This window comes from Bos grunniens, chromosome 5 (assembly GCF_055505025.1).
Source record: "Bos grunniens cultivar Pamir isolate PY7600 chromosome 5, Bosgru_T2T1.0, whole genome shotgun sequence".
In the NCBI taxonomy this organism is placed as follows: Eukaryota; Metazoa; Chordata; class Mammalia; order Artiodactyla; family Bovidae; genus Bos; species Bos grunniens.
Genome location: NC_141169.1, coordinates 68014909 through 68086997, shown reverse-complemented (window position 1 = coordinate 68086997; position 72089 = coordinate 68014909). Strand labels below are relative to the sequence as shown.

General features: G+C 40.9%; 1 protein-coding gene across 1 annotated transcript; it reads left to right on the top strand.

The window, feature by feature from the left end:
• Positions 1-41826: 41826 nt before the first annotated feature.
• C5H12orf42 (chromosome 5 C12orf42 homolog) lies at positions 41827-64442 on the top strand. The gene is given in 5 exon segments (XM_086404334.1): positions 41827-42094; positions 63990-64135; positions 64137-64236; positions 64239-64363; positions 64365-64442. Coding segments are annotated over 5 exon segments (717 nt in total).
• Positions 64443-72089: the final 7647 nt, after the last annotated feature.

Genomic DNA, 72089 nt, shown 5'->3' with positions numbered 1-72089 from the left:
GTTTTCAAGGCAGGGGAAAATATGATTGGAGAATCATAGAGTGATAACTGGTCCTATAACTAGGATCCAGAAAGAAATATTTGGCACATTTAAAAGAGTCTCACAGGGACTTCCCTTGTGGTCCAGTGGTTGAGACTCTGACCTCCCAATGCAGGAGGCTTGGGTTCAGTCTCTGGTTGGGGAACTAGGATCTCTCAGTCAATACATGAACAAATAAAACATCAGGATATTTTAAGAAGTGGGCATCTCACAGAAAAGAATTTAGTAAAGGGGCAATATGCTGAGAAGTGGGGAGGATTTAGGCTCTATAACTTGAGGCATGAGGGAGTTAAGATAAGGAGGCTGGAAGGCAGTGACTATTTCTAGGTGTTGTTACCAGTGCCTGGTGGAAGTTGGAGCTGTCTGCTGATAGAAATTATAACGTAGAAGGATGTGCTGGAACTGTGGTACAACAATTGCACTCATCTAACACGCTAGTAAAGTAACGCTCAAAATTCTCCAAGCCAGGCTTCAGCAATACGTGAATTGTGAACTTCCAGATGTTCAAGCTGGTTTTAGAAAAGGCAGAGGAGCCAGAGATCAAATTGCCAACATCTGCTGGATCATCGAAAAAGCAAGAGAGTTCCAGAAAAACATCTATTTCTGCTTTATTGACTATGCCAAAGCCTTTGACTGTGTGGATCACAAGAAACTGTGGAAAATTCTGAAAGAGATGGGAATACTAAACCACCTGGTCTACCTCTTGAGAAACACGTATGCAGGTCAGGAAGCAACAGTCAGAACTGGACATGGAACAACAGACTGGTTCCAAATAGGCAAAGAAGTACATCAAGGCTGTATATTGTCACCCTGCTTATTTAACTTATATGCAGAGTACATCATGAGAAACGCTGGGCTGGATGAAGCACAAGCTGGAATCAAGATTGCTGGGAGAAATATCAATAACCTCAGATATGCAGATGATACCACCCTTCTGGCAGAAAGTGAAAAAGAACTAAAGAGCCTCTTGATGACAGTGAAAAAGAAGAGTGAAAAAGTTGGCTGAAAGCTCAACATTCAGAAAACTAAGATCATGGCATCCAGTCCCATCACTTCATGGGAAATAGATGGGGAAACAGTGGAAACAGTGGCAGACTTTATTTTTTGGGGCTCCAATATCAGTGCAGATGGTGATTGCTGTCATGAAATTAAAAGACGCTTACTCCTTGGAAGGAAAGTTATGACCAACCTAGACAGCATATTCAAAAGCAGAGACATTACTTTGTCAACAAAGGTCCATCTAGTCAAGGCTATGGTTTTTCCAGTGGTCATGTATGAATGTGAGAGTTGGACTATGGGGAAAGCTGAGTGCCAAAGAATTGATGCTTTTGAACTGTGGTGTTGGAGAAGACTCTTGAGAGTCCCTTGGACTGCAAGGAGATCCAACCTGTCCATCCTAAAGGAGATCAGTCCTGGGTGTTCACTGGGAGGACTGATGTTGAAGCTGAAACTCCAATACTCTGGCCACCTGATGCGAATAGCTGACTCATTTGAAAAGACCTTGATGCTGGGAAAGGTTGAGGGCAGGAGGAGAAGGGGATGACAGAGGATGAGATGGTTGGATGGCATCACTGACTTGATGGACTTGAGTTTGGGTGAACTCCAGGAGTTGGTGATGGACAGGGAGGCCTGGCCTGCTGTGGTTCATGGGGTCGCAAAGAGTCAGACACGACTGAGCAACTATGTTGACTCAGGAGTGAGGACTTCTGTTTTCACTATTAATCAACTGAGTCAATTTGGAAAAGTCACCTGTACTCTTTGAGCTAAAATGTATTTCTCTGTTACATAAAGGCTTGAGATTAGAAAAGCTTGAATATTATCTTTCAACTCTATGTTTTCTGTAAAAGTTCCATGTCACTGCTGCTGGCGCATGCCATCTGGGTTTCAGTTATTCCAAAACTGAAGTATTTAAAGATTAAATACTCCCAGATGACAGTAAATATTCTCTTACAACCCCCAACTTAATTGACTTTCTACTTCCTCCAGATTCACCAAATTCCCCCATCTCCTTAGCAGAACATTATGATACCCACAGGATATTGCTATATGCTGGGTGTCTATTTTATCTATCTAGTTCTCTCACCAGTGAGTATTATGTTTGCCAAAAATCCGTTGTCTTTTCTCTGTGTCTTCCAGTTGTATATGTATTGTGATCATGTAACAGTTAAATATTACATGAGGGCAAAAGAGTTGTTTCTTTGCAAGTACTAAGTTGAATGGTTCAGAAACAGTTTTAAATTAGGCTTACAATTATTGATATTAGTAAAAATCTAAGAGGAAATTACTAAATCTAGAATGAATTTGCATTTAGCTCATTCTGGAAGCATCCCACTCTACTTTAGGAAATGGAAACCAGAAACTGCAGGTAGGTAATTGTAGATGTGTATTATGAATGCAGCCTATGCAAGAAAGGAAACTTGAAACTCCATCAGCCCTTAGACCCATTCTCAAAAAAAAAAAAAAGCCTTGGCCCTACATCAAAAGTTTGGCTAACAGTATGCAGACATATTCAGATGTATGTTTTAAAAAAAAAAAAAACAATATATAGGAAGAATATTTGGATTTCTTGCTTTTATTTGATTAACTGATCATTTATTAGATATAATCAAATTGGGTTAGAAGGCTTATACTATCCTTGATGTTTAGCATGTTTTTATTCTGTAAGAAGTAACTGTCACTAAACTAATATCATAAGCTATTAAAAACAGCAGCCTGTGGATTAAGACTTCGTAGACTGTTAGGTAGTTAATACTTCTGAGTCTAGGCTAGTACCTTGTGAAAGTAAACCATTTTCTTTGAAACTAATGCATTGTGTAAGATTGTGAAACTGTGTTTATCCAAGAAATGCTGGGTGGCCTGGGGGTATGAGCTATGAAATGGAAAGATATTTGCTATTGAATGACTTGCTGTTATCACTTGAGTGTTGAAATTCTATGTTTTCCTCTACAGACATATGCTTTTAAAAGGAACTCTTTTTTTTTTTTTTTTTTTGAGAAATGGTGTGTGTACTCAGTTGTGTCTGAGTCTTCGTGATACCACGGACAGCGCAGGATTTTCCTCGCAAGAATACTGGAGTGAGTCGCTGTTTCCTCCTCCAGGGGATCTTCCCAACCCAGGGATCAAGCTGACATCTCTGGTGTCTCCTGCATTGGCAGGTGGATTCTTTACCTCTGAGCACCTGTAAAGCCTTTTTGAGAAGAAATAGTCCTTAATTTATTTTCACTGTGTATGAGAACTAAAGACCTTTGCTTGGTATCTGGCTGCTCCTTTGGAGACATAGCGTTGCTTTGTCATGACAGTCACTTCAAATGTCAAATACACTCCGCTGTCTCTCCTGGAAGTAACAGATGTTAGAAGATCTCTAAGACCTGTCTCTCTACATGGTAGACAGTATGAGATGATTGATGTAAGACTGAATTTGATAGGAGACTGGAAGGAGAAGGGGATCATGGGAGACGGAAAGAGCTATGGCTAGTTGACAGTTATTACGATTTATGGTTTTTTGAAAAAACCCATGTTCTGCAAAATCATATACGAAAATGGAAAAAATAAAGTTGGACTGATCACTCATAGCATACAGTTTTGGAAAGTTACAGAAATAGTAACAAGACAAAAATACTGATGCTGTTAAAAAGATATGTTGAGTTTCTGCTAAAGAACCAGAGCAGTAAATACAACATTTTAAAAACCTTTTAATTTTTGTTTATTGCATCCCCAAAGTATGGGAAATTCTGTAAATGGCCGAAGAGTACAAAGAACCATATGTACTCTTTTCTTTACATCTCATGAACCATGTGTACTCTTTTCTCTACATCTCAGGGTATATGCCAGTACTGAGATTGATCTGGCATATACCCTGAGAAAACCATAATTCAAACGGACACATGTACCTCAGTGTTCATCGCAGCACTATTTACAATAGCCAGGACATGGAAACAACCTAGATGTCCATCAACAGATGAATGGATAAAGACGTGGTCTATATATACAAAGGAATGGTACTCAGCTATAAAAAATGAATGAAATTGGGTCATTTGTAGCGATATGGATGAACCTAGAGTCAGTTATTGGAGAAGGCAATGGCAACCCACTCCAGTACTCTTGCCTGGAAAATCCCACGGACGGAGGAGCCTGGTAGGCTGCAGTCCATGGGGTCGCTAAGAGTAGGAAACAACTGAGCGACTTCACTTTCAGTTTTCACTTTCATGCATTGGAGAAGGAAATGGCAGCCCACTCCAGTGTTCTTGCCTGGAGAATCCCAGGGATGGGGGAGCCTAGTGGGCTGCTGTCTACGGGGTCGCACAGAGTTGGACATGACTGAAGCGATTTAGCAGCAGCAGCAGCAGCAGCAGCAGGGTCAGTTATACAGCATGAAGTAAGTCAGAAAGAGAAAAACAAATACTGTATATTAACACATACATATGTATTTATCTATATCAATATCTATATCATATGGAATCTAGAAAAATGATACAGATGAACCTATTTTCAGGGAAGGAATAAAGATGCAGATGTAGAGAATGAACTTGTGGACACAGTGGGGGAAGGGAGAGGGGGGACAAACTGAGAGAGTAGCTCTGAAATATATATACTACAGTGTGTAAATAACTAGCCAGTGAGAAGCTGCTATATAGCACAGACTGCTCAGCTCAACTGGGAGGGGATATATGTGTACTTATAGTGGATTTATGTTGTTGTACAGCAGAAACTAATACAACATTGTAAAGTAATTATACTCCAATTAAAAAAAAGAGCAAGTTTCCAGACCCAGCAAGGTAGCCCCTTTTTCTGTGTTGTTTACAGCTTTTTTAAAAATGTAAAAGCAGGGCATAATTTTTAACTTTTTTCTCCTTTTCAGATGCAAAAGAGAGCACATTGTGCAAGGTGTCTGCATCTTTCATTTTTCAGTTAATAATCTATCTTGAAGTTCCTTCCACATCAGTACATTTCCTTTTTATTGCTAAATATGACTTTTAAAGAATCTTAAGGTAGTTTAATATTAGAAATTACAAAGAAGTGTTAAGGTTGCTAAATTTTGTAGGCAACGGCAAATGTATAATGATTTGGGAGATTTGCATGATTAACTTTGCAGGACTGAGCTGCTGGTCAGACAGAGTAAGAAGGGTGTGATGGTGGATCCTCCGTAACTTGCTGTGTTCAGCTATATTGCTGTGCTGTGCTTAATTGCTCAGTCATGTCTGACTCTGCGGCCCAGCAGGTTTCTCTGTTCATGGGGATTCTCCAGGCAAGAATACTGGAGTGGGTTGCCATGCCCTTCTCCAGGGGATATTCTCAGCCCAGGGATTGAACCCAGGTCTCCTTCATTGCAGGTGGATTCTTTACCATCTACTGCTGCTGCTGCTAAGTCGCTTCAGTCGTGTCCAACTCTGTGTGACCCCTTAGATGGCAGCTCACCAGCCTCCTCTGTCCCTGGGGTTCTCCAGGCAAGAATACTGGAGTGGGTTGCCATTTCCTTCTCCAATGCATGCAGGCATACTAAGTTGCTTCAGTCGTGTCCGACTCTGTGTGACCCTATGGTCAGCAGCTCACCAGGCTCCTCTGTCCACAGGATTCTCTAGGAAGAATACTGGAGTGGGTTGCCATTTCCTTCTCCACTTTACTGTCTGAGCCACCAGGAAGCTATATTAGGGCAAGTTAAATTCAGCTGCTTTTACTAGTGGTTCAAACATTAACACATTGGCAAAGCTAGATATGAAAAAAAAATGTGATTTTCAAATGACTGCATTATACCTCATCCCTTATTTACCAATGACAAATGAGCTAATTTTCTTTATAGAAATGCACATTGTAACAGGCCATATATGAAGAATTTGAGTAATATTTAATTGTTTACCATGATCCATCTGCTTCACAGATTATGTTTTTTTGGGGAGAAATTAACTTCTTATTCTATAAGGTATTAATAGCAAAATAACAGAATAGTGTTATTACATTTTTTGGCCAACATATTTGAGAATTCTTCATATAAAAGCAGGGACTATAAGCTACATCTGGTGGGTAGCAATTTAATCCAATATTGGAAAGATTATATAGAAGCAATAATAATTGTAGGTAACATTTATCGACCATTTAGTGGTGTCATTAACTCTGCTTAGCAATTTGATATGTTATTTTATTTTAAGAACACACAGCTTGTCCACTGCAAAGCTAAATTTTCAAACCAGAGTTTGATTTCAGAACCTCCTCTCACCCGAACACTACCTACTGCCTTCTGTAATTGTTGCATATGATGTGTGAGACCATTTTGTGCAGTCCCCAAAGAGACTGGGCTTTTCACAGGGACATGATGAAGAAGACTTTATTCAAAAACCACAATTTTCATGCCAAGAAAATCTTGCCCATCTTGAGATAAATGATACATTTATCTGTCTTTTCTCTAAGGGTAGATACTAACTCTCTAAATTTTCCTTCCACTGAAACATGTAGATAATAATACTGTCATTTCTTAGGGGTTACCTTTAATAGTTTCAAGTAAATTCTTCAATATGTATTTGTAGTTGAGAAAATTTATGAAAAAATGTATTTGAAACAAGGAATTTAGCAAGCTATGCCTACACCCAGTACCTCTTAACTTTTCAGTCTTTGTTTATATAATTTAGAATTTGGGATATTCAGTTCAGTTCAGTTCAGTCACTCAGTCATGTCCGACTCTTTGTGATCCCATGGACTGCAGCATGCAGGCCTCCCTGTCCATCATCAACTCCCGGAGTTTACTCAAACACATGCCCATTGAATCTGAGATGCCATCCAACCATCTCATCCTCTGTCGTACCCTTCTTCTCCTGCCTTCAATCTTTCTTAGCATCAGGGTCTTTTCAAATGAGTCAGCTCTTCACATTAGGTGGCCAAAGTATTGGAGTTTTAGCTTCAGCATCAGTCCTTCCAATGAAAATTCAGGATTGGTTTCCTTTAGGATTAACTGGTGGGATCTCCTTGCAGTCCAAAGGGACACTCAAGAGTCTTCTCCAACACCACAGCTCAAAAGCATCAATTCTTTGGCGCTCAGCTTTCCTTATAGTCCAAGTCTCACATCCATACATGACTACTGGAAAAACCATTGCTTTGACTAGACAGACTATTGTTGATAAAATAATGTCTCTGCTTTTGAATATGCTGTCTAGGTTGATCATAACATTCTTTCCAAGGAGTAAGAGTCTTAATTTCATGGCTGCAATCACCCTCTGCAGCGATTTTGGAGCCGCAAAAAGTAAAGTCTGCCACTATTTCCACTGTTTCCCCATCTATTAGCCATGAAGTGATGGGACCAGAGGCCATGATCTTAGTTTTCTGAATGTTGAACTTTAAGCCAATGATTTCAATCTCCTCTTTCACCTTCATCAAGAGGCTCTTTAGTTCTTCACTTTCTGCCATAAGGGCGGTGTCATCTGCTTATCTGAGATTATTGATATTTCTCCTGGCAATCTTGATTCCAGCTTGTGCTTCTTCCAGCCCAGCGTTTCTCATGATGTACTCTGCATTTAAGTTAAATAAGCAGGGTGACAATATACAGCCTTGACGTACTCCTTTTCCTATTTGGAACCAGACTGTTGTTCCATGTCCAGTTCTAACTGTTGCTTCCTGACCTGTGTACAGGTTTCTCAAGAGGCAGGTCAGGTGGTCTGGTATTTCCCTGTCTTTCAGAATTTTCCACAGTTTATTGTGATCCACACAGTCAAAGGCTTTGGCATAGTCAATAAAGCAGAAGTAGATGTTTTTCTGGACCTCTCTTGCTTTTTCGATGATCCAGCGGATTTTGGCTATCTGATCTCTGGTTCCTCTGCCTTTTCTAAAACCAGCTTGAACATCAGGAAGTTCGCAGTTCACGTATTGCTGAAGCCTGGCTTGGAGAATTTTGAGCATTACTTTACTAGCGTGTGAGATGAGTGCAACTGTGTGGTAGTTTGAGCACTCTTTGGCATTGCCTTTCTTTGGGATTGGAAAGAAAACTGACCTTTCCCAGTCCTGTGGCCACTGCTGAGTTTTCCAAATTTGCTGACATATTGAGTGCAACACTTTCACAGCATCATCTTTTAGGATTTGAAATAGTTCAACCGAAATTCCGTCAGCTCCACTAGCTTTGTTCGTAGTGATGCTTTCTTTTTTTTTTTAATTTTATTTTATTTTTAAACTTTACAATATTGTATTAGTTTTGCCAAACATCGAAATGAATCCACCACAGGTATACCTGCGCTCCCCATCCTGAACCCTCCTCCCTCCCCCCGCAACCCTCCCTCTGGGTCGTCCCACTGCATCAGCCCCAAGCACCCAGTACCGTGCATCGAACCTGGACTGGCGACTCGTTTCATACATGATATTATACAGGTTTCAATGCTATTCTCCCAAATTCCCCACCCTCTCCCTCTCCCACAGAGTTCATAAGACTGATCTATACATCAGTGTCTCTTTTGCTGTCTCGTACACAGGGTTATGCTTTCTAAGGCCCACTTGACTTCACATTCCAGGAGGTCTGGCTCTAGGTGAGTGATCCTACCATTGTGGTTATCTGGGTCATGAATAGTTCTTCTGTGTATTCTTGCCACCTCTTCTTAATATCTTCTGCTTCTGTTAGGTCCATACCATTTCTGTCCTTTACTGAGCCCATCTTTGCATGAAATGTTCCCTTGGTATCTCTAATTTTTTTGATAAGATCTCTAGTCTTTCCCATTCTATTGTTTTCCTCTATTTCTTTACACTGATGACTGAGGAAGGCTTTCTTATCTCTCCTTGCTCTTCTTTGGAAATCTGCATTCAGATGGGTATATCTTTCCCTTTCTCCTTTGCTTTTTGCTTCTCTTCTTTTCACAGCTATTTGTAAGGCATCCTCAGACAACCATTTTGCATTTTTGCATTTTTTTGGGGGGGGGGGATGGTCTTAATCCCTGTCTCCTGTACAATGTCATGAACCTCTTTCCATAGTTCATCAGGCACTCTGTCTATCAGATCTAGTCCCTTAAATCTATGTCTCACTTCCACTGTATAATCATAAGGGATTTGATTTAGGTCATAATATAATGGTCTAGTGGTTTTCCCCACCTTCTTCAATTTAAGCCTGAATTTGGCAAAAAGGAGTTCATGATCTGAGCCACAGTCAGCCCCCGGTCTTGTTTTTGCTGACTGTATAGAGCTTCTCCATCTTTGGCTGCAAAGAATATAAGCAATCTGATTTCGGTGTTGACTATCTGGTGATGTCCATGTGTAGAGTCTTCTCTTGTGTTGTTGGAAGAGGGTGTTTGCTATGACCAGTGAGTTCTCTTGGCAAAACTCTATTAGCCTTTGTCCTGCTTCATTCTGTACTCCAAGGCCAAATTTACCTGTTATTCCAGGTGTTTCTTGACTTCCTACTTTTGCATTCCAGTCCTCTATAATGAAAAGGCCATCTTTTTGGGTGTTAGTTCTAGAAAGTCTTGTAGGTTTTCATAGAACCGTTCAACTTCAGCTTCTTCAACATTACTTACTGGTTGGGGCATAAGCTTGGATTACCATGATATTGAATGGTTTGCCTTGGAAATGAACAGAGATCATTCTGTAATTTTTCAGATTGCATCCAAGTACTGCATTTTGGATTATTTTGTTGTCTACAAGAAATGGCTACTCCATTTCTTGTAAGGGACTCTTGCCCACAGTAGTAGATATAATGGTAATCTGAGTTAAATTCACCCATTCCAGTCCATTTTAGTTGGCTGATACCAACATTCCGAAAATGTTGATGTTCACTCTTGCCATCTCCTGTTTGACCACTACCAATTTAACTTGATTCATGGACCTAACATTCCAGGTTCCTATGCAATATTGCTCTTTACAGCATCGGACCTTGCTTCCATAACCAGTCACATCCACAACTGGGTATTGTTTTTTCTTTGGCTCCATCTCTTCATTCTTTCTGGAGTTATTTCTCCACTGATCTCCAGTAGCATACTGGGCACCTACCTACCTGGGGAGTTCATCTTTCAGTGTCCTATCTTTTTGCCTATTCATACTATTCTTGGGGTTCTCAGGGCAAGAATACTGAAGTGGTTTGCTATTCCCTTCTCCAGTGGACCACATTTTGTCAGAACTCTCCACCATAACCCGTCCTTCTTGGGTGGCCCTACACAGTATGGCTCATAGTTTCATTGAGTTAGACAAGGCTGCTGTCCATGTGATTAGATTGGTTAGTTTTCTGTGATCGCGGTTTTCACTCTCTCTGCCTGCTGATGGAGAAGGATAACAGGCTTATGGAAGCTTCCTGAAGGAAGAGACTGACTGAGGGGGAAACTGGGTCTTGTTCTGATGGGCAGGGCCATGCTCAGTAAATTTTTAATCCAATTTTCTATTGATGGATGGAGCTGTGTTCCCTCCCTGCTATTTACCTGGGGCCTGGTGGCTCAGATGGTAAAGCGTCTGTCTACAATGTGGGAGACCTGGGTTCGATCCCTGGGTTGGGAAGTTCCCTGGAGAAGGAAATGGCAACCCACTCTAGTACTCTTGCCTAGAAAATCACATGGATGGCAGAGCCTGATGTCCATGGGGTCGCAAAGAGTTGGACACGACTGAGAGACTTCACTTCACTTGGTGGCTCAGACAGTAAAGCATCTGCCTGCAATGCGGGAAACCCGGGTTCGATTCCTGGGTCGGGAAGATCCCCTGGAGAAGGCAATGGCAATCCACTCTAGCACTCTTGCCTGGAAAATCCCATGGACGGAGGAGCCTGATAGGCTACAGTCCATGGGGTCTCAAAAAGTCGGACACGACTGAGCGACTTCACTTCACTCAAACTATGGTAGAGGTAATGAAGGTAATGGTGACCTCCCTCAAAAAATCCCATGCATGTACTGCTACACTCAGTGCCCCAACCCTGCAGCAGGCCACCACCTACCCACGCCTCCTCTGGAGACTCCAAGACACCCATAGGCAAGTCCGGGACAGTCCCCTGTGGGGTCACTGCTCCTTTCTCCTGGGACCTTGTGCACAAGGTTCTGTTGTGCCCTCCAAGAGACTATTTCTCAGTCCTGTGTAAGTTCTAGCTGCTCTGTGGTGGGGTTAATGGTGACCTCCTCCAAGAGGGCTTATGCCATACCCAAGTCTGCTGCACCCAGGGGCCCTGCCCCTGTGGCAGACCACTGCCGACCCGTACCTCCACAGGAGACACTCAAACACAGTTCTGTCTCAGTCTCTGTGGGGTCCCTGTTTCCTGGTGCACACAAGGTTTGTTTGAGACCTCTGAGCTATTGGGATTATTTTTAGTAAACCTTTAATTTAATTAATCATAAATCCATTGACCAATTATATAGCTCCTTTCATGTATTTGAATCATATTATTTATAATAATCATTTCAGGCAGGCCAATCTATGTCTACATTTTTTTCTGTGTTTACCATGGCCTTTAATCTTGATTAAACTTTCAGTTTATTAAGGACATATTTAAGTGCATTTTAAAGAAGCACATTTACTTGGTATATCTTCTGATCCCTTGCATATCGTAAAATTATTTGGTGTTTGTAGATGATAATTCATTGTCTTTGGTATTTAAAATTGCATAAGAAGCAGGATACTAGCTTAATTCTGGTACTAAGGTGTATGGATGTCTGTTCTTTTTCTATGAAAATGCTTGCATAGTTTTTCTTTATCCTTGAAATGAAAAACAAAATTTGCTATTATAAGCCTATATGACACCCTTAAAATTAATTTCATTTAAAACACAGCAGAGTGCTTTGGTCTGAATTATCAGGATATTTCCATCCCTGGATCATTTTTACTTCAATTAATTAATCAATTTTGGCTGTGCTGGGTCTTAATTGCTGTGCGGGCTTATCTCTAGTTGTGGTGAGTGGGGGGCTGCTCTGTAGTTGCAATGCATGGGCTTCTCATTATGGTCGCTTCTCTTGTGGAGGAGCACGGGCTCTGGGGTGTATAGGCTTCAGTAGTTGGGGCTCCTGGACTCTGGAACACAGGTTCAATAGTTGTGATGCCTGGGCTTAGTTGCTCTGTGGTTTGTGGAATCTTCCCAGACCGGGGATTGAACCCATGTCTCCTGCACTGGCAGGCTGATTCTTTACCACTGAGGCACCAGGGAAGCTCTCATTGTTCTTAAATTATATCTTTGCTCATTGCATGAATTTCAATCGTTCTCTATTTTTATTTGGGAACTCCTTTAATTCTTAGGTTTAATTTATGTTATTTGTCTTTATCCTCCTTACTTACTATTCACTGATGGTTTTCATTTCTTTGTCCTTTTTTTCCCCTCAGAATGGGTGCACTTTTCAAGTTTGTCCTGCATATTAGGATTCTTTCAAATACAACTAACAGAAGCCATGCCCAGGGTGGGGGCCCTGCCCTTGAGTTAGTAATGTGGTCTCACATTCCAGAAGACAATCACTGTATCTGTGTGTCATCACCATGCCCAGCGAACTCTTCTCTGAAGCCCCCAGCAGACTTCCCCTCAGGTCTCTTTGACTTTACCCAAGTCTCCCACTCTCTCCTGAACCAATCGTGGTAAAAGGAATGTGGTTCTCATTCACAGGGACTTCCCCCTGAATTGAAGAATTGGACTCTTTCTGAGCTGTGGGTACTTGAATCAAAGGTGGTTTCTGTTTGCAGAGATTATGGTTTCTGTTTGTACCAGCGGCGTCTGCTACACCTTCCTTGCTAGTGATTTGATTTTCTTGCAGTGTTGCTCATTCCATTTACTCATCCATTTACTTGATGTTGCTATTGGACATTTAATTTCCGTGGAATTGTTCCTTATCTCGCTCTGCTCTGCTTTGTCTCTGCTTACGGGTCTTTGCTGGTCATCCTGATGTTTTTAAACCATCTAATGTGCTTGTCCTTTCATCTTATTCTGTTCTTTTGCAGGTTCCTGTTTCATAAAGCTCTGTCTTGTATCCTGTTAAGGATGCCAAGCTGTTTTCTAGAATTTCCAAAATGTTTGGTTACAGGAGGTTTTTCTGAGCTTTCGGGATGATGTGTTCTCTTCCTCAATTGGCTCTATTGTATGTAACTACTTATCCATTTATACATAGCATTGTATAAGTTCATATTTTTTCATCTTTTTAAAAATTTGGCTGCACCTGGTCTTAGTTGTGGCATGTAGGATCTAGTTCCCTGAACAGGGATCAAATCCCAGCCCCCTGCACTGGGAATATAGTTAACCACCAGACCACCAGAGAAGTCCCTCATATTTTTTCGTCTTTGAGTGGGCAGAAGTATATTTCCCTTGAGGCTTTCTAGAAGGCACAACATGTGCTTTGCTTCTGTTCATTATCTACTTGGAAGTTATTTGTTCTTTTTTAGGCTTGATGCTGGGAAGTAGGTTCATAAGAGCCAAGTCTGTTCTCAGGGAATAGCCGAAATCCTCACCCTAACCCTAACCCAGCCCTTAACCAGGCCTACCTCCACCTCTATTTGGTGCTGTTCTTCCTGATATAGTGAGACCTCCCTCTCACTGCCTGATTATCTGGTACTCATGGATTATACCAGTACCAGTACCAATGCTTACTGGCAGTAAGCATTGTTACCAGGAAACTTTTCTTTGACCTGACACTTGATATGCAGGGTCTGTATTTTCTGGGATAGACTGCACAATTGCCACTCTCCCCTGTACATCCAGGCAGGGCTCTAGGGCAGGGAGTGGAGTACATGCCTTGCCTCGGAATCAGTGTCTACAATATGTACAGGAGGCTCTGCCTTTTAAATGTTTTAATTTCTAATTTTGGCCACAAACCCTTGTTCACTGGGCCAGGAGGTAGACAGGGGCAGAGGAAAAAGTCTCTTTCGTATTTTCCAATCAGCTTGGACTCATTTGCTAATTATTTAGAGATTGGATATGGCACTGATGACTGTTCTCATTCCATCTCATCTGGATATAAATGCCTCTTAAAATCTAGCCTAGGGTGTCTCTGAGGCTTAGATTTTAACAAAAAGTAAAGAGAGGCTGCACCTGGAATGATGGCTAGACATTCGCATTATTCTTCTAGTAACGTTACTCTCTCTCTCTCTGGGTACCTGATCCCTCACTCTTCTCTTTCTGTAAACCAGCTTTCTCTTACTGCTTGCACTTAGACAATCATGGACCTCCCTAAATGTGCCTGTGTTCCCTAGATCCACCAGAATTTTCCAGCCATTTGATTTATTCCCTGTGTCTAGATTTCAGATTTCTGAGAATGGAGTGTCTGAGTGGTCCAATTTGGCCCAGGATTTATCTAAACACCTGTGGGGTGTGTGTGTGTGTGTGTGTGTGTGTGTGTGTGTGACATGGTACCAGGCTGTGGGTAGTTCCCTTTCTCTAAGCAGGGGTTGCATATTTATTATTGATTGAAATGAAATAGGCAAAAACCTGAGCTCTCCCAGTGGAGGAAAGGACAGTGTGCTCCTTGCCACCTACTAAGCCTTCACTGATCAGCTCATACACAGAATTCTTCAGAATTCTCAAGTGGAATTCTGCATGGAGGGATTCAGTGTCCATTGGCCAACCCTTTGGCATCATCATGGCCATTTCAGCAGCTGCTCCCTTTGTGCCATGAAAACACAGCCTCAAGAAGTTTGAATTAGATTAACTCTCATCTTTGTGGATGAGTGAGGACTTCTTTATCTTGATCCAAGATGCAGCTGCCCCCACCCCTCTTTATTGTGTAACAAAGATGAAAATGGCTGAAAACAACTTAATTTTACACAGATATAGGAGAGCCCTCAGATGCATGGCCTTACCCTGTTTTGATCGCATCAGCTGACATCTGGTAACGTGTGTGAGCTTGGCCACTGTTTCTGGTCTGGGTTAAAGATGACAAAGATAAAAATCTTTTTTTCTGGATATATACATGCAGGGCATGTGGCTAGACTAATTGGTAGTGCTTATTATGGTAACAAGTCCATACATTTGTACTATTAAAGCTAGCAGCCCTGGAGAAAAACACTGGACTTTCTCCCCATGTTTCAATTCAAGCATTACTAAAAATTCTGGCTTCTGAAATACCATTAAAAGGCATGTCAGAAGGTATTCCTCAGCTGACTGTATTGCTTCTTTTAAGATTATTCAACTACCTAATTCCTTTTGTAAATATTCTTTAGGAAATGGAGAACTGTGTCCACAATTTTTTAAAAAAATCATTGATTTTAGCATACTTCTCTTTTTAAAGCAATCCTTTAATTTCACTTTCCTGAATTATTTTTTTCTCAGGGTAAAAAGAAGTCAAACTGAATCAATTTTGTGATTCAAATGCCTATGTAGAAATAAGCTAAATGAGGATATTAAATATCTCAATTTCTGTGGGAAGACTTTGTGTGTCCTTGGTATAGAAGAGTTTTGCTTTCCTTTGTGAACATTAGAATTTTTAATTTTGTTAATCACATTGGCAGAAACATTTTTACTTTGAAAACAGATCATTCCAGTTGGATTTGTACTAAAACTCTAACATGTACATATTTTATTTTTCTTTTCTTCAATGTTACAACAGCTCCGACAGGTCCTCAGAACACTCTGTATCCTGGATGTGGAGTGTAGGTTGTAAACAGGGTAAGCAGGCAAAGGGTTCTTGAACAGTATCCTTGGATTTACCCCCTGCACTTGTCTGGTTATTTTCCTTCTGACATCTGGAAGGGCAACAGAGACCTGGTGACAGGACAATGAAGTTTTCCTATCAACGCTGACCCTCAGAAACTGACGTCATCTCTGTAATTTAATTCAGTCCCATCGTCTCTGCATGTTGTAGCTTCTGTCACGGGGTTTTGTTTAAGAGTAGATTTGTTTTTCTAGAAAGAGAGGGGGGAAATGCATATGTAACCTTTGAATATTTTTTAACTTAAAAAAGAGCTTGCATATTTTGGTCATTTACAAGCTATCTGATTAACTTGCTTAAACTTCTTAGAGAGTTTATATGGTGAGGTCATGAAGCTATACTTGAGCAGATTGGAGGACTAGAGGTTGTGTCTATAGGGCACCTACTACAGTGCTGATATCACTTATATGCAGAGTACATCATGTGAAATGCCAGGCTGGATGAAGCACAAGCTGGAATCAAGATTGCTGGGAGAAATATCAAGAAAGTGAAAGAGGGGAGTGAAAAAGTTGGCTTAAAGCTCAACATTCAGAAAACAAAGATCACGGCATCTGGTCCCATCACTTCATGGCAAGTAGATGGGGAAACAGTGGAAACAGTGGCTGACTTTATTTTCTTGGGGTCCAAAATCATTGCAGATGGTGATTGCAGCCATGAAATTAAAAGACGCTTGTTCCTTGGGAGAAAAGCTATGACCAACCTAGACAGCATATTAAAATGCAGAGACATTACTTTACCAACAAAAGTCCATCTAGTCAAAGCTATGGTTTTTCCAGAAGTCATGTATGGATGTGAGAGTTGAACTATAAAGAAATCTGAGTGCTGAAGAATTGATGCTTTTGAACTGTGATGTTGGAGAATACTTGAGAGTCCCTTGGACAGCAAGGAGATCCAACCAGTCCATCCTAAAGGAAATCAGTCCTGAATATTCATTGGAAGAACTGATGCTGAAGCTGAAACTCCAATACTTTGGCCATGTAAAGAACTGACTCCTTAGAAAAGACCCTGATGCTGGGAAAGATTGAAGGCGGGAGGAGAAGGGGATGACAGAGGATGAGATGGTTGGATGGTATCACCGACTCAATGGACATGAGTTTGAGTAAGCTCCAGGAGTTGGTGATGGACAGGGAGGCCTGGTGTGCTGCAGTCCATGGGGTCACAAAGCGTCAGACAGGGCTGAGTGACTGAACTGAGTGACTGACTACAGTGCCTGATACACAATAGGAACTCAATGCGTATTCATTCTTTTCTGCCACCTCTCTTAATATGAACACTGTTTGTAATGAGATCCAGTAAGGCATCATTCCTTGCCTACATCTCTATTAGAGTAGAAGGTCATGTGTGAGTGCTTAGTTGCTCAGTCATGTCTGACTCTTTGCAACCCCATGAACGGCATGCCAGGCTCCTCTGTCTATGTGATTTTCTGGGTAAGAATACTGGAGAGGGTAGCCATTCACTTCTTCAGGGGCTCTCATCAACCCAGGGATTGAACATGTGTCTCCTGCATTGCAGGCAGATTCTTTACCATCTGAGCCACCAGGAAAGCCCATAGAATGCCATATCCCAGACTTAATGGGAAGAGAGAGGAAGTCTGTTACTGTCACTTGATATCCTTACAATCCTTTTAGTCTTCGAAAGTTGTTTCTTCAGTTAAAAGGAGAAGGTTGAGGAGGACCATCAATTAACTTGAGTATCTGCTGAGTCTTTGAGGACCATCACATGCCAGGGGTGTCCAACCCAGCACCCCTCTACCTTGAAAGTCTGTAGAAATGCAGTTCAGTTCAGTTCAGTCACTCAGTCATGTCCGACTCTTTGCGACCCCATGAATCACAGCATGCCAGGCCTCCCTGTCCATCACCAACTCCTGGAGTTCACTCAGACTCATTTCCATCAAGTCAGTGATGCCATCCAGCCATCTCACCCTCTGTCGTCCCCTTCTCCTCCTGCCCCCAATCCCTCCCAGCATCAGAGTCTTTTCCAATGAGTCAACTCTTCGCATGAGGTGGCCAAAGTACTGGAGTTTCAGCTTTAGCATCATTCCTTCCAAAGAAATCCCAGGGCTGATCTCCTTCAGAATGGACTGGTTGGATCTCCTTGCAGGCCAAGGGACTCTCAAGAGTCTTCTCCAACACCACAGCTCAAAAGCATCAATTCTTCGGTGCTCAGCCTTCTTCACAGTCTAACTCTCACATCCATACATGACCACTGGAAAAACCATAGCCTTGACTAGACGAACCTTTGTTGGCAAAGTAATGTCTCTGCTTTTGAATATGCTATCTAGGTTGGTCATAACTTTCCTTCTAAGGAGTAAGCATCTTTTAATTTCATGGCTGCAGTCACCAATCTGCAGTGATTTTGGAGCCCAGAAAAATAAAGTCTGACACTGTTTCCACTGTTTCCCCATCTATTTCCCATGAAGTGATGGGACCAGATGCCATGATCTTTGTTTTCTGAATGTTGAGCTTTAAGCCAACTTTTTCACTCTCCACTTTCACTTTCATCAAGAGGCTTTTTAGTTCCTCTTCACTTTCTGCCATAAGGGTGGTGTCATCTGCATATCTGAGGTTATTGATATTTCTCCTGGCAATCTTGATTCCAGCTTGTGCTTCTTCCAGCCCAGCGTTTCTCATGATGTACTCTGCATATAAGTTAAATAAGCAGGGTGACAATATACAGCCTTGACGTACTCCTTTTCCTATTTGGAACCAGTCTGTTGTTCCATGTCCAGTTATAACTGTTGCTTCCTGACCTGCATACAAATTTCTCAAGAGGCAGATCAGGTGGTCTGGTATTCATTCCCATCTCTTTCAGAATTTTCCACAGTTTATTGTGATCCACACAGTCAAAGGCTTTGGCATAGTCAATAAAGCAGAAATAGATGTTTTTAGACATGCCTGCAAATTGATCAGCTTTGTGTAATCATCCATCCCTGTCTGTCTATCTTTCTCCTCCTTCTCCATCAACATCATCACATATTATTTATTTGAAATATTGATTATACAACATACTCAGTGGATGCATTGTAGGTAAAGAATATTATAGATAAGGAAGAAACTGAGAAATGATAGGCATATAACACCAAAGTGTACTTTCCCTCTAGTCTAAGGGATCTTTCTTTCTTTTTAAAATGTAAAATAGACTTAAGCTAGGCAACTCTTTAATCAAGACATAATGGATATAAAATACACTGCTCATATTTAAGGGACACAAATACAAGATTTGACATATATACACCTATGAAACCTTCACCATACTCACAATAGTGAACATAACAATTACCCCCAAAGTTTCCTCATTTACTTTTGTAATCCTTCCATCCTATCTCTCCATGCCTCTCATCCCTAGACAACCACTCATTGGTTACTTTTTTGTCACTGTAGATTGGCTTGCATTTTATAGAATTTTATGAATGTGAAATCATGCAGTATATACTCTTTTGGAGGGAGGGTCAAGTTTCTGTCAGAATGATTATTGTGAGATTTGTCTATGCTGTTGCATGTACCAACAGTTTGTTCCTTATCAGAGCTCAGTAGTATTCCATTGTATGAATACACGAGAGTGTGTTTATTCATTCACTTGTTGAGGGGCATTTGGATTGTTCCCAGTCTAGGGCTTTTATAAATAAAGTTGGTATAAACATCTGTGTACAAGTCTTCATATGGGCATATGCTTTCATTTCCCTTGGATAAATACCTAGGATGGAAATGGTTAGGTCATCCCATAGTTTAACTTTCTTCTTAACAACTCTAACTTTTTTAGAAACTGCTAAATTGTTTCCATTGTGATCAATCTGCTTAAGTTCCCACCAGCAGTGTCTGAGAGTTCCAGTTGCTCCATCATCTCAGCAACAGTTTAGTTGTTTTAATTAGCCATTACAATAGGTATGTAATGGTTTTAATTTGCTTGTTAATGACTAATGTTGAATATCTTTTTACACTCCAATTTGCTATTGACATATCTTTTCTGGCGAAGTGTCTGTTCAAATATTTTGCCAGGGTTCCCCTTCCCTGTGTCATGGCCAGGAATCTCTTAGAAGATGGTAAGCTAGACAGTCTTAGCGACCATCTCATTTTTCTCCTGTCTCTCTAGGTTCACTGTCTTTTTTGATTTCCCTGTTAATTTTTTTCTAGCAAATTTTAAGAAGTTTTTCCCACTTTCTAAGAAACACTGTTAAATGCATTTCATAATAGATGATTTTATTTAAATTTGGAGTGAATTATTTGAGTACAGATGATCTTTTGAATATCACTGGAAATTCTGAAATACCATGACCTTACTAGAGTACAAGTAACACATAAATGAAATATAAATTCATTGAATTTACCCAGTAATATATATATCTTAATATGTCATCCTGTCTTAGACACCCAAAATGCAAATACAGCTGACCATTGAACAATGAAGGGTAAGGGGTACCAACCCTTCTGCACAGTCTAAAATCCATGAATGACTAATAGCCCTCTGTATCCATAGTTCCCTTAGATTCATGGCACCTAATCTATGTATTCAACCAACCAAGAACTGTGCGGTACTGTAGTATTTACTCTTGGGAAAAAAAATCTCTGTATAAGCAGACCCATGGAGTTCAACTTTGTTGTTCAAGGATCCACTAGAATATTTATGTCTTGAATTGTTTTTATTGTAAAGTTAAGAAAAAAGTCATCTAAATGTAATCTGTTTATAGTTTAAAAATCAGTCAGATGATGAAACATCAGCATGTTTATGTTGAATGTGAATGAATATTCTAAGTTGTTTTTATAAAAATGTGCTTCTATGTATCTTCATGACAAAGGAGAGATAGGTTCGTCCCTTGTGGCTCCATAGTTGTGTCTCTACAGAGTTGGATTCAGCTAATACGCTGGAAAAAACTGCTGAGATCAGTCTCAGGTTCTTGCCTTCTTCCTCCTCTGCTGCCCTTCCCCTGCTGCACTGCTCCCCATTCCAGCCCCTTTCTGCCAGTGCATGCCTCACCAGCCCCTGTGAACCAGGAATCAGCAAGAAACCCCACAGAGCATCTCTTTCATTTGACAAGTGTCAAGGATCTGGCAACAACAGGATGAAGCTGCAGTCTGAAAACGGAAAAGGATAAAAGTGTTGGGGGAAAATAAAAACCCTTCTGGAAGCTCGTACCTTATAGAGAAATCTGGGCTTGAAGGAGAGGATTATAAAGATTGAACGCAACAGAACCATTTCAAGTGACCAGGAAACCTTTCTTCAGACCTCCTTAGAAAAATGTGCTGTTCAGAAGCCAGATGCTACTGTGAGCTGTCCCTGAGTGACTTCCATTTCAAGTGTATCAGTATAGCAGTAAAACACAGAATCTGAAATGTTGAGTTCTAGATAATGGTGATTCGTATAGATTTTCAAAAGGAACCTGGAAACATGGTCTGTTTCTTTGCTCTGTAAGGATGCTTTGGTTATTCTCTATGTAGGTGAGATAGGGCAAGTGCTGGGAGAGAGTTCCTTGAGAGAAGACGCACACAAGAAGTGACAAGACGTTATGTCTGCACTGCTTAGCATGCTAGCCACCAGCCCCATGCAGCAATTCAAATGTAAAGTACTTAAAATATTAAATTTAGTTTTTCACTTGCACTAGCCACATTTCAAAAATTTACTAGCTACATCTGACTGGTGGCCACTACCAAAGCACACATCTAGAACATTTCCATCTGTGTAGAAAGCTCTTAGTGCTGTTTAAAGGGATACTTACATTTTAGGGGGTTTCTCTGGTGGCTCAGTTGGTAAACAGTCTGCCTGCAGTGCAGGAGACCTGGGTTCAATCCCTGGATTGGGAAGATCCTTTAGAGAATGGAATGGCAACCCACTCAGGTATTCTTGCCTGGGGAATCCTATGGACAGAGGAACCTGTTGGACTATAGACCATGGGGTCACAAAGAGCTTTCACCAGTTTACACTTTACATTTTAGAGAGGTGGATGGTTAAGCAGAGATGATTAAGCAGTAGACAGAAAAGAAGAAAATCAGAAGTATGGATGGAGAGCCAGAGAGGGCAACATCTAAAGAGACAACATGAGCTACAAAAGTAGGGAACATACCAAATAGAGAAATGCTGCCCAGCAGACAAGGAGGAGGAGGATACAGAAGTAATTACTGGCTTAGGTGATTAAGGTTTGGTGCCGACTATGTGGAGAGCAGTTTCAGTAGTGGAGGCAGAATTCAAATAGGAGTTTGGAACGAGAAAATAGAGGTGATCAGGGTAAACCATACTTACTTTTTCCAGAAGTCTGGCTGTGTAAAGGGAAAAGAAAAATAAGATAGCCATAGTAGAGCTAAAAGGTCTGACTCACTTTGGGGTATAGAAGAAGAGATGGAAATTCCCAACAGAAACAGAAACATGGACAATTACTACAGTGTCGTATGGGGAGAAGTGACAAGGGCTGAAATGAAGAGGCCAGGTCAAGGCTGGATTGAGTTTTTTGTTTTGTTGTGTATTTTTTTTTCTTTCTTTTTTATGTGGATCATTTAAAAAGTCTTTATTGGACTTATTACAATATTGTTTCTGTTTCATGTTTTGGTGTTTTGGCCCCAAGGCATGTGGGATCTTAGGTCCCCAACCAGGAATCAAGCCCATACCCTTGGCATTGGAAGGCAAAGTCTTAACTGCTGGACCACTGGGGAAGTCTCTGGATTGAATCTTAACAAAGAAAAGAGGACAGGAAGAGTTGGGTGAGTGGAAAGAGAGAGGAGGAACGTGAAGGAGTTCATGGTAGATGGCTGCATCAGAAGTGGTCATGCTGGGAATGGCTCCTGAGGTTGTGGAGACTGGAGAAGGTTCATGTGGTTACCCTGGCAGGTCCACAGAGGTGAGGAAATGAGTGCTAAGGGAATTAATGTGGTATTCCCTTCTAAGTACCATGTAGGATTTTACATGGAGAACTTCTGCAGACAACATCTTAACACCAAATCATGACTACATGAAAGGGTAAGAATTTCTGGGTAACCTAGTAATGACATAAGTTGGGAAAGGAAGGGAGACTCTATAGCACACCTCAGCTCAGTCCATGGATGAGTCTATGCCACTCTCCACAGAATTAATACTGATTGCCACTTCCTGTTTGCCCAACCAGCTTGAGAGTCACTTCAAGCTGTTTATTTTTTCCCAGTAATGCATTTTTAGTGTTTTATGAATTGATATCTATGAGAAAATAATATTTTGCTCAAAATAAGAGGGTAGATCCATAATCAGCTCCTCTCATGTTCCAGGTTAGTGTTTATTAATGATTCTTTCAAATTGGATGCCCCAGGATTAAGTAGATTAGATGCTTTGAGGATTTAGTCATTGATTGTAACTAAGAATAACCACATTTCATAGATGATAGACTTTGTTAAGAACCACATTAGGCAGTTTGCACAGCTTACCTTTTAATCCATAAAATGCTGCAAAGGAGATATTATTCTTTCTCTTTCTCTTTACCTTTTATAAACACACGAGGGAACTGAGGCTTAAAGGAACTGAATGGGACTAATCAATGGTGACGTCTGGCATGAAGCTCAGGAATGTAGGACTTCCGAATTATTCTGTTGCCCCTACCTTTTCTGGACAAAAGTACATGGAAAACACCATGGCAGGTGCTCTTTGATCAAAAATGGAAATGTAGGAAAAAATGAAATGTTTTTCCTACAGTTAGAATTTTAGAGTAGAGAGAAAAAAGATGACAATTACAAGCCAGTGGCAGTCAAAAGGATAATGCTAATTAGATGGAATGGAAGATGCCCCTAGTTACTATATTCCGTATCGACTTCCAGGGCCCATGGGCAGGAACTCTCAAACTATGGTCTATCAAAGGTCTCGTAGTTCCTAGACTGCTCTTGTGTAATATTCAAGACAATTTAAAGTAGTTCCTTGACCTCTGCATGCTTAAAATGTATATCCTGTGGTTCCAGTCATCTCACTGGTGCTAAGCTCTAGGTACTGAAAGTGAAAGTGAAGTCGCTCAGTCGTGTCTGACTCTTTGTGACCCCATGGACTGTAGCCTGCCAGGCTCCTCCTCCATCCATGGGATTTTCCAGGCAAGAATACTGGAGTGGGTTGCCATTTCCTTCTCCAGGAGATCTTCCAGACCCAGGGATTGAACCCAGGTCTCCCACATTGTAGGCAGACGTTTTACTGTCTGAGCCACCAGGGAAGTCCTAGGTACTGAGGACACAGTAAATAGCAAATAGAACCTGCCCACGTCCTCAGTGAGTTGATAGTCTAGCTGGTGATGTAGGTATTTTCCTAAATGATTAAAAATATAAAACGAAAATGACAGTTGTTATTTTATGGCACTGACTCTCTTTTTGCCTGTGAGACCTCTCTTGACTGGCTCATTAAACCAGTGCCTCCTCTGCTGATTTATTCCAGTGAGGCAGTTCTTTTTCAGCCATGAATAGGAGGGAGGATCTTGGGGGACTTGGCTATGGTAAAATGGTCTGCAAACTAAAGATATTTGGGAACCACTGACATATAGCAAGGCCCCGAGAATTGCATTAGAGAACATTTCAATTCCCCATCTCTCTTTCTCAGAGTTCATACATTTGCATGCAGAGAACGTGAAGGCCAAGGTCAGAAAGCAGTTTGATGTAAAACCTCTCAGGAGCAAATCAGCATTGCCTTACCCTAAAAATGCAAAAATAGATGCAAACTTAGGTATTTTTATCTTGCGCTGTGTATGTGGAATAAATGCTTATTTTCTGACTGCACAGAGATCTTTCTCTCTTTTGAGAGAAATTATCTGCTGATTAAGCCTTCTACTTTGGGGACAGTGAGCTTGAAATCTTGACTGGGCTCTTAAATCTTCATTCTAAGAGCACCAGGTGTATTTTCTGATGGAATAAGGAGGTGTTTATTTAAAGAGATCAAAAAGTTCATCCTGCTTGGGACAGCACTAACAGTACTCACAACAAATTTATGTTCACCTTTTATGCATCAAGGGCAGAGAGCATCCTGGTACTTGGCTTTGATGAGCCATATTCACATGGACTAAGTCACTCATTTTGAGAAAAAGAAGATGGAAACCAGTTTATTTAAAGAAAGGCATTTGGTTGTGAAAACTGGGCATCTCGCATTGGGTTGCAGCCTCTCAGAAGAAGAAAAAAATAATTACAGTTGACTTTAAAATACTACGGACTCCCTATCATCACCTATCTGAAAGGAAGCAAAGAAAAAGGGACAGAGCTTGAAGCTGGCAAAGATAAAAAATCCCAACTTTTGTGAATGTATAGGCATTCAACTCACACTGTTCATTAACACACATATTGCTAACGTTTGGCAATGAAGCGGACATTTTTCTTGAGTAGGGTCGAAAAACTAATTATTCACCATATGGTGGTTGGCGCAGCAACAATTGCTAAAGTCGTGGAAGCAAAGGGAAGTTGGCTGAGTGATTTCTTTGGGCAGTTTGCACAGCTCTGACTCTCTTGACATATGCCATTCATGTGGCCTCTGGAGAACAGATGGGCCAGGGCTGGGAACGGAGGGGACGTCGTGGCTGGGATCTGGTGGCAGCCCTTGTCTCTTTATCCTTCAGAATGACTTGGAGTCACATGGCATGTGAAAATAACAAGTAGGGGATTGTACTCAGAGGATTTCCCTGCCTTCTTTTATAAAGCCACAGCGTAATTTTGACTGCCTTTTCGTATTTTGTTTATTAAAGGGATCAGGGTTTTAGATGAAAGAGATTCCTTGGTTGTGGGTAGAGTCTAGCCTGTGCCAGTGACCCTTGCTCATTGTCAGCAGGAAAAATGCTGGCAGTTTGGTAAGGGATAAGAAAATAGAGGGTTTTTTAAAATTAAAATTTAAATTACTCCTTGTTTGTTCTCCTCCCATTTGTAAATCTCACATTAGCAGGTTAAGATAAGAGCTGGTTCAGATAGGATACTCAAACCTTCTGAAGCGAGTTAGTATGGGTTATTATTATTATTTTCTCTTCAGAGGATCCCAGGCAGCAATGTTGAGAGTCAGATGCACATTGAATAGATACGGCTTGGGTGCTTTCTGGATATTACATTGTCCAAAAGAAACAAGATAGAAGAAGGAGGGAAAAAGTCACCAATTAGAGAGTATCTGGGTATTAATATGCATAAAACAGATTAAACTGAAATTGTTCACTCAGTAACTTCAGTTTTAATTAAGAAGCACTAGCAGTTAGGAAGGGCCTGCAAGCTACAGCCTTGGGAAGGTACTTAGGCTGCCATTCTTGCTTTGCAATGATAGCCCTGGAACTCATACTAAATATAGGGCCTTGTTCTTGGTCATAATTCTGGACTTTGACTTCCAAAGCTGACTCCTCACAGAGAGACATCTTGAATGACAACTACGGTGTTTTACATTTCAGAGCTTTTAAAAGCTTGGTGAAATTTGCTTGGTGAATTGAAATGAAAGAATTACAGGCATTTTTTTCTTGTCTTCCTACATTTTGTTATTTTATCATTGAAAATTCGATCCTAGTACAAGAAGACGATCTTGAAACCAGGTGGTTAAACAACAGAAAAGTATTTTCTCATAGTTCTGGGAGCTGGAAGTCTGAAATCAAGCTGTGGGCAGGGCATGCTCCCTACAGGAGGGTTCTCCCTTGCCCCTTTTGTGTTTCTGGTCTTTGGCAGCAATCCTTTGTGTTCCTTAGTTTTCAGCTGCATCATTTGATCATCATCAAATGACCTCACTGGATGTCTCTGGGGCTCTTCTTCCTTTCTAAGGACACTGGTCATACTAGACTAAGGGCCCACTACTATTCCAATTGGTCTCATCTTAACTTACACCTACATTGCATCCTTAAAGACTCTTTTCAAATAGGTCACTTTCACAGGTACATAGTTAGGACTTGAATAGCTCTTTCTGGGGACAAAATTCAACTCATAGCAGGTGCCTTGCATGGGACAGGTATGGCTGAGAAGACAGTAGCAACCAGCTAGACCTAATCCTGCCCCTGGGGAGCCTCTGCGAAATAGACAGAAAAGCAAGCTCATACAGCGTTTTTGGGTAGTTGCTGTTCAGTCGCTCAGTCGTGTCCGACTCTCGATCCCAGACTGCCGCACGATGGGCTTCCCTGTCCTTCACCATCTCCTAGAGTTTGCTCAAACTCATGTCCATTGAGTTGGTGATGCCATCCAACCATCTCATTCTCTGTCATTCCTTTCTCCTCAGGCCTTCAATATTTCCCAGCATCAGGGTCTTTTCCAATGAGTTAGCTCTTTGTATTAGGTGGCCAGAATATTGGAGCTTTAGCTTCAGCATCAGTCCTTCTGATGAATATTCAGGGTTGATTTCCTTTAGGATTTTCAGGTAGGGATAAGTACTATTTAGAAAATCAGACAGGGTAAAAATACTAAAATATAGGTGGCTATTTTAACTGGAGCAGTCAGTAAAGGACTCCTTTCCACCCCCTCAGATTTATTGAGGTGTGACTAACAAATAAAAATTGTATATACTTAAAGTGCGGAAGATGATATTTTGATACATGTATACATTGTGAAATGATTCCCAAATTCAAACTAATTAACATATTAATCTCTTCACATAGTTACCATATGTTTATTAATTTTTTTGTGGTGAAGACACTTATGACCTACTCTTGTAGCAAATTTCAAGTATACAATGCTGTATTATTAACTACAGTCACCCTTTAGTCTCCAGAATTTATTTATCTGATAACCAAAGTTTGTATCCTTGGACCAGCATCTCACCATATTTCCCCCCTACCTAGCCCTTGGTAACCATTTTTCCACTCTGTTTCTGTGTGTCCAACCTTATAGTTTCCACCTGTAAGTGAGATCACACAGTATTTGTCTTTCTGTGTCTGGCTTATTTCACTCAGTATAATGTTCTCCAGGTTTCCATGTTCATTTATGTTGTTGCAAATGGCAGATTTCCTTTTTTTTAAGGCTTAATATTATTTACACTACATAATATTAATATTTATATTCATATATATATACATTTTCATTATCATTCATCTGTTGATGAACACTTATTTCCATATTTTAGTTATCGTGAACACTGCTGTACTGCTGTACATGGGAGTGCAGATAATCTCTTTGAGATAGTAATTTCATCTCTTTGTGTATATATCCAGAAATGGGATTGCTGGATGATTCAGTAGTGCTATCTTTTATTTTTTGAGGTTTATCCATTCTGTTTTCTATAATGACTATATAAATTTACATTATCACCAACCATGTTTAAGAGTTGCCTTTTCTCTACATCCTTGCCAACACTTATCATTTGGCTTTTTGATAATAGCCATACTACCAGGTGTAGAGTGATATCTCATTGTGGTTTTGATTTGCATTCTCTGATGATTAGTGATATTGAACACCTTTTCATATACCTCTTGGACATTTATATGTTTTCTTTAGAAAAATGTCTATGCAGGTCCTATACCCATTTTTTTTAATAAGCTGGTTTCTTTTTTTGTTATTGAGTTATATGGGTTTTAGATATCAGTCACTTTTCAAATATATGGTTTGCAAATATATTTTATCATTCTACAGGTTGTATTTTCATTTCATTGATTGTTTCCTTTGCTATGCAGAGGTTTTTTGTTTGTTTGATGTAGTCTGACTTGTTTACTTTTTTTTTTTTTGCCTATGCTTCTGATATGATATCCAAAAAATAATTGCCAAGACCAATGTCATGGAGCTTTTCCTCTGTTTTCTTCTAGGTGTTTGACATTTAAGTCTTTAATCGATGTTGAGTTGGGTTTTCTATATGGTGTAAAATACAGATTCAATTTCATTGTTTTGCATTTGGGAATCTAGTTTTCCTAACACTATTTGTTGAAGAGACTTTCTTTTCTCCTTTGCCTTTGTCCTGGCGCCTTTGTCCAAAATAGGTTGGCTGGATGTGCATGGGTTTACTTCTTTCTTTGCTTTCTGTTTTGTTTCATTGGCCTATATATCTGTTTTATGCCAATACCATACTGTTTTGGTCACTGTAGTGTGGTAATATTATTTGAAATCAGGAAATATGATACCTCCAGCTCTGTTTTTCTTTAGGTAGGCAGGGCATTTGGTAGCTCCATACAAATTTTAGGATTTTTTTTCTATTTCTGTAAAAAATGTCATTGAAATTTTGATAGGGATTGCACTGGATCTAGATTCATTGCAATAGAGATTGCACTGAATCTGAAGATCACTGAGGGCAGTGCTCTGAAGATCACTTTGTTGGAAGTTTGCTAGAACTCAAGATCAATTTGTTAGATAATAAGGACATTTTGACAATATTAATCCTAACTCATGAATACAGGATATCTTTTCATTTATTTGTGTCCTTATTTTCTTTCATCAATGTTTTATAGTGTTCAGTGTATAGATATTTGACCTCCTTGGTTCAATTTATTCCTAAGTATTTTATTTTTTGAATTTTTTATAAATGGGATTGTTTTCTTAATTTTTTGGAAAGTTCATTACTAGTATATAGGAACACGGTGGAGTTTGTATGTTGGCTTTTGTATTCTATCAGTTCAGTTAAGTTCAGTCGCTCAGTCATGTCCGACTCTTTGCGACCCCATGAATTGCAGCACGCCAGGCCTCCCTGTCCATCACCAACTCCCAGAGCTCACTCAAACTCATGTCCATCAAGTCAGTGATGCCATCCAGCCATCTCATCCTCTGTCATCCCCTTCTCCTCCTGCCCCTAATCCCTCCAAGCATCAGAGTCTTTTCCAATGAGTCAACTCTTCGCATGAGGTGGACAAAGTACTGGAGTTTCAGCCTCAGCATCAGTCCTTTCAAAGAACACCCAGGACTGATCTCCTTTAGAATGGACTGGTTGGATCTCCTTGCAGGCCAAGGGACTCTCAAGAGTCTTCTCCAACACCACAGTTCAAAAGCATCAAGTCTTTGGTGATGAGCTTTCTTCACAGTCCAACTCTCACATCCATACATGACCACTGGAAAAATCATAGCCTTGACTAGACAGACCTTTGCTGACAAAGTAATGTCTCTGCTTTTGAATATACTATCTAGGTTGGTCATAAGTTTCCTTCCAAGGAGTAAGCGTCTTTGAATTTCATGGCTGCAACCACCACCTGCAGTGATTTGGGAGCCCCCAAAAATAAAGTCTGACACTGTTTCCACTGTTTCTCCACCTATTTTTGCCATGAAGTGATGGGACCAGATACCATGATCTTTGTTTTCTGAATGTTGAGCCTTAAGCCAACTTTTTCACTCTCCTCTTTCACTTTCATCAAGAGGCTTTTGAGTTCCTCTTCACTTTCTGCCATAAGGGTGGTGTCATCTGCATATCTGAGGTTATTGATATTTCTCCTGGCAATCTTGATTCCAGCTGTGCTTCTTCCAGCCCAGCATGTCTCATGATGTACTCTGTATATAAGTTAAATAAGCAGGGTGACAATATATAGCCTTGACGCACTCCTTTTCCTATTTGGAACCAGTCTGTTGTTCCATGTCCAATTCTAACTGTTGTTTTCTGACCTGCATATAGGTTTCTCAAGAGGCAGGTCAGGTGGTCTGGTATTCCCATCTTTTTCAGAATTTTCCACAGTTTTCCCTACTTTCTGCAATTTAAGTCTAAATTTGGCAATAAGGAGTTCATGACATGAGCGAATTTATCTATTAGTTTTAACAGTTTTTTGGTGGAGCCTTTGGGCTTCTCTGGTGGCTCAGAGGTTAAAGCGTCTGCCTCCAATGCGGGAGACCCGGGTTTGATCCCTAGATCAGGAAAATCCCCTGGAGAAGGAAACGGTGACCCACTCCAGTATTCTTGCCTGGAGAATCCCATGGACGGATAAGCCTGGTATGCTACAGTCCACAGGGTCGCAAAGAGTTGGACATGACTGAGCGACTTCACTTTCACTTTAGGATTTTCTATCATGTAACCTACATGTAAGATAAGATCGTGTAATCTACAAACAGAGATAATTTTCCTTTTTCTTTTCTGATTTGGATTCCTTTAATTTTTTTTCTTGCCTAATTGTTGTGACTAAGACTTCTAATATTGTGATTAATAAAAGTGGTGAGAGTAGATACCCTTGTCTTATTCCTAATCTTAGAGAAAAAGCTGAAAACCATTGTGTGTGATGTTAGCTATGGGTTTGTCTTGTATGGCCTTTGTTATGTTGAGGTACATTCCTTCTATACCTAATTTATTGAAAGTTTTTATCATGAAAGAATGTAGAAGTTTGTCAGATTTTTTTTTTCTGCAGCTATTGAGATGATAATGACTTTTATCCCTCATTTTGTTAATGTGAAAGTGAAAGTGAAGTCGCTCAGTTGTGCCCAACTCTTTGCAACCCCATGGATAGTAGCCTGCACCAAGCTCCTCCATCCATGGGATTTTCAAGGCAAGAGTACTGGAGTGGGTTGCCATTTCCTTCTCCAGGGAATCTTCCCAACCCAGGGATCGAACCCAGGTCTCTCACATTGTAGACAGACGCTTTACCGTCTGAGCCACCAGGGAAGTTGATTTGTGTATGTTGAACTATCCTTGCAACCCAGGGATGGGTCCCATTTGATTGCAGTATATGATTCATTTATTGTACTGCTGAATTCAGTTTGCTAGGTTTTTTTTTTTTTTTTTTTTGAGAATTTTTGCCATCTATGTTCATCAGTATTTTGGCCTGTGATTTTCTTTCCTTGTAGTGTTCTTGCCTGATTTTGGTATCAGAGTATTGCTGGCTTTGTAAAGTGAACTTAGAAATGTTTCTTCCTTTTCAATTTTTTTGGGAGAGTTTGAGGAGGATTGGTATTAATTCTTCCCTAAATGTTTGGTGGAATTCACCAGTAGAGCCACCTGGTTCTGTACTTTTCTTTTGGGGGGAAGATTTTGGATAGTTAAGGACTCTCAATGGCTAAGTCAGCAACTTGCCTGTGCTGTTCTTAGTCTTCCATTTCAAACTCACCTGCACTTCATTGCCTAAAGGATTTTCCCCAAACACTGCTTTCACCACTCTGACTTAGTGCCTCTGGAACAGAAGAAAGTTACTTTAGAAGAAAGCTTCAGTGCTGCTATCAGTGGAATGAGATGATTGTGAGAGTTAAGTGAGCTAGTTTTGTGGAAGGTACTAAGCTCAGTACCCAGCACACACACAGGTCCTTGAGAAGCAAATGCTCCAGTGTGTGAGGTTTTTCATTTTCTTCTTTTACTCCTTCTTTCTTTATACTTCTTTTGAACAAACTTTTTTCACTGTCATTCTCTTTTCTTCCTCTGTGTATTTCTTATAACTTCTCTTTCCCAATTTCTGTTAATTGAAATCCTCACCATTTTTCAGAGCCCATTTCAAAGTCTGTGCATCTCCCCACTGCATAGGGTGGGAAGGTTAGAACCCATTCACTTAAGACTTCTCTGTAGGACTTTACACCTCCAAGCCTACACTTCTACGCTGTGTCCTAACTCATCTCCCCCGGTTGGCAAGGACTATTTCTATGTCCAGCTCTTTTGTTTAATTCCTTATCTTTAGGATGCTGACACATTTGGCTGTTGTTCATACTTTTTCTAAGATAAATATTTATTTGCTAATGGACTTGAATTTTATTAACCTAATCTTAGATTTGCTGAGGGTCAGAACTGTATTTGGAGCAGTGGATTGGACATATGAGTCTTATGCTCTTTTCCTAAGAAAGGTATAATCTAAGACAGTGATTCTACAGGCCAGTCTGGCCTTCAGATGTGCACTGTTTTCCTTGTAAAGCAGATTAAAAAGAAAGAAAGACAACAAACTCACCAGAAAAAAGTATAAGTAGGTGGATATTAAGGTTTTTTGTTTTTCTTTTCAGAACAAATAACTTACATGTTTATATTTGTGTTATCTACTTAACTCTATAGATATTTGAAGTTGTTAACACCTGTTGAAGCTGAAACTCCAATACTTTGGCCATCTGATGTGAAGAGCTGACTCTTTGGAAAAGACATTGATGTTGGGAAAGGTTGAGGGCAGGAGGAGAAGCGGACGACAGAAGATGAGATGCTTGGATGATATCACCGACTCAATGGACGTGGGTTTGGGTGGACTCCAGGAGTTGGTGATGGACAGGGAGGCCTGGCGTGCTGCAGTTCATGGGGTCGCAAAGAGTCGGACATGACTGAGTGACTGAACTGACTGACTGAACACCTGGTCTACAGGTAGAAATGTAATATTTGAACATGAATCAATACGTGAGAGCAAGAGCAATGTGTTCCATGATTTATAAGGAACTTTCTCGCACATTGTACTTGAATCTTGTGTCAAGTTCCCAAGATAGAGGGAAATAGTTATCCTTGTTTTATGGGTGATATTACTAAGGTTCAGAGAGTTTGATTTCATTTCTGTTCACCTGTCATGAAAGAGCTAATGCTGCTGCTGTGTGTGCCCTCAGTCATGTCGGACTCTCTGAGATCCCAGGGACTATATCCCACCATTCTCTGTTCATGGAACTTTCCAGCCAAGGATACTGGAATGGGTTGCCATTTCCTACTCCAGGGGATCTGATCTTCCCATCCCAGGGGTCAAATCTGCATCTCTAACTTCTGCATTGGGAGATGGGTTCTTTACCACTAACACCGTCTGAGAAGCCCAAATGAGCTAATATTCATCCCCAAATCTTCTGTCTCTACATTTAGTTGCACCTCTATAGTCATGAAAATAGTGCATTATTGTTCAAAACTTTTACTACCTTGAATTATGGGAGGATTTTACTTCTCTGCCTCATTGACATAGGGTTGGCCATGTAACTTGTTTTGGCCAATGAGATATGAAGAGAAGTGTGTCACTTCTGTGCAGAAATTGTGAGAGCTGTGTCTTTTCCGTCTGCTCTGATACCAGCAGTGTTCCACGTAGAGCCTGCTCCTCTGCAGGAGACCCAGGATGAAGTTGATGTGGAGCAGAGCTAATGCCAACTTGTAGATGAACAGGAATATAGAATGAGAATAATTCTTTATTTCTATTAACCACAAAATCAGAGGATTGTTTGTTACTGCAGCATAAGTGAGTCTTAAACTGACGCATTAATATAGCTTGAAACCAAGTGCTAGATGATTTCTTATGAGCAGTAGAGCTAGAAGAGTCTTTCAGATAATCCTACTTACATGGCTGGAGCAATCAGTCATAAACATAACACAATAATGGATGACTACTTTAATCATCCTAGCTTCCCTCCCCTTCTAGAAAAAGTCTGGTCCTGTGTTTCTACAGTGGTATCATGCTGTAGACATGTAATAGACCAGAATCTTTTCTGATTCTAACTATCTTGTGCCATATGCCAGAGAAGCAGGTTCAATCTTTGGGTCAGGAAGATCCCCTGGAGGTAGGCATGGCAATCCATTCCAGTATTTATGCCTGGAGAATTCTATGGACAGAGGAGCCTGGTGGGTTACAGTCCATAAGGTCGCAAACAGTCAGACACGAATGAAGCGACTTAGCAGAGCACAGCACAACCTTCAGGAACCTGATGTTTCTGAGCTTCAGTTATCTCATCTGTAAAATGGGAATATTAATGTTTACTAACCCTACATGCCAGAACTACGGTGAGATGCTCCTATCCCATTGGTGCAGGTTTCCACAACAGCGTTTGTTACACTATGTGGCAACAGTATGTTTGCTTATTTTGCTCCTTCTGGACTGGAGTCTCTAGAAGGTAGAGATGGGGTTTCATTTAGTTATTCCAATAAGACCACTCTTTAGCACAATGCCTTGCACAGAGTAGATGGTAACATGAATTGTTAGGCGAAAGTTGTAAGTCTTCTTTGAGAGTGAATGATGCATGCATCAAAGAGGCAGTAGATGTCTTGTTGACTTTCATGAAAGCATACCCAGTCATGTCTGCCTCTGTGCACTCTGGAGAAATGGGAGTGCTAAAAGTTTGTAGAGGAGTAGTCATTAATCCCTCCCCATCCAAGTGAGAGTAGATGTAAGAAGACAGAATAGAATCAAAGCCTAAATTTTACCAGCTAATGATAAAGCTGGATGGAGAAAGGCAGTTTTACCTGGTGTGCTTACAGCATGAGCATTAAAAGGACCAGGTGAGTCCATCCTGCACAAGAGCAGCAGGCATATAAGAAAACAGGAGCATGACAAAAGGAAAACATTCTATTTTCCTGCTTTGGAGAACAGTGATTCCTGTAGCTGGCAATCTGGCCAGTCTTACCCTGGGAAGAGGAGGAAGCTTGGCGATGGGAGAGACCTGGACATTGAGTTCCTCCTACACTTAAATATAAACACGTGGACACAAAATAGATGAGGGAGGCAGGTTATCTTTGCAAACAAAGGAGTCCAGTAAGGAACACAGATAACTACAATTCATGATGATACAAGTGGCGAGAAATAAAGCACAAGGAGGGTTAGAACAGAGAAAAATGATGAAAAAGGATACAACTAGAAAGCAAAAGATGAGGATTTAGGGATAGAAGTGGTAGACAAGCACAAAGTTGTGCTTGTCTTGGCCAACTATTGAAATAAATTCAGACCATATTGTGCCTCTATTCTGTGGGCTTGAGCAGCCAACCACTTCAGTTTAAAGTTAATGGTTACAGATTATCCAGACTTTAACACCAAGGGACTTATTGACGCTAATGGGTCTAATCCTATTAGAACTCCCTGTGCACTCCTGGGAGCGATTCCTTTACCTCCAGTGGAACTACCTCCTCATTCTTGAATTTACAAAATAAGATAAGACAGTCTAAAAATCATTAGTAACATTAACACAGATGTAGGTCTGCAAAATTAAGAACCACATCTTCTGTATATAGCTCAATCTTCAATAGGATTGACTCATTAAATTTTTTAAATGGAGTATTAAAAGTCTGATACTCATCCCAACCCAACAGTGTAAATAGAGAATGCTTTGATATTGGTCTGAGTATAAGGGAGGGTATTATAAAATCACATGAGAGTTGTTTGTTACTTATATTTTGTCATTGTTTCTATCATTGGAAAGGTGAATGAGCAAAGGAAGTACAACAACATTTTATCTCCTTTAAAAGTTTATGGCACTTTAATTTTCTTACATTTCAGAGTTATAAATCACAGTCTGTTTTGAAGTCTGACATCTTTGCCTACCCAAATGAGTCATTTCACTTGACAATTTCTTTTTATTGCCTTTGTCAAAAAGACTGTCCAAAATGAACAGTGATATTATCATATGCAATATTAGAGTCATAAAAAAGTCTTCAAAGAATATTTATTGACATGGAAAATTTCTAACAGTGGAGAGTTAGGTTAAAGACACATAAACATAAAATCATCTGTATTATTGTAGGTGTTATATATGTATGTGTATGTGTGTGTATATATATATCTCCATGGGTACATATATACATTACACATTTTACATATATTATGTTAATATATATTATAATTATCTATTTGTAAAGAAAGAACAGAGAAAAACCAGAATAAAAATAGCATGAAAATGCTAATAGTGATTATATATTTTTCCTTTTTAATAGTTTCATTTGCCAAATTTTGTGCCATGAGCATCTATGCTTTTATTATTGGCAAATTGAAAGCCTTTCTGTTTGAAAAGACCAATAGCATCATATGGTTTAGTCTCTTTTGGACTACCTTAGTAGCCATTGAAAGAGCAAGGTGACAAACTAAAAGATGTTAAAAATTCGTACACACAAACCTATGGCCCCTGTATTGTGCAAAGGTAGTGCCAGGAGCCCTCTGTGTGTCCCTGTTGGGTCTAGTGCCACCTCCTGTGCTGCCTCAGCCCCGAATGCGTATCTGTCTCACTGTCCTCATCGCATCATTTCACAGTCTCCTCTGCATTTCTCCCCCCACCCCCTGCCAGGTTAGGATATTCTGAAGGGCACAAACCATGCTTTAGCTATCTTTGTAATCCTAGCTTTCGGCATGGTAGCTAGAACATACTAGGTGCTCCATAATTGCTTTCAATTCAGAAATGGTCAAGAATACAGAGGAGGACCAGCTCCCTTTCCTTCCGAGACACTGATTTCACAGTGTTGGAAGAATCTTTGGAATTGGAATCCTCACCCAGGACGGACTGCCCCCTCCACATTCATTCCATTCTGTCAGCACAATGGCTTGCCTCCTCCTAGAGCTAGGAAACCAGTGCTGGGAGAGGAAATGCATTCTGTCACAGCCTGCCTGTACTTACTGGAAAGGTGGTCCATCTAAGTGGTAGTGACTCAGTCGTGTCCGACTCTTTGTGACACCATGGACTGTAGCTCACAAGTTCCTCTGTCCATGGGATTCTCTAGGCAAGAATACTGGAGTGGGTTGCCATGCCCTGCTCTGGGTATCTTTCCTGACCCAGGAATCAAACCAGGATCTCCCACTTTGCAGATTCTTTACTTCCGAGCCACCAGGGAAGTCATCTAAAGAATTGAAATATTCTGCTTGTTAAAAAAAAAAAAAGAATTGAAATATTTTAGGTTCAAGAATTGAAATATTTTAGGTTCAATAAATGTTTTAACTAAATGGAACTGGACTGTGGGGAAAGGATTGGGTTTGTGGGAGGGGGAGAGATGCATTCTGGTATTGCTGTAGAAATAATGAAAGCATAGCTGGAAGAGGATGACTTTAATAAAAGCGTGTTAGTGTGTATGATACTCTTTATATAGCTGGCAGAGATTGAATTTGGAATATAAGACTCTCTGATGTTTTTGTCTGCTCTGATTTCCCTTTTCCTCTACCAGTGACGGTAACATCACCGTCCTCCCCTGCTAGCAGTTTCCTACAACTTAGGTGGGGCGACCCTACTCCAAATTTCCAGGAATGAATAAGTCCATGATCGAGATGAGTTAAATACTCATCAGAGCATTTAATTCTGCTGGGCACTGTGATGCAGGTTTGGGGATTGGCATCTGATACGAGGAGAGACCATGACATCATGTCCTGGTGATTTTACTGAAACTGATGAGAAAGAGGAATGCTTTCTCCTTGATGAGACTGCTAACCTGTTAGGATGTCAGCCTTGAGCATGGGTGACCTACCTTATCCTTATCCTTATCTCCACCAGAGGAGACTTCTTGAGAATGGAGGTGATGCAGGGAAAGTAGTGCCAGAGATGGATCTGAATTCTGAGGGCATCATTTCTACACACTTCAATTCAGTTATTCCTGAGTCAAGATCTTCCTTTTTTTTTTTTCAGTGCAAAGTAATAAGTTCATTTTTTTTTTTTTTTGCTTAAGCCCGTTTGAGTAGATTTTAGTCCTTTGCAGTGAATGGAAATGCATCTAATACAGAGGTCTGTTTTCATTCCTCTGTAGGATTGAATTTCTAGCATTGGAAGAGTCTTTGGAACTGATCCACCCTCACCCAGGACAGACCACCTTTCTCAACATTCACTCAATTCTTTCAGCAATATGGGAATGGAAAACCAGTTCTGGGAGAGATAAGCCATTGTACTCTTGACCGCCTGTATTTACTGGAAAGACGTCTTCAATATCTGGTCTTCATCTGTCCTCTAGAGTAACAGAGGCTAGCGGTTGTTTCCCTTCAGCTATGTGAGTATCACTGAAAACCAGGTTCCTTTCTCAATCAAACTTACCTTCTCCAGACTAAATATCATCTCTCCCTTTCAGTTTAGTTCAGTTCAGTCGCTCAGTCATGTCCGATTCTTTGTGACCCCATGGACTGCAGCACGCCAGGCCTCCCTGTTCATCACCAACTCCTAGAATTTACTCAAACTCATGTCCATTGAATCTGTGATGCCATCCAACCATCTCATCCTTTGTCATCCCCTTCTCTTCCCGCCTTCAATCTTTCCCAGCATCAGGGTCTTTTCAAATGAGTCAGCTCTTTACATCAGATAGCCAAAGTATTGGAGTTTCAGCTTCAACACCCATCCTTCCATTGAATATTCAGGACTGATTTCCTTTAGGATGGACTGATTGGATCTCCTTGCAGTCCAAGGGACTCTCAAGAGTCTTCTCCAACACCACAGTTCAAAAGCATCAATTCTTCGGCACTCAACTTTCTTTATGGTCCAACTTTCACATCCATACATGACCACTGGAAAAACCATAGCCTTGACTAGACAGATCTTTGTTGACAAAGTAATGTCTCTGCTTTTTAATATGCTGTTTAGGTTGGTCATAACTTTCCTTCCAAGGAGTAAGTGTCTTTTAATTTCATGGCTACAGTCACCATCTGCAGTGATTCTGAAGCCCAGAAAAATAAAGTCTGTCACTATTTCCACTGTTTCTCCATCTATTTGCCATGAAGTGATGGGACCAGATGCCATGATCTTAGTTTTCTGAATGTTGAGCTTTAAGCCAGCTTTTTCACTCCCCTCTTTCACCTTCATCAGGAGGCTCTTTAGTTCTTCTTCACTTTCTGCCATAAGGTTGGTGTCATCTGCATATCTGAGGTTATTGATATTTTTCCCAGCAATCTTGATTCCAGCTTGTGCTTCATCCAGCCCAGGGTTTCTCATGATGTACTCTGGATATAAGTTAAATAAGCAGGGTGACAATATACAGCCTTGACATACTCCTTTTCCTATTAGTACAAGGTTTTTCTCTAAGTGTGGTCTGCAGTGTTTTCAGATAGGATATAGGACACTCAGTTTATCCTTCAGATCATTTTTAGTGGTATGAGCATGTCCCATGCAATACATTTTTGTTTATCTGAAATTCAGGCCTACCTAGGCACCCTGGAGTTTTGTCTGTTAAATCTGACAACCCTGACCACAGAAAAGCTGGGCCAGAATCACCTGGGTGCTCTCCACCCTGAAGGTCCTGATTCAAAAGGTATACACTTGTTCACTGAAGCTTGAGAATGACCGCTTTATTTCTCACACTCCTACTTGTCTTTCTCAGGCATGCTCTTCTTAAATAATATTCCACATTTTTGAAATGCTCAAAAGTAAAGCAATCTTAAGCAGCATCAAGGCTCTGGAGTATTTTGTGAAACATATTGAGTGCTTTTTATATACCAGACACAGGTCTAGGTAGTGAACAAGAATACATAGGACCCTGCCTTACGGAATGGACACTGCAGTAGGAAAGCCAGGCAGTAAGCAAGTGAACAAACAAATAGATTATTATATCACTTCAGGCAGAGATAAGTCCTATGTCATTTTCTTCATGTCATATTTCTCCAAGTACAGATAAGGAAAAAGTACTGAGATTTGAGAGGTGATATTTTAGATAATGTGATCAAAGAAGGCCTCTCAGAGGAGGTGAGATTTCTGCAGAGTCTGAAGGAGGCAAGAGGTTGAGCCAATGCCAATGTCCAGGGGAAATAACATTCTAAGTGGAGGTGAGAGCAAAGGCATGGGATCTAGGAGGGAATAATCTCAGGCAGGTCAAGAGGCTAGAGTGGAGCTAAAGAGTGGAGGCTAGAGTGGAGTGTGGTAAGGTGGTAGGTGGGTATGGAGGTAAGAAGGAAGTAGACCACGTCAGATCTTGTGACCATGATTTGTTATTGTTTAGTTGCTCAGTCATGCTCGATTCTTTTGCAACCCCATTAACTATAGCCTGCCAGCCTCCTTTGTCCATGAGATGTCCCAGGCAAGAATACTGGAGTGGGTTGCCATTTCCTTCTCCAGGGGATCTAAGAGGTTTTAATCTTCCCATAAGTGCAGGAGGAAGTCATTGGAAGAGTTTGAACAAAGAATATTTAATTTAATCTGATTTAGCCTTTAAAGACGCCCCTGGTGGCTCCATGGAGAATAGACTGAGGAGCACAAAGTTGGACATTGGACCCTGATGTTGACCTTATTGCAGGGTCTTGGTTCCTGCCTTTGGCAACCTGTTCTTGTCTTACTTTCTCCCAGTCCTCTCTAGAGCTCCATAGCAAATCAGTGGAAGAATATGAGCTCTGACACCCAATGGCCTTGGCCAGCTGTGCCAATTAGTATCTGTGGGATACTAGCCAAGACTCTCAGAGAAGGCAATGGCACCCCACTCCAGTACTCTTGCCTGGAAAATCCCATGGACAGAGGAGCCTGGTAGGCTGAAGTCCATGGGGTCGCTAAGAGTCGGAAACGACTGAGCGACTTCACTTTCACTTTTCACTTTTATGCATTGGAGAAGGCAATGGCAACCCCCTCCAATGTTCTTGCCTGGAGAATCCCAGGGATGGGGGAGCCTAGTGGGCTGCTGTCTATGGGGTCGCACAGAGTCGGACACGACTGAAGCAACTTAGCAGCAGCAGCAGCAGTCAAGACTCTTAACTACCCGGGGCCTTGTTTTCTTAATTTAAAAAAATGAGGATAATAATTTTACCTACTTAATCAGGTTGTTGTGAGAAATTAAATTAGTAAGTACACACAAAATGCCTGGAACAGTTCCTGGCACATCACAATAATAATAAATGCCCAATAAATGTTAGATACTATGATGACTCAGCACAGCACTCTCTTTCTTTCCTTAGGACAATATTACCCACTTCTCCCTATTCATCTCACTAATTTCTGCTCGTCCTGTACACTTCCTATTGTCATAGGAAGTCTTCCCTATCACCTTTGCCCCACTTAATTGGACCCAACAAGTCACAAGTCCAGGAGTAGGGAGACACACTCTTTTGTGATGGCACAGAGTTGTATTCCAAAGGAAAGGTGGAGAAGTAGGGCCATTTTTGGAATGTTCCACCACAGAAGCCAAGAGAAGCATTGCCAAAAGGTGCTGAAACACACACTTTTGGTCATTTAAGTACCCCAAGGGCCTTGTTCCAAGATAACTTAAGCATCATGCTGTGACCTTCAAGGGTGACCTTATAAGAACCAGTTTCCCTGCTGCCCAGAGTGCTGGCTCTTCTCCTGGCTGGATTTGCTAGTTTCTAAAGGGAAACGTTGCAAAAGGCAGTCTGCGGGGATGAGAGCCTGACAGGGCTGTGAGGGAGGAGGACCTGTGCACCAGTGGACACACACACACTGAGCCACGCAATGATCTTTCAGTGGAGACAACTCCAGTTGGGTGGTGAAGCTTGGGGCCACGGGGCTCAGGGTCTATAAACATCAGATCCTGTTAACGCTGCTGTTCTGGCTTTGCCAGAGTTGGTGCTCAGAAAGGGAGTCCCCACACTCTGCCCGTGAATGAGGCCCGCCTGCCAACACCAGTTCCAGCTGTGAACATGTAATCAGCTCTTCTATGGCCCCGAAAGGAGTCCCCGAGGCCTAAATTTAATTTTCATGCATATTTGTCATCTCGCTCTACTTTATGCAAACACAGTTCTGTCGCCAACACAGGCGCCAACTGTTTTGTTTGGATAATTGCTCCAAGTCAACCCCAAACTACAGGGAGCTCCCTTTTTCAGAAAGCACGTTTTGGTTAATTTTCTGTTCACCAAATGATACCTTCCTTCGGCACCTCCTTCAGGGGTTCAGCGATGATTTCTGTAGGCATTTTCTTCCTTTTGAAGCAGTTCAACACCGTCAGGTTTATTATCCTCCGCACTGGGTTGATTGGAAGAAGCAAGAAAACAGGGGCACCGCGGCACCGCGGATCATTTGTGGCTGCTGTTTTTCTTCCAAATAATTCTCTATTCAACTTGTCACAATTGGCCGGTCCTAGAGTGGCTGAACTAACCCGAGTAGAGGTTTGTGGCCATAATAGAGATGAGGAGAGAGAGGAAAATGAACTCTTGGAAAACAAAGGTCTTATTTTCATGGAAATGAATAGAAACTCTGAAGTAAGGATGAGACATATGGAAAAGCATAAAATATGAACAGAACATTTTAAAATAGAAGGTCCTCAGAAACGCTCCATATGGCCCAGCGGTATTTAAGGTAACAGAAAACAGTCCATGGTGCAGCTGCAAATGTTCATTCCTGGGGTTCAGGACTCAGTTCACAAAACTGTACTTTCCACTTTGTCTTGAAGAAGGCTTCCTTTGTCTAACTCCTGGGACTAATTCTTTTAGGGTTAGGGGGAGAGTTAAACTAATAAGTTATTAATTAAGATCTGCAATTTTAATTAATTGTATTTCACTCTTAATGAAGTGATACATTACTCATAAGTCATCATCATTTCTCATCCTTTCTTATTTAAAAGTCAACAGTTATGAAATAGTTATGAGTCAATAGTTATGAAAACTTCATGCAACTTTAGAGTTTATTGAGAGCTTATGGACTCTAAATATTACAGCATAGTAATATTGCAGGGTTTATAATTGAAACATCAATCTAAAAATGATACAGGGCATTAAAATGACATCCCCTAAAAGCACAATTGACATACACCGTTAATGCTAGTCAATGACCATTATTCAAAGAGTCAACAGAGGATTTTCTAGTTTTTGCCATAGTATTAAAAATGATTTGGGGAAATTGATGTGAACATCAAATAAGGTTTGTTATTTAGAATTCTCCATAGATAGTATACATTTCAATATTTTTTTTGCCCTGTAGAAAATAAAGATAATATTTGATCTACCAGGCCACATAGAATGATCACATCAGAGTCTGTCATATGACAGACTTAGCAAAAGAGAGTGCTCCTTTTTAATATCCTGAGTTGGGATGGAACTCAGATCTCTGGATACCAGCTTTGTTTTTTTCTTGATTTGCATCTTCAGCTTGAATTTTGAAAATGAAATGTAATCAAGAGGAAAAAGAGAGAAGTATAGAACCCCACACAAAATTAATAAATCTTTTTCATATATTCAATAGCACCTCTATATTTCTGACAGTGAGCATCAAAAATCTTCCTCTTACTTATTATCCTTTTTAAGTCTGTAATCTCTGCCAGTGCTTTAACCATGCTATTGTACTGACCTTTGTTTCTTCATTTTATGTTGCCTGCACAGTCCTGATCAACTAATTTAATTTTTCCTGGTGCTAAACTGTATTTTTTTTTTTTTTGGCCGAGTTGACTGGATGTTTGGCTTTGTGTAGACACAGCCTTACTGTAAGTTGGCCCCTAATTCAATAATTCACCATGAAGACTGGTTTTTATCCTCAGTGTGTTGAACAGGCATCTAATCAACCATTAATTTCCTTTTTGTTGGATGAACATAATAACTATTTCTGTCTTTCTTTCTAATGGGAGACAGAGGCAAAGAGGCTTAGTGGCTGCCCTAAGTCAGAAATGAAGATTGTGGAATTCAGCTTTACGAATCCCTATAGTATTTGGGATTGATGTGGCAAGAAAAGACCGGACTTTGGGGGAAAAAGAGATGGAAGAGAACTCATGGATATGTATACCTATTGGGTGCTAACCATTGTGCTAAGTACTTTAAGTCAAACCTAGAGGATTGCTTCTGCTGATGAAGAGTTTGGAAGAGTTTGGGACAAGCCTCTTAATTTCACTAGATCTACTTCTTCATTATCTGTAGAGTGCAACAGATAGAGTGGAACTGAGCAATATTTCATTTTTTCATGATACATAAATGCAATATTTCCAGTAGAAAATGAGCAATTATTATTGTTACTGGCAGCCTTGTCATTATTGTTCCTGTCTTTTGAATTCATTAAGAGGTGGTAATAAATGTTACTATATTTATGAGGATCAAAATTCTTCATAACTCCTCTAAGTAACTTTTTTATAAGTATCCCGTTTATTTAAGAGAAACAGCAGATGAAGCTAATAGCATTCTTATGAATTTAGACATCTGTGATGGAGAGATCAGTTTAAACTTGTAAAGAAGCACAGTTTCAGTTAATGTGATATAATAATAGTGACTAGTTTTAGTAAAACTATTTGAAATAGACATGGAGATCAATCAGAATTGTGTTGGTCAGAAAGAGAGGTGTCTTATACATCTAAATTAAATGGAATTTGGGGTGAATCAGGCCTCAAGGAAGGTCTGAACCAGGGAATATGAGCTTTAAGACCCTCCATCTTGTGCCTCTCATTCTCTCTGCATGTCACCTTTATTTTCTCAGAGCAGCTTCTTCGATGAAAGCTGAAAACATGGCCTCCAATAATTTTCATTTCACATGTCACAGCACCCCCTCTGGAAAGGAACTGAAATATGGTCTCTTAGGTCCTAAGAACAAAAACCCATTGAAACAGTCTCATTGTCCAAGCTTGCATCAATTGCATGAACCTGGACCCATCAACTATGGAAAGGAAGTAGGGTACCATCTTGAGTGACTTTGTCATTGTAGTGAAATCTAATAATCACAAGACTCATTCAAACCACTTACAGCCATAGAATCATTGTCCTGAGTGTATGTCTGAATGGACAGACTAAAATATGATTATATGTAAACAAAATATTGCCAACAGAGATTTCTTTAGAATTTCCTTACATACTTAAATGCTTGTCCTTATAAGTTACTGCATTTATTTTGAAAATATTCACTCACAGAGTGCAACATGGTAGGCAGTGTGTTGAATTCAGAAAAGTATAACTATACAGATTCTTCCCTCAAATAATTTATATTTTTTTGTTAAAAAATGCACACTTATCTAAGACTTTCAACTACAGTGTGGTTCATGTCCATTGGGAATACAGGAAGAACTAGAGCCATTCAGAATTCAGGGAGAGGGCTGTGAGCATGAGCAGCAGCGGGAAGCTTCATCAAAACAGTAGTACATATCCTGGGCCTTGAAGGCTAATACACTGTCCCAGGTGGACAGCATTCTACATGGAGGACATTCTAAGTGGAATTGACATACAAAGTGGGAAAGAAGACCTTAATGCCAAAACATGTAGCTAAGTGTTGTCACTGATATATTATGTATATAAGTACTTTGCCTAGCAAACACCCTTTACAAAGATGGTTTAAGCTGACTTTCTCCTATCCCTTATCTGGTTATGCTTTGTTCTGAAATAATGGAATATGAATTGGTGAGGCTTCATTGTAGTTGCTCAGTGTCTTCTCTGCTGCTGCTGCTGCTAAGTCACTTCAGTCGTGTCTGACTCTGTGTGACCCCATAGATGGCAGCCCAATGGGCTCCCTGGTTCCTGGGATTCTCCAGGCAAGAATACTGGAGTGGGTTGCCATTTCCTTCTCCAATGCATGAAAGTGAAAAGTGAAAGTGAAGTCGCTCAGTCGTGTCCGACTCTTAGCGACCCCAGGGACTGCAGCCCACCAGGCTCCTCCATCCATGGGATTTTCCAGGCAAGAGTACTGGAGTGGGGTGCCATTGCCTTCTCTGAGTATCTTCTCTATAGTACAATAAATGTGAATTGCTCCAATGCTGAATCCTTCCTTCATGTGCACAAAAATTTCTTTTATTTAACAGAAACTTGTTATAAGTCAAGAGATGATAAATTCAAACTTTGTTCCAGTTTTGTTATTGAAAGTTACTACTTATGTACAAAAGTTTGTGGAGCACCTTATGAGGGTGAAATTGACATATCCCATCTCTCTTCTTATGAAGTTTGGAGTAATTTTGAAGACAAGTTGATTCAATACGCCTTTTCAAGTGTTGAGTGTTATGATAAAGCAAATCTGAAGAATGATGACAACATACAGCAGAAGGATCTGAGCAGATTGGGAATTGTGAAAAACTATGGAGGGAGTAGAAACTAGTCAGAGGAACAGGGGCTGTGGAAAAACACCAGATAGCAAGAAACTGTCTAAATGTCAGGAAAGAGTATGAGAGTATGATGCATCCAAGGAACTAAACAGAATTCTCTCTTTTCTTTCTTTCCCTCTTTTATTCCCTCTCTGACTCCTCGCATGACTGTGATAGTAAGGTCAGAGTGAGGGAGCTGAGATATACACTTATTCACTAATCATTCTCTTGATTATATTCTTTCAGCTTCTTAAATAATTTTCAACTTTTACTTTAAAATGACGTTTAATAAGCAGAACACCATATTTCTAGTATTGAACATAGAACAGTTTCTGATCAAGACCGTCAAGTAAGAAAGCTTGCTACCTGCTCTTTGCTGTTGTTTAGTCACTCAGTTGTGTCCGACTCTTTTCGACCCCATGGACTGCAGCATGCCAGGCTTCCCTGTCCTTCACTGTCTCCCAGAGTTTTCTCAAACTCATGTCCATTGAGTCAATGACGCCATGAAAGCATCTCATCCTCTGTTGTCCCCTTCTCTCCCTTCCTTCAATCTCTCCCAGCATCAGAGTCTTTTCCAATGAGTCAGCTCTTTGCATCAGGTGGCCAAAGTATTGGAGCTTCATTATTTCATAATGGTTACTAAACCTGCTCCTAGATTTAGTATTAAATGCATGTGCTACCATCTAGTTTTATTCAATTCTGCTGTCATACTTTATGTAGGTTTTAACCAAGATGCAGTGTTGTCCTCAGTCCCAGACCTTTGAGTTCTTTTGTGCCAGTTGTATTAAACCTTATTGACAGAATTTTCATGAACTTGTTGGTCTTTACTATTAAGAAGACCATTCAAGACTCTAAGCTGTTAAACTATGTGATTTCTCTTCTCAGTGTGGAAAGTTATGCCTTTAAGAAGGAGATGCCATTTGGTCTAGTGATTACATGTTATTAAATTAATATTTTAATTGGGTTGCCTGATTATTATAACCCCCTGTGGCCTGGAGGTATATTCCTTAAACACAATCTCTCGCCATAATGTCTGCTGCTTCAAAGAAGTGAAAGGAGATTTGTTAAGAGAGGAGATCATCACTCAAGATCATTGCTTCGTTGGTGTCAGCTGTCAGACTAATACATTTATTTGGACAACAGTAGTTTCTGACAGTTTATAAAGTTCTCTTTCTCAGTTGTGAAATATGATGGATGTGCCATACCAGTGACCTTTACACAAGGCCACATGTTAATATTCAGGACCTTCCTTTTGTTGGCCTCAAACAATGGCTGTCATTAAGAAAGCTTGGTTTGCCAATATGCCCTCTGTTAGGATGCTGGACTACTCCTGATTGGTCACTAGGAAGTATCATGTGCCTTTGATGGAAATGACATGGAAGATGTATGGTCGAAGTGCTGTGCTCAGCACCACTGCTGTGCAGGGGAGAAAACCACTATGACCCAAATAGCCCTGCCTTCAAACAATGTCGCACCAACCAAAGACAACATATTGGGAAGAAAAATGCTTGTAAACTGCGTGTGTTAGAAGATGTATTGGCCAGACGGCCATAGGGCAATCTTTGAACTATTGAAATCTTTAGAAATATTGTTTGGTTCTGAAACAATACTTACAAACCTAATTAATCAAGCATAGATGGTTTATTTTCAGGCTTTCCACAGTGTGTTGCTTTAATGCAAGAATAGGGTCTGTTGGGTTCTTTTTGCTGTTTCACAGAGGCATGCAAAAACTCAGCATGGGCATTCATGTTCATACAAGTTGAAGCTCTAAATTTCAAAATAATATCTACATACATCTCTGGTGATCCCTTCAACAAAGGCCAGGGTTGGGGGTAGCCTGGATTCCTTTTTCAATTGTTTCTGATTCTATGTGTGACTTTTTCTTCCCACCCTTCTTAATGTTATTCATCAGCATCATTTAAGAAAGATCATCATTCCCATTGCATTCTCTGGCTTGAGGGGAAAACACTTTTGCATTTTTTCTTATAGAATAAATACAATAAAGGGTTTCTTTCCTGAATATGTGCCCTTGAATGGTGTGATTTAAAATGTTTTCCAGTCTTAGTATCTCATTTTAAAAGGGTCACTGAGAAACTGCACATTCTCATGGGGGAAAGGGTGAGCAACTTAAAAACCATTTCATGTAAGAAGGCTGGGGTGCCATCTGGAGTGTTACATATAGGCAGACAGGTAGCAGAAGCCCTTTGTGTCTCAAGCAAGCTGTGGTTGAAATAGCTCATCATTCAGATGAAAGAAATGTCCAAGTACTTGGTTGCATGCAAAACAGTGCTTAGCCAGAGTTTTAGCAAGACATGAAATATTACACTGGGTCATGGCCGTTGAATTGCCTGAGTACAATCCCCAAGGGTCAATTCCTGGTTATTTATTTAGAGGCAAATTATTGACTTTGTGGATTATCCATGTGCTCCCCACTGTGTCCTCCAGGGCTATGCCACTATGTACCAGCTGGTTAGAATACCAGAGGCAGGAGAAAGGAAAGGGGTGGAAACTCAACCCACAATCACATTGCTTGTAAGCAATTCAGATTAAAGATGTGGTGGGAGGAGAGATGCTATTAGGAAAATGAAAAAATTAAAATCACTATGCAGTCTTGTTTTATACCCTCCAGAATGGCACACGTTGAAAAACACAACAAAGTAACAGCAAGTGTTGACAAGTATGTGGAATAATGGGAAGACTTATACACTGCTGGTAGGAGTTGGTAAAACCACTTTGGAAAACTGTAATATTGAAGACATGGATACCCTAGGACTTGGCCATTCTACTCCTAGAGAAACTGGAGTACATACAACAGAGGACATGTATGAAAATGTTTATAGCAACCTTTTTTTGTAATATTAAGAACAAAACAAAAACAAATTTCATGCATATACTCATCAGTAAGGGAATGGATGAATAATTTGTAGGTATTTGTATAATGAAATTGAGTTGGTCTGTGGCTATTTGTTGGAGAAGGCAATGGCACCCCACTCCAGTACTCTTGCCTGGAAAATCCCATGGACAGAGGAGCCTGGTAGGCTGCAGTCCATGGGGTCGCTAAGAGTCGGACACAACTGAGTGACTTCACTTTAACTTTTCACTTTCATGCATTGGAGAAGGAAATGGCAACCCATTCCAGTGTTCTTGCCTAGAGAATCCCAGGGAAGGGGGAGCCTGGTGGGCTGCCATCTATGGGGTCGCACAGAGTTGGACTCTACTGAAGTGACTTAGCAGCAGTAGCAGTGGCTATTTGTTTCCTTTAAACAATATGTATATGTCATCTATGGGCTTCCTAGGTGGCTCACTGGTAAAGAATCCATTTGCTAAGCAGGAGACATGGATTGATCCCTGAATTGGAAAGATCCCCTGGAGAAGGAAATGGCAACCCACTCCAGTATTCTTGCCTGGAAAATCCTATGGTCAGAGGAGCCTGGTGGGCTATAGTCCTTGGGGTCACAAAGAGTTGGACACAATTTAACAACTAAACAGCAGCATATGTCACCTATACTCTTATAACCATGATATTAAGTTATAAAATGTGAAATTCCATACATATAACAATTTTTATCCTACAAAACAGCAATTTTATATGGTAACATAATGTTTCCAAAAATAAAGTAGTTAAATAAAAGATGTTTCATGCAATGAAAAATAACCTCAGAGACTCACACAATTATTAGGGCTAGAAGATACTTTAAAGGTCATTTTAATTCTTCCATCACTGAAGAAATCAAGGCCTTCAGACAGTTATTCAATGGATCCACCAGAAACCAAATGTAGTGGCTCTCAAATTATACCTCATGTTTAAAAAATTTAAAATCAAAATATTTGGACATGCATGTGTGTCCCTGGTCTGAAGACTCTATGATTCAAATGCAACTGCATAAGGTGGATGGTGTCATGGCAGAAGGGGAAGTGTATCTGGATGCACCTGGGTGACCTTCCAGTATCCTTTTACCCGAGGACTCTGATCCCTTGCGTCCTTTTACTAGAAGAAGAGAGGTGGTTGAGTGACATCAGGAGAAGGCACATCCCTCCCCCAGAAGGCAGGGAGGGCATCCTCTTACTTAGAGTCCCTCACTAGGACAACTGCCTGCCCCTCTTGTGGTCATTTCATCCTCCCACATCCCTGGCAGACATCTGTAATTTCCCTGTAGAGTGAGACACAGTCCTGGAACTCTTAAAAAATTGATGCACAGAGGGGTACTTGTGCCTAAAATGGAAGCTTCTTAGTTGAGGATATAACACTAGAACCAGAGTGAACGATTATGGTGAACTGAGCAACATGGACTAATCCTCGAGGAAAGACTTACCTTGTTGCACCCAGGCAAGTCTGAAGAGAGGGAGGATGGAGGGGGATAAGGTGGACAGAATGAATAAAATGAGATAAACTCTGGTTGAATGAAAAGGTATTATTTTCCACTTGAGTTCTTATTGCTGAAAGAGTCCATTTAGGAGCTACAGAAGGAAAGGAAGAACATTTTCCAACAACAGCAACAATAATAATAGCATCTAAGGCTTACTGAGTACCTCCTATGTGTCACATAGGGCTCTAAACTCTTGTTTATTAACTACTTTAAAATCTGCACCTCAACCCTAAGTGGTAGTTATGACCATTGCTGCCATTTTGTGAATGGGAAAACTGAGGCACGGGGCACTTAAGCAGGTTGACTTAGGCAGCATAGCCCGGAAGAGGTGAACCAGATTTGATCCAAGAAGTCTGGGCTCAGAGCTTGTGCACTTGGCCTGTAGGCGCTACAATGGTCAGGTCAGGGCTTGATGCCTTCAGCCTCCTCCCATCCATCCCTAGGGGAAGTGGTGATATTGAGGTGGCAGACTTCATTCAAATCCACTATGTGGTCTAAGAATACTTTAAAAGCATGTGTCATTAGAGTTTCTAATATTAAATGAAGACCTAGTTAAGGTTTAGGTTTGATGTTAGTTGTATAGGAGATGGGTTTCCCTGGTGACTCAGATGATAAAGAATCTGCTTGCAATGCAGGAGACCTGGGTTCCATCCCTCGGTTGGGAAGATTCCCTAGAGGAGGGGATGGCAATCCACTCCAGTATTCTTGCCTGGAGAATTCCATGGACAGAGGAGCCTGGAGGGCTACAGTCCCTGGGGTCACTAAGAGTCAGACATAACTGAGCAACTAACACACTTTCATGCAGGAGACGAAATAAATTATTTAGCCTCTATTTTGAGCTTCCCAGGTGGCTCAGATGGTGAAGAATCTGCCTGCAATGTGCAAGACCTGGGTTTGAACCCTGGGTTGGGAAGATCCCCTGGAGAAGAAAATGGCAACCCACTCCAGTCTTTTTGCCTGGAGAATCCCAAGGACAGAGGAGCCTGGTGGGTTACAGTCCATGGGGTCTCAAAGAATTGGACACAACTGAGTGACTAACACACAAAGCCCCTATTTATGCATACAGTTCAGGGCAAGATGAGCTTTGGGAATGAATTTCCCCTGGATTTTTATTTCTCCTTCTAGGACAAGTGCCTCTAGTCTCTTCATAACATGCTGGAGTTAGAAGCCCAAGAGAGCAAAAGAATAGGTCAGGGATGCAAACACTTAGAAGTTCTGTGTTGAGGGGGAAATGCCAGCAGCAGGTGTGAGGAGTACATCACCCTGCTCCGTGGCAGCTCAGAGGGGCGCAGCATGCAGGGGGCTACCACAATTGTTTTTTCCCAATGAATAGAAAATGAATAAATCTGCATTTTTCATGATGTATCGTGAGCTATTTCGCAGCTCAAGAAAAAGATGAATTGTTTCTGTGAAAAAATAGCACTCAGCTCTGAGGTTTATCTTATTTGCCTTGAAATCTCCTGTCTGCCACAATATTATTTCAAGAGAAATAGCAACAGATGGAACACCTGTGCTACAGCTTAAGAGGCAGAGTTGCCTACACATTGAAAGAACCTGCTAAACTTGAATGTCAGGAAGAATTTCTTAAAATGAGAAACACCCAAAAACAAGTAGTTGAGAAAAGTAGGGTCTTTGCATCAGTGAGTGAGCGTGGGGAGAGGTTTGGGTTAGACTGTGGGCTTTCGTGGGACCTGATTTCAGTCAGCAGTCCTCAGGCAGAGTACTTAGCCTAAGGTGCCCTGCCTTCTTCTGCACAGAAGTCATGCTGCTTGCATCAACTGTTGGCAAAAGCATGTCCAGAAAAGTGATCAGTGCTCACTATTTGCAAGCTGTTGCCATGGACATATGTATCCCTCCCTTCATTAAGCCACTTTCCTGGTGGCTCTGTGGTAAAGAATCAACCTGACAATACAGGAGACACAGGTTTGATCCCTGGGTCAGGAAGATCCCTTGGAAAAAGACATGGCAACCCACTCCAGTATCGTTGCCTATGAAATCCCATGGACAGAGGAGCCTGGCAGGCTACAGTCCATGGGGTCACAAAGTGCTGGACACAACTGAGCGACTCACCACTTCATCAAGCCCAGTTTACGGTAGTCACGTTTCTTCTTGCACCACTGGCATTGATGGGGCAGTAGGAAAAAAACAAACTCCTTCAAAATCTAAGACCTGTGTCCCAACCCCAGCTTCTCTGGTGCTTGATTCATGGTATAGACAGATGGTTACTCTTCAACCTCAGGTTCCTCCTGAGTGAATAAACTGAAGAGTTGTGGTCTGAATCAAGTGCAAGATTACTGGTGTGAAAGCAAATAGCATAAGGAATATCTAAGCTGTAAAGTAGCAGATACTTCTGGTATCTGTCATGAGGACTGTTCACAAAGATAATGCTTGGAGGAGAGAGACATCCCTGAGGTCATGGCTCTAGCTTGTTCATGAATGTTTGGGATGTGTGCAGTTTGTAACAGTACCTGACACTTATGATAACTGAGACTGATGGCTCTACACATCATAATCCCCAAGGGGCTTACTGACTACAAGACTGGGATCCTGGGACCATGTGTTTGTATTTTTCAGAGCCTGCCAGATATTGGTGCATGAATGGCTAAGATTGGGAAATAGTGAAGCAGCCTCAAGAGCCAAATAACATAACAAAGAGCACTGGAATTTCAATCCTGAGCAATGGATTTGGGCTCAAGTTCTGCCACTGTCTTGGTAGGGAGATTTGAAAAATTGAAAAAAAATAAAGACAAAGCCATTGGAAATTGCAAAAGGCCATTTCATTTCTATCAACACTCTCTGGTTGTTTAAGGCCCAGACTACTGGTCATTTCCAGATTTCTCCTGGAAATCTGGAATCAAGCTGGAATCAAGATGGCCAGGAGAAATATCAATAACCTCAGATATGCAGATGACACCACCCTTAGAAAGTATGGCAGAAAGTGAAGAAGAACTAAAGAGCCTCTTGATGAAAGTGAAAGAGGAGAGTGAAAAAGTTGGCTTAAAACTCAACATTCAGAAAACTAAGATCGTGGAATCCAGTCCCATCACTTCATGGCAAATAGATGTGGAAATAATGGAAACAGTGAGAGACTTTATTTTTGGGGGTCCAAAATCACTGCAGATGGTGACTGCAGCCATGAAATTAAAAGATGCTTGCTCCTTGGGAGAAAAGCTATGACCAACCTAGACAGCATATTAAAAAGCAGAGACATCACTTTGCCAACAAAGGTCCATCTAGTCAAGGCTATGGTTTTTCCAATAGTCATGTATGGATGTGACAGTTGGACCATAAAGAAAGCTGAGCACCAAAGAATTGGTGCTTTTGAACTGTGATGTTGGAGAAGACTCTTGAGAGTCCCTGGACTGCAAAGAGATCAAACCAATCAATCCTAAAGGAAATCAGCCCTGAATATTCATTGGAAGGACTAATGCTAAAGATGAAGATCCAATACTTTGGCCACCTGATGTGAAGAACTGAAAAAGACCCTGATGCTGGGAAAGATTGAAGGTGGGAAGAAAAGGGGACGACAGAGGATGAGATGGTTGAATGGCATCACCGACTCAATGGACATGTGTTTGAGTAAGCTCTGAGGGTTGGTGAAGGACAGGAAAGCCTGGGGTGCTGCAGTCCATGGGGTCACAAAGAGTCAGACATGACTGAGCGACTGAACAGAACTGAACTGGTGAAAGTTAAAGCGGCTCAGTTGTGTCCTACTCTTTGTGACCCCATGGACTATATAGTCCATGGAATTCTTCAGGCCACAACACTGGAGTAGGTAGCCTTTCCCTTCTCCAGGGGATTTTCCCAACCCAGGGATTGAACCCAGGTCTCCCGAATTGTGGGCAGATTCTTTACCAGCTGAGCCACAAAGGAAGCCCAGACTACTGGTGGTTCTATTCAATTCAGGCAGCCTGGCAGTTGTATCATAGAGGAAACCTGAAATTCATGTAGGTGAAACTGGGAGGCTCTGAGTTTCTGTGCTGAAGTCCATTTTGCCAAAAATCAGCTGATCAATTGAATCTCAAAATGATGGATTCTGTTGATGTGGGTAACATTTTGCCTTTGTTGTGGTGCCTTAGTATATGATAGGAGTTCAATGAATATTGGTTGAAGAACTAAACAAACATAGTCACCAGCTGTCTCAACATCATATAAGTTGACATTGACAATTATTCCCTATATAAAACTTGCTTATTTTCCTTTCTATCTATCTATCTAAATGTGCCTTTTTATGTAGCAAATACAAAATTACTTACTTGTCTTTATGATAAGCAGTGAAATCTCTGATGCAGAGGTAGTGAGACTGAGGGCCCTGGTGGTATTTAAACAGAAGTCAGTGATGATGGATGGTGAGAGTCAGCCTCAGATGACCTTTAAGTTCTCTTTCAACCCATAACTTCTGGAGTGTGAGGGTGCTTAAAGTGCTTTCAGGCCTTCCATTCTGTTCTTGATATTTGAACAAAAGAAAGAGGGCAGATCAAACGCTGTGGGTTCCAAGGTTGTAGATTTTCCTTTGGGATCAACAGTCCCATAGCTATTGTTTTCAAAGATTCCAAAAGTTTCTCTGCATTTGGGAAAGACTAATAGATTTGTTTACCATTTCAAATTCTGGGCTTTATGATGAAAAGGATGAGACAGTTAAGACTAAAATGAAAAGCTGGGTCTTCCTAAAGTGTTGGAGGAAGTTGAGACTTCTAGAACTCTATAGTCCGCTTAGGCACAGAGCTTGCAAACAAATCCCCATGGCTCCAAGCCAAGTATTTAACAAATCATGTTCTGAGATGAAGATGGTATGAGAGGAGGTAAATGATGGTGTGACTTTCATAGGGCTGGCTGCAGCTCAAAGATGCACACTGGTGGCCTGTGGTGATTCAAAAAGCAGGTGTTATGTGGAATCCAAACCATACATTTTTCCAAATTGAGTTACCAACATTTAAAAATCAGAAGCTTTTACATATATAAAAAACATATGTCTGCTTCTCCTGGAAATCCAGAAAAATCTGTCTTCACTGGGCCCACATTCCTTCAGGACAATAAAAGAAGGTCTGAGAAGTGACTGCCCCTTCTGATGGAGTATACTCCCAGGGTGCTCCCCTTGACCTCGTCTCTCATTTCTAATATTATCTGTGGGGCCTCTGGAGGCATTTCTTTTGATTCCCTACTGAAGACAAAGCTGTGGTTTATGAATGCTGTGTCCTGGTACCTAACATGGTGAACGTCTTTGCCACTTGACTGAACCTTGAGCACAGGGAATGCAAGTCTTTTTAAGAGTTGGTACACCCTGGGAGACTTCTCTGGTGGTCCAGTGGTTAAGATCTCGCCTTCCAATGAAGGGGGCATGGGTTTGATCCCTGGTCAGGGAAATAAGATCCCACATGTCTCAAGGCCAAAAAAAAAAAAAAAAAAGTAAAATATAAAGCAGAATCAATATTGTAACAGAGTCAATAAAGACTTTAAAAATGGCCCACATTATAAAATCTAAAAAAAAAAAAATTTTTTTTTTCTTCCCAAAAGGGAGTTGTCATATCCTGGCACAGTTTCTGCCACACAGTAGAACCAAAGAAATCCAGTTCATTCCTCTCTCCACTCCACACTTCCTTACCTCTTAGGTTTTATTCTTTCCTATTTTCCAAGTCTAAACAATTTTTTTTTTCAGTGAAAAGGGCTGCTGTTAATAATTATTCTTAGATAACACATGTGAGTTGGACCCTTTGTGGGTATATTAGTTTCCCAGGACTGTCATAACAAAAACCCCAAAGTGGATGACTTAAAACAGAATCATTATCTCACAGTTCTGGAGGCAGAATTGGAAATTCAGGTGTCATCAGGATTGGCCCCCTCTGGAGGTTCTAGGGGAGAATCCGTTTCATGTCTTTCTCTTAGCTTCTGGAGGATGCTGCAGTCCTTGGTTACCTTGGCTTGTGGCTACGTCACTCCACTCTGCCTCTGCCATCACATGGCATTCTTCCTGTGTGTCTGTTTTTTCTTCTTATAAGGACACAAGTCACATTGGACTAAGGCCTTAACACTAACAACCTCAGGATTTTGCTGATGGTTTAGCAGATAATCTGTCTGCAATGCAGGAGACACAGGAGATGCTGGTTTGATCCTTGGGTAGTCGGGAAGACCCCTGAAGGGGAGTATGGCAACCCACTCCAGTATTCTTGCTTGAAGAATCCCATGGACAGAGGAGCCTGGCAGGCTACAGTCCATAGATTCGCAGAGTCAGACACGACAGAAGAGACTTAGCACAAAACACAGCAACCTCATCCTGATTTGACTGTATCTACAAAGACCCTTTTAACAAATAATGTATGTTCACTGATATAGAAGGTTAAAACCTCAACATATCTTCTTGGGGGACTCAATTAAACCCATAAGCTTCAAACTAGCTTGCTGATCTGAAAAAAATAGAGCCAGTAATTCTATTTGTTAGATGAGGTTCTTATGAGGCTAAATGACCCGCGTGCCCAGGCTCTCATTCAGCACCTGCAGCATAGCTTGACCTCAGTAAAAGCATGGTCCGTGTCTTTTCTTCCAGTCCACGTGTTTTCTCTCCTCTTCTTCTCTTGCTTGGGCACCTGGATCCTTGGCTTCTTTGTCATTTTGTTTGCTCAGGAGAGAAACATGAAACAAACAAAATCCATCCATGACTTGATTTCATCCTTCCTGCCATTAATTTAGTAGGTGGTATCGAAGTGTATTCCTTCAAAATAGTTTACCTTTTATAGTATTTAGAGAAAGGATTCAGTCTCCAATGGCATATAGAAGACTGCTCTACATTCACCAGTACAGCACCCCCTGGGCCTCCTGCTGCCAGTATAGCTTCTTTCAAAGAAGAAAGCCTTGGAGAAGTGAGTTCCTCCCCAACACCACCCAGTGAGTGGGAAGAGACTCCACTCATCTTCACTGTCAGGCAAAACATGAACATGGGAGCCAGAGGCACACCCAAACGGACCTGGGGTAGTTTATTTCTAGAATAGTGAATGACAAAAACGTGTATTCAGGCCCACTTGGTAAATCCTATGCACCTGGAGGCCACAGGGACACACATCCAGGGACCAATGAGACTTCAGAACCTACCCTCTTGCAGTTCTAAGGGAGATTCTGTCCCATCGGTTGAGTATCAGTTCGTGGTTTCTGTTTTTCACCTCTTTTCATTTGGCCATGCTGCTGATGCTGCTAAGTCACTTCAGTCATGTCTGACTCTGTGCGACCCCATAGACAGCAGCCCATCAGGCTCCCCCGTCCCTGGGATTCTCCAGGCAAGAACACTGGAGTGGGTTGCCATTTCCTCCTCCAATGCATGAAAGTGAAAAGTGAAAGTGAAGTCACTCAGTCGTGTCCGACTCTTATCGACCCCATGGACTGCAGCCTACCAGGCTCCTCTGTCCATGGGATTTTCCAGGCAAGAGTACTGGAGTGGGGTGCCATTGCCTTCTCCATCTTTTGGCCATATTTTGCTTTTAACTTCAATAGAAGCAAGCAAAATTATTTGACTCAATGGCAGATACTGTTCTAGAACATTCTATAAAAACTGTAGTTGCCAAGTTTTCATGGAAATCCACTTGTTGCCATATATTATATTGGAGGAGAGAACAGGTGTGAGCTAATGACACATGTTTGATGATTCAGTTGTTGTCTAATAATGGTGATGAGGGCAATTATCATCATCAGCAACCTAGCCTCTCACCACATGCTAGATACTGTGTTGAGCATTTCACATTATTTCATGAAATCCTCATATAACTCTCTTGGGCAGTTAATGTTATTATCCCCACTTTACAGATAAGGAGGTGGTACTAGTGATAAAGAACCTGCTTGCCAATGCAGGAGTCATAAGAGACGCAGGTTTGATCCCTGGGTCTGGAAGATCCCCTGGAGGAGGGCACAGCAACCCACTCCAGTATTTTTGCCTGGAGAATCCCATGGACAGAGGAGCCTGGCGGGCTACAGTCCATGGGGTCACAAAAAGTCAGACATGACTGAAGTGACTTAGCATGCACGTACACACAGATAAGGAAGGTGTAAATTCATAGCACAAGTTAATGTGTATAAAAATTAAGTATAAAACTGCATAATAGGATGAATGAAGGACCAGAAAGAATAAGCTTTGAAATCATGGAAACCTGAGCTCAGAACCAGAAAGACTTGACCTCAAATTTCTGCTGTCTCCAGTTTCAGTTCTTTAGCTGTGATCAAGTCCCATAAATATTCTTTGAGCCTGGTATTTTCTGTAAACTGACAATCACTGCCTTGATGAGATGTTGTTGATATAAAATTCCCTGAACACAGCAGGGCTGACTAAATGGTGGTTGTGAGAATAGTGGTGGTGTTCTGACTGCAGGAGAGGAAATGTAAGCAAACAACGTGTACCTCAAAATATTCTAGAAAATGTCATGTAGAATAAGGATTAGACTCATTTTATGTAGCTCCTTTATGGTTGTATAATGTGCTGGTTTCTGCTATACAACAAAGTGAATCAGCTGTATGTATACATATATCCCCTCCCTCTTGGACTTCCCCAGCATCCCATCCCTCTAGGTCATCACGGAGCACCATGCCGAGCTCGCTGTGTTATGCAGCAGGTTCCCGCTAGCTGTCTGTTTTACATATGGTAGCGTATATATGTCAGTCCTAATCTCCTGATTCATCCCCCCCTGCCCTCCCCCGACTGTGTCCACAAGTTTGTTCTTTACATCTATATCTCTATTCCTGCCCTGCAAATAGGTTCATCCATACAGTTTTGTAGATTCCACATTTATGAATAAACATTAGACATTTATTTTTCTCTTTCTGACTTACTTCCCTCTGTGTGACAGACTCTAGGTCGATCTACATCTCTGCAAATGACCCAATTTCATTCCTTTTTATGGTTGAGTAATATTCCCTTGTATGTATGTTCCACATCTTCTTTATCCATTCATCTGTCGATGGACATTTATATTGCTTCCGTGTCCTGGATATTGCAAATAGTGCTGCAATGAACATTGGGGTGCATGTGTTGGTTTGAATTATGGTTTTCTCAGGGTATATGCCCAGGAGTGGGACTCTTGGGTCGTATGGTAGTTCTATATCTAGTTTTTTTGATAAGCTTTCATACTATTCTCCATAATAGCTAAATATTAATTTATATTTCCTCCAACAGTACAAGAGGGTTCCCTTTTCTCCACACTCTCTCTAGCATTTATTCTTTGTAGGTTTTTTTGATGATGGCCATACTGTTTTTTAGGTAACTTTATGGGTTGATTTTAATGCAAATATTTGTACAGTTTTTTGGAATTGACCAATTGAAGAAAGAGAGATTTTGAGAGCCTTCTTTGAACTAGGGGATAATGTCCTTCCTGGGCTGTAAATTGTAAGGTTGGTTCTGGGAGACTTCCACCAAAGATGTTGAGTCAGAGATTCTTCTTTTCTGGGAGGATGGGCTTGATGATGGGATGTTGAGGATGCTGGCTAGTTAATACACTTTGAGCCTTATGTATATGGCAATATAATAAAATCTGAATATGCATCTGCAATTATGGTCCATATGGGTACCTTCTGAGATAAGAACTGCTATCTCCCCATGGCTTAGATGAGGTACTAGAGGCTTATAGAGATTCTGTTACTTTAGGGAGGGAGGAGCCAGGATTCGAGCCTCCATTCTGACTCCAGGTCAGAGCACTCCTATTTTAAGATTCTAAATACGACACTAATAGCACTTGGGTACTGAGCACCGCAAAGAAAGTTGAGCGCTGAAGAACTGATGTTTTCAAAATGTGGTGCTAGAGAAGACTCTTCAGAGTGCCTTGGACTGCAAGGAGATCAAACCAGTCAATCCTAAAGGAAATCAACCCTGAATATTCATTGGAAGGATTTATGCTAAAGCTGAAGCTCCAATACTTTGGCCATCTGACGCAAAGAACCAACTCATTGGAAAAGACCCTGATGCTGGGAAAGATTGAAGGCAGGAGAAGAAGGGGACAGCAGAGGGTGGGATGGTTAGATAACATTACCAACTCAATGGACATGAATATGATCAAACTCTGGGAGAGAGTGGAGGACAAAGGAGCCTGGCATGTTACAGTTCATGGGGTCCAAAGAGTTGGACACAACTTAGCAACTGAACAACAACAGCAACAATTGTGCACTTACTATGTACTAGATGGTTTACATTTTATTATATTTTTCCCTCAGATACTTGCTTAGTTTGAAGAAATGCAAAGGCTTCACAGGTGGCTCAGTGGTAAAGAATCCGGGTGCCAATGCAGAAGACTTGTGTTTGATCCCTGGGTAGATAAGATCCCCTGGAGAAGTAAATGGCAACTCACTCTGGTATTCTTGTCTGGAGAATCCCATGGACAGAGGAGCCTGTTGGGCTACAGTCCATGGGGTCTCAGAGAGTTGGACATGACTGAAGTGACTGAGCACATACGCACACAGTTCAACACCCACTGTTGGGAATGCAATATGCATTTGAAGTCTGCATATCTTTTGAATTTGCCAGTGATGCCTTTCAGTTCAGTTCAGTTCAATCACTCAGTCATGTCCTACTCTTTGCGACCCCATGAGCCACAGCACACCAGGCCTCCCTGTCCATCACCAACTCCCAAAGTTCACCCAAACTCATGTTCATTGAGTCGATGATGCCATTCAACCATCTCATCCTCTGTCGTCCCCTTCTCCTCCTGCCCTCAATCTTTCTCAGCACCAGGGTCTTTTCCAATGAGTCAGCTCTTCCCATCAGATGGCCAAAGTATTGGAGTTTCAGCTTCAACATCAGTCCCTCCAATGAACACTCAGAACTGATCTCCTTTAGGATGAACTGGTTGGATCTCCTTGCAGTCCAAGAGACTCTCAAGAGTCTCCTCTAACACCACAGTTCAAAAGCATCAATTGTTCAACACTCAGTTTGCTTTATAGTCCAACTCTCATATCCATACTTAACTATTGGAAAAACCATAGCCTTGACCAGATGGGCCTTTGTTGACAAAGTAATGTCTCTGCATTTTAATATGCTATCTAGGTTGGTCATAACTTTCTTTCCAAGGAGTAAGCATCTTTTAATTTCATGGCTGCAATCACCAACTGCAGTGATTTTGGAGCCCCCAAAAATAAAGTCTGACACTGTTTCCACTGTTTCTCCATCTATTTGCCATGAAGTGATGGGACCACATGCCATGATTTTAGTTTTCTGAATGTTGAGGTTTAAGCCAACTTTTTCACTCTCTTCTTTCACTTTCATCAAGAGGGTCTTTAGTTCTTCTTCACTTTCTGGCATAGGGTGCTGTCATCTGCGTATCTGAGGTTATTGATATTTCTCCCAGCAATCTTGATTCCAGCTTGTGCTTCCTCCAGCCCAGCATTTCTCATGATGTATTCTGCATATAAGTTAAATAAGCACAGTGACAATATACAGCCTTAACGTACTCCTTTCCCAATTAGGAACCAATCTGTTGTTCCATGTCCAGTTCTAACTGTTGCTTCTTGACCTGCATACAGGTATCTCAAGAGGCAGGTCAGGTGGTCTGGTATTCCCATCTCTTTCAGAATTGTCCACAGTTTATTGTGATCTACACAGTCAAAGGCTTTGGCATAGTCAATAAAGCAGAAATAGATGTTTTTCTGGAACTCTCTTGCTTTTTCCATGATTCAGCAGATGTTGGCAATTTGGTCTTTGGATCCTCTGCCTTTTCTAAAACCAGTTTGAACATCTGAAAGTTCACGGTTCATGTATTGCTGAAACATGGCTTAGAGATTTTGAGCATTACTTTACTAGCATGTGAGATGAGTGCAATTGTGTGGTAGTTTGAGCATTCTTTGGCATTGCCTTTCTTTGGGATTGGAATGAAAACTGACCTTTTCCATTCCTTTGGCCACTGCTGAGTTTTCCAAATTTGCTTGCATATTGAGTGCAGCACTTTCACAGCATCATCTTTCAAGATTTGAAATAGCTCAACTGGAATTCCATCACCTCCACTAGCTTTGTTCGTAGTGATGCTTCCTAAGGCCCACTTGACTTCACATTCCAGGATGTCTGGCTCTAGGTGAGTGATCACACCATTGTGGTTACCTGGGTCATGAAGATCTTTTTTGTATAGTTCTTCTGCATATTCCTGCCACCTCTTCTTAATATCTTCTGCTTCTCTTAGGTCCATACCATTTCTGTCTTTTATTGAGCCCATCTTTGCATGAAGTGTTCCCTTGGTATCTCTAATTTTCTTGAAGTGCTCTCTAGTCTTTCCCAGTCTATTGTTTTCCTCTATTTCTTTGCACTGATCGCTGAGGAAGTCTTTCTTATCTCTCCTTGCTATTCTTTGGAACTCTGCATTCAGATGCTTATATCTTTCCTTTTCTCCTTTGCTTTTTGCTTCTCTTCTTTTCACAGCTATTTGTAAGGCCTCCTCACGTAGCCATTTTGCTTTTTTGCATTTCTTTTTCTTGGGGATGGTCTTGATCCCTGTCTCCTGTACAGTGTCATGAACCTCTGTCCATAGTTTATCAGGCACTCTGTCTATCAGATCTATTCCCTTAAATCTATTTCTCACTTCCACTGTATAATCATAAGGGATTTGATTTAGGTCATACCTGAATGGTCTTGTGGTTTTCCCCACTTTCTTCAATTTAAGTCTGAATTTGGCAATAAGGAGTTCATGATCTGAGCCACCGTCAGCCCCCAGTCTTGTTTTTGCTGACTTTCTAGAGCTTCTCCATCTTTGGATGCAAAGAATATAATCACTCTGATTTGGTGTTGGCCATCTGGTGATGTCTTGGGTTGTTCTAAATAACTGAGCCATCTGCATGCTATTCAAAGTCCTTTAAAAGCTCATAGAAAGTAATTTAAAGCATGTAAGTTATCTTAATACACTACTGAAGAATTAGATTTTAATTTGCATAGGTCAATGGACAGGATTTCTTACATAAAAATGATTTTTTTTGCCCTTGTTACATGGCACGCGGGATGTTAGTTCCCCAACCAGGGATTGAACCTGTGCCCCCTGCAGTCGAAGTGGGGACTCTTAATTCATTGGACTGCCAGGAAAGTCTCCTGAAAATGATTTTATATGTATGACATATATTAAGATTATATATATATATATATCTACATACAAATGCATGCGTGATATATATATATATAAATAAAGAAAAAATCAAATCTATTATTAGTGTATATGTATGTATTGTGCAGAGCCAACATCAGATTAAAACACTGTTTTAATTTTCACATGGTTTGAGCTTTCTAATAAAACTCATGAAGTAATTGCCTCTTGGATTTTAAATTGTCAGTCATAGTCTAAATGGGCTGTAAAATTGTTTGTTTTTCCATGATCTCTAACTCCAGAGTAATTTCTATTCAAAGCCTTTCCCCAAATTTCAAATATGAGGCTTTATTTTAGTCACTCATTCTTCCCTCTCTTTGGAAGTTTTGAATTGTTTTCCTTGAAATTAAAAGTTTTAGGAGGATTCTGTAAAAATTATTTTGGGGGGAGGAGGTTCTTTCAAACAATAGTAAAGGAATGGATAGCACTTTATTTTCTTAAAGAAACGTGGGAAGCACATGAGCGTAACGTCAGGGGATTAAATTTTTTTCTCTCAGCTTGTTACAAACGTCGTGGATTTCTGAAACATCCAGTTATCAGGAGAGTTTTCTTTTTTTTTTTTTTTTAAGTTTTAGCGGGGCGGGTAAATTCCTCACACTTGAGCGCCACCCCGGCTCTTCTTTGTCTTCCAGGTCTTATTCTGAGGCCTTGCGCTGCCATTGGCCTCTTCCGGAGAAGCCAGACCCCCTTTGCTTCGCCCAAAGTCTCCTGGAGTTCCTCAGAACTGGAGTTGGGGGAGAAGACAGCAGCCCCAGTAGGTGCACCGACCTGCAAGCCTAGATTCCCAAAGCCGGCTCCCAGGCGCGCCCGGAAATCCAGTCCGAATAGGCGCAGTTGCCATGGCACCAAAGATGCTCCCCAAGCATCCTCATTCCCCCAGGAAAAACGGGCCGGGGCAGACGCCTCCCTCCACAGTAGTCTGGCAGGAGCGCCCCTTCCTGGATTCACCAGTACTCCTACCCATCTCTTCTCCAAGAGGTTAATCAAGGATTGCTCCTCTTCCCCACTCCCGCCCACCCCCTCGTTTCCATACGGTTTGTTCACAGGCCCCTCCTAGGCCGGGGGTGAATGCTCACTTACACTGACCGCTGCGAGGGAATTGTTCGGTGAGTGCTGCCTATCTTCAAATCAATGCCTGCCCAGAACAACAGAAAGGGCCTCAGATGTACTGGTTTCCACAGAACCATTGTCAGGCTTCACAGAGGCCGTTTTGAACCTAATAAATAATGTCAAAAGTCTCTATCGCAGCCCCAAAATGTTCCTTTTGAAGCATTTCTAATAGTATTTTTGTTCTGCGGTGTCTCCCAGTGTCACTCACAATGGGGATGGGGTACATCGCGTGCCACTTCACCATGTGCCGGCAGGGATGGGCCCGACCCGGCTTTGTTCTGCTCTCGCAGGTAAAGGGTTTCACTTGCCAACTTGGGCTTCAGTTTAAGGATGTTTTCTAAGGGCCTTTTGAATCTCTAAACAGAGGTTTGGAAAACGTAATTGAATGTCTGTAATTTAATAGTTAACATGAAATTTGATTACTCCCCATGTGCCTAGGGGAGTTCTTCAGGCTATATTAAGGTTTTTATGTCAGAAACCTGAAGCTAGAACCTCTTTGGAGGCTCCTGAAACACATGGAACTAAGGTTAATGCAGAAGAGACACTTAGGGAACGTTTATATCAACTTGTGGTTTTAGGCAGTGTTTTCGATTTTGGTTTAAGGTCGGTTAAACATAGCAGCTTTTCACTGTGAGGCAATGCAGAAACTAATTTAGCAAATGATTTTATGAGTTTAGTTTTTTCTCTTTTTAATGTACTGTTTTTTTCACAGAGTGAAACACAAATCAATATTACCACGACATTCACACACAGTTTGAATTGCAAATTTCTTGCAGTTTTCCCACAAACTTGGATTTATAGAATTCGATACATGGAGGCTGTAAAATCCTACTGCATTTTCCCCTTCAGTTCAATATATATAAAATATATATAAAGCATGTATTATATACTATATGTAGTATGTCTACATTTATGTGGTCAGGGAACTCTGATGTGGTGTGTATTTTTTTTTTTAATATAATGCCTATAAATACCTTGGACACTAGTGTCTTGTGGAATGCATTTGAGACAACATGACTCAAAACTCTATTCTAGATATACTAGAATCCATGTAACCCAGTAGAGGTCAAAGTAAGGGCTTCTTTAAAAAAAAAAGAGGATCAAAGCTAAAGAGAGCAGTCCTTCATAAACACCTCCAGAAACTCATTCTTCCTTGGAGGAAATGTAATGAGCTGTCTTGATTTATCTCATTTTGGATGCATATGGTTGGGCGTTTAGTTGGTCTAACTATGTCCATAGTTTAGATAGTGATGGTTCTTTACCATCAGTTCTTTACCAACATGTGCAATGTTGACTGTCATAGTTATGGGGCACAGGTGTTCAGGTCTTTCTGAGAGGCACTAGAACCTGGACAAAAATGCCCCAAGGTAAGCATAGTTAAATCTTTCTTACTGTTATTTTTTTCAATTTGAACAATTGTAACTGAGTACGAATCAGTTTTAAGAAATAAATAATATGTGTATTTGCATTGGAGTGTGACTGAGGACTAGAACAAAGTCCTGTAGTATAAAATCATTGTTGCTAAGGTTTTGGGTTACAGCTTGCTTTTGTTTTTTCAGGGGTATGTGATTTGATTTAAGGGATATTTATTACCACATGCTATAAGAGTCCTCCTAAGAAGATAATGTGTTGCTTTAGGGAAAACTATGTTTTTCCGAAAGTTTCATTGAAAAATAGTGATAAATTTTAAAAACTAGTACATGGAAGAAAAAATATTTAAGAGCATCTCTAATGAACAATGTTTACAAGTGAGGAATCCTTTTTAGTATGTAGGATAAGTAATAGTTGTGACAGATAATGTTTCCTGAGTGTGTATTTTAGAGACTGTTCTAAGCATTTCAGTTCAGTTCAGTTCAGTCGCTCAGTCATATCTGACTCTTTGAGACCCCATGAATTGCAGCACGCCAGGCCTCCCTGTCCATCACCAACTCCCAGAGTTCACTCAGACTCATGTCCATCAAGTCGGTGATGCCATCCATCCATCTCATCCTCTGCCGTCCCCTTCTCCTCTTGCCCTCAATCCCTCCCAGCATCAGAGTCTTTTCCAATGAGTCAACTCTTCGCATGAGGTGGCCAAAGTATTGGAGTTTCAACTTTAGCATCTTTCCTTCCAAAGAACACCCAGGGCTGATCTCCTTTAGAATGGACTAGTTGGATCTCCTTGCAGTCCAAGGGACTCTCAAGAGTCTTCTCCAACACCACAGTTCAAAAGCATCAATTCTTCGGCTCTCAGCTTTCTTCACAGTCCAACTCTCACATCCATACATGACCACAGGAAAAACCATAGCCTTGACTAGACGGACCTTTGTTGGCAAAGTAATGTCTCTGCTTTTGAATATGCTATCTAGGTTGGTCATAACTTTCCTTCCAAGGAGTAAGCGTCTTTTAATTTCATGGCTGCAGTCACCATCTGCAGTGATTTTAGAGCCCCCCAAAATAAAGTCTGCCACTGTTTCCACTGTTTTCCCCATCTATTTCCCATGAAGTGATGGGACCAGATGCCATGATCTTAGTTTTCTGAATATTGAGCCTTAAGCCAACTTTTTCACTCTCCTCTTTCACTTTCATCATAAGGCTTTTGAGTTCCTCTTCACTTTCTGCCATACGGGTGGTGTCATCTGCATATCTGAAGTTATTTATATTTCTCCCAGCAATCTTTATTCCAGCTTGTGCTTCTTCCAGCCCAGCGTTTCTCATGATGTACTCTGCATAGAAATTAAATAAGCAGGGTGACAGTATACAGCCTTGACGTACTCCTTTTCCTATTTGGAACTAGTCTGTTGTTTCATGTCCAGTTCTAACTGTTGTTTCCTGAACTGCATATAGGTTTCTCAGAGGCAGGTCAGGTGGTCTGGTATTCCCATCTCTTTCAGAATTTTCCACAGTTTATTGTGATCCACACAGTCAAAGGCTTTGGCATAGTCAATAAAGCAGAAATAGATGTTTTTCTGGAACTCTCTTGCTTTTTCCATGATCCAGTGGATGTTGGTAATTTGATCTCTTGTTCCTCTGCCTTTTCTAAAACCAGCTTGAACATCTGGAATTTCACAGTTCACGTTTTCATTTAAGTCCTTACAATGGCTTCATGAAGTAGTTACTATTGTCATTAGTGCTACTTCACATATAAGGAAGCTTTATTCTTAACTATTATATATATATTTGTATATTTTCAAGCTTATAATTATACATGCTTACTGACTCATTTGTGTCCAACTCTTGGCCACCCCATGAACTGTTGCCCACCAGGCTCCTCTATCCATGGGATTCTCTAGGCAAGAAAACTGGAGTGGGTTGCCATGCCCTCCTCCAGGGTATCTTCCCAACCCAGGGATTGAACCCAGGTCTCCTGCATTGCAGGCAAATTCCTTACTGTCTGAGCCACCAGGGAAGCATTATATGTGATATTATTATAGGGGACTGGAATGCAAAAGTAGGAAGTCAAGAAACACCTGGAGTAACAGGCAAATTTGGCCTTGGAATCCGGATTGAAGCAGGGCAAAGACTAATAGAGTTTTGCCAAGAAAATGCACTGGTCATAACAAACACCCTCTTCCAACAACACAAGAGAAGACTCGATACATGGACATCACCAGATGGTCAACACTGAAATCAGATTGATTATATTCTTTGCAGCCAAAGATGGAGAAGCTCTATACAGTCAGCAAAAACAAGACCAGGAGCTGACTGTGGCTCAGACCATGAACTCCTTATTGCCAAATTCAGACTTAAATTGAAGAAAGTAGGGAAAACCACTAGACCATTCAGGAATGACCTAAATCAAACCCCTTATGATTATACAGTGGAAGTGAGACATAGATTTAAGGGCCTAGATCTGATAGATAGAGTGCCTGATGAACTATGGAATGAGGTTCGTGACATTGTACAGGAGACAGGGATCAAGACCATCCCCATAGAAAAGAAATGAAAAAAAGCAAAATGGCTGTCTGGGGAGGCCTTACAAATAGCTGTGAAAAGAAGAGAAGCGAAAAGCAAAGGAGAAAAGGAAAAATATAAACATCTGAATGCAGAGTTCCGAAGAATAGCAAGAAGAGATAAGAAAGCCTTCTTCAGCGATCAATGCAAAGAAATAGAGGAAAACAACAGAATGGGAAAGACTAGGGATCTCTTCAAGAAAATCAGAGATACCAAAGGAACATTTCATGCAAAGATGAGCTCGATAAAGGACAGAAATGGTATGTACCTAACAGAAGATAGTAAGAAGAGATAGCAAGAATACACAGAAGAACTGTACAAAAAAGATCTTCATGACCCAGATAATCACGATGGTGTGATCACTGACCTAGAGCCAGACATCCTGGAATACGAAGTCAAGTGGGCCTTGACTTAGAAAGCATCACTTAGAAAGTGATGCTTAGAAAGTGATCACTTAGGAAGTGATCACTTAGAAAGCCAGACATCCTGGAATGTGAAGTCAAGTGGGCCTTGACTTAGAAAGCATCACTACGAACAAAGCTAGTGGAGGTGATGGAATTCCAGTTGAGCTATTTCAAATCCTGAAAGATGATACTGTGAAAGTGCTGCACTCAATATGCCAGCAAATTTGGAAAACTCAGCAGTGGCCACAGGACTGGGAAATGTCAGTTTTCATTCCAATCCCAAAGAAAGGCAATGCCAAAGAATGCTCAAACTACCACACAATTGCACTCATCTCACACGCTAGTAAAGTAATGCTCAAAATTCTCCAAGCCAGGCTTCAGCAATATGTGAACCGTGAACTTCCTGATGTTCCAGCTGGTTTTAGAAAAGGCAGAGGAACCAGAGATCAAACTGCCAACATCTGCTGGATCATCGAAAAAGCAAGAGAGTTCCAGAAAAACATCTATTTCTGCTTTATTGACTATGCCAAAGCCTTTGACTGTGTGGATCACAATAAACTGTGGAAAATTCTGAAAGAGATGGGAATGAATACCAGACCACCTGATCTACCTCTTGAGAAATTTGTATGCAGGTCAGGAAGCAACAGTTAGAATTGGACATGGAACAACAGACTGGTTCCAAATAGGAAAAGGAGTTCATCAAGGCTGTATATTGTCACCCTGTTTATTTAACTTATATGCAGAGTACATCATGAGAAACGCTGGACTGGAAGAAACACAAACTGGAATCAAGATTGCCGGGAGAAATAGCGATAACCTCAGATATGCAGATGACACCACCCTTATGGCAAAAAGTGAAGAGAAACTCAAAAGCCTTATGATGAAAGTGAAAGTGGAGAGTGAAAAAGTTGGCTTAAAGCTCAACATTCAGAAAACGAAGATCATGGCATCCGGTCCCACCACTTCATGGGAAATAAATGCGGAAACAGTGGAAACAGTGTCAGACTTTATTTTTCTGGGCTCCAAAATCACTGCAGATGGTGACTACAGCCATGAAATTAAAAGACGCTTACTCCTTGGAAGGAAAGTTATGACCAACCTAGATAGCATATTCAAAAGCAGAGACATTACTTTGCCAACAAAGGTTCGTCTAGTCAAGGCTATAGTTTTTCCTGTGGTCATGTATGGATGTGAGAGTTCGACTATAAAGAAAACTGAGTGCCGAAGAATTGATGCTTTTGAACTGTGGTGTTGGAGAAGACTCTTGAGAGTCCCCTGGACTGCAAGGAGATCCAACCAGTCCATTCTGAAGGAGATCAGCCCTGGGTGTTCTTTGGAAGGAATGATGCTAAAGCTGAAACTCCAGTACTTTGGCCACCTCATGCGAAGAGTTGACTCATTGGAAAAGACTCTGATGCTGGGAGGGATTGGGGGCAGGAGGAGAAGGGGATGGCAGAGGATGAGATGGCTGGATGGCATCACTGACTCGATGGACGTGATTCTCAGTGAACTCTGGGAGTGGTGATGGACAGGGAGGCCTGGCATGCTGCGATTCATGGGGTCGCAAAGAGTCAGACACAACTGAGCGACTGATCTGATCTGATTATATACTATACAATATTTTTTGTATATAAGCCATATTATTGTATACTGTGTCATTAGAACTATTATATAAGTACAATAATATATGTGTATATTCTATCTATATAGATAGCATATATAAATTAGTTTTTATTTCATGCTATTGGTACCTAAGTGAGGTAAGTCTATAAACTCTACTTATATCCCTCTCTTCCTTGTAACAAAGTGGAGAGTGGGAGGTGAGTGTTGTGAGTTGATGACATATGATACGTCTGAACACTTTGAAGAGCAGAGATGATCATCACATAGTTCTTTTTGTGTGAAGCAACAGCATCTCTGTGAATGAAGTCTCAGAAACTTAAGAAAGTGAAGGTGGTTTTGAGGTTTGTTAAAGATGGTAGCCCTTTCCAAGATCACTAGAGCTGATCTGCATCAAAGTGGTGGAAGGGACGGGACATCATAGCGGGAGAGGTAAGGAAGAACTCAGGAGCTGGGCTGACTTGGATCTGAAGAGCCGGGAGTATGTTCCTGTAAATGTGATCTGAACTTAGCATCTCGTCTCTCTATCCTTTGGCTGCAGTATCTTCTCGGTTAAATTGGGGTAACGTTTTGTTTACTGCAAGGGATACTTTGAGGATCAAGTTTCTATCAAATCAAAGCGTTTTGAAAAGCATAACTGCAGTGCAACTGCAAATAATTATTTTGTGACTAGTATAGACAATGGTGGCGGTGGTGGTTTAGTCACTCAGTCGTTTCTGACTGTTTGTAATCCCATGGACTGTAGCCCGTCAGGCTCCTCTGTCCATGGGATTCTCCAAGCAAGAATACTGGAGCAGATTGCCATTTCCTCCTACAAGTATCAACAATAATTAGCGCAAATATCACCATCAGTTATGCAGGGCTAATGGAAGGCTTCTAGATCCAGCTGCCTTACACTGACAATGAGTATTATTTCTGGTGACCAGGTGATCATGTCTCTATATTCTTTACCTTCATCAGAGCATTGTGGGGTTAAGTAGTACTGTAGTATCTCTTTTATTGATGAGGAAACAGACAAAGCAATTTGTTCAGTGACTTCCTCCAACACTCATGCTCACAAGCATCTGTATTTTAAAAATGAAGTAAATAGTTGATGAATTAACAAAATATTTCATTAAGAACCTTCAGTTTAGAAGAGTTCAGAGTACAAAATGACAGTTGGCAGTATCTACCACCACAAGTAACTTTTTTTTTTAAAGGTAGTTTTAAACTTAAAAAAAAAAAAAAAATTTCTGGCCGTGACACATGGCTTGTGCGATCTTAGTTCCCAGACTCTGGTTTGAACCCGTGTTACGTGCATTGGAAGGTGGGTTCTTAGCCATGGAACCACCAGGAAAGTCCCCCCAAGTTTTTTTTTTTTTTTTAAAGAATGATTCCAGTTGTAAGTGTATTTTGTAATGAAAGAACTTTCTCACATTTTGACTCTGTACTTAGTTTCCAAAGCTTAAAGAAGATTTGACAATCACAGATAATTTAATATACTTACATAGCAAACTCATTAAAGAAGAGAAAGAGCTGCATTTCATTTTGAAATTTACCTTTTAAGTGGACTATTTAGAAATGGATTATCTTTAGATTTCAGGGGATAAGGTTGAATTTTGAAATATATTTAAAGATTAATATTTTAAGATTAAAGTTGAAATTTCAGTCTTACTGTTAGTCATA